Source organism: Quercus lobata, chromosome 3 (assembly GCF_001633185.2).
Source record: "Quercus lobata isolate SW786 chromosome 3, ValleyOak3.0 Primary Assembly, whole genome shotgun sequence".
Taxonomy (NCBI): Eukaryota; Viridiplantae; Streptophyta; class Magnoliopsida; order Fagales; family Fagaceae; genus Quercus; species Quercus lobata.
Genome location: NC_044906.1, coordinates 41,095,917 through 41,168,005, shown reverse-complemented (window position 1 = coordinate 41,168,005; position 72,089 = coordinate 41,095,917). Strand labels below are relative to the sequence as shown.

The following is a 72,089-nucleotide window of genomic DNA, read 5'->3' as shown; positions in this document are numbered from 1 at the left end:
TCAGTTCATAAATCTGAGATCAACACTCAAACATTTGTCCAATAATCGTAGTCAATTGGTTGTAGCAATTTCACTTGATCACTGGATCTTTTGCATGCGCGTAGGCTCCGATTGATGCTTCAAGAGGACTTGAAAAATTCCAAATCTGTGTACAAAAACATTGCCCTCTTATGTGTGTAAAAACATGCTCTAGGGTTTGTATATATTGTGTACTTGAGTTGCAGTAAACCCTAGTTGAGAAGAATTGCTGAAAAACCAAATTTCTTGAATCTCGATTAGTCAAAACATTTAGTTCAACTGGTCAAGTTAAATGACTCTTGACTTGTTGAGTTGCAGTCGAAATGCTGTGCAATTGTTGTTCTGATTTTGCAATCTTGAGTCTTCAACTGTTCTGAATTTGATTTGTCTTAATTCAATAAAAAATACAATACTAATTAATTAAAAAAAACTAGGTACTGAATTGATACATTTGTTTATGATTGCCAACATAAAAATATGGACCTAACACATCTCATTCCTAATGAGTGTTAGAAATATAGGTTTTGTCTAATTATTCATTTTAAACACATCCCATATATTACATATAGGGACTCTTTGTGCTCCGTCTGAGTTTGTACTCGATTATATCTTTGGCTGTATCAAATATAAGCTGGCGAACCGTATATCCATATAACAATCTTTCATACCAAACTTTCTTGCTGCTACGAACTTTTCATACCAAAATACTAGTTCCATTACAGCCACAACATCTGTAAGTACATTATTAATGAAAACAGCTAATCTCTGAGTCAATTCAGTGACTTGTTGAGACTTGATAGCAGTGTCATGTATTATTAATATTCAAGACAAATTATATCAAACTACCAAGGCTTGCCATGGTTGATATTTTTGGTTTTTGTTCATTAATGAAATTTACTCTTTTTTAAGAACAGACGAAAAGAATTCTCACAATGAAAGCTAATTCAATTTAAACTATTAATAAATTAAACAGAACTTAGAAAACAACAGAGTAACAAGAGAACCACTTCAATTGCTAGGTTTCCTTGTTTAAGAATACTTCTTCACATTGACATGTTAATTTCTTTAAGTTGGGTTGATAGTCCTTGTCATTCATTTACTCTGAAAGATTCATCTTCCTTTAGCAGGGAAATACTTTCTCAAGTAATTCTTGAACCATTTGGTGAACAAATTGACCCATGCAATCGGCTACTTACCTAGAAATTCACAACACACTTTTTTAAACATAAATTTGCGTCTTATAAAGCTGATTCTAAGTCTTATGTTGCTATTTTCCTTTCTATTTTACTTATTTCTATTATTTCAACATTTTAGATCTGTATTAAAATTAAAAATGAATTTTAAAATGTCATAATTTAAAAAACCAAACACATGTATTCATAAATTACGTGTATAATATTGAGAAAACATTTCCTCTTGTATTTTGCTCAAAAAAAAAATTTTTTTGGTTGTTTTTTTTGAGTTTTATATCTATCCATCCAAAATCCTATCTAGTGCTTTCAAATATATAAATACATACAACATCACAATGGTGTGAGTGATAATTTATTTAAATATATTGCATACACACACATATTACTTATACATAAATCATGTCTTTAATATTGAGCAAAACTTATCTCTTTTATCTCCTATATTTAGCTTCTTAACTTTTATTTATTTATTTTAATTTTGGCAAAAATATGATTTTAGTCTATACATTTTGGGCTTATAATCAATTTAATCACTACATTTTAGTAGTAGTAGTTAATTTGGTCTATGTTATTTTCAACTTGCAATTAATTTGATCTCTACTATTAACTTATTAACGGAAAATGCCTATATAATTAACAGTGTGCACTATAGGCATGGTGAATGTTGATGTGTCTATATTTAGTGTCCATATCAGCGCTTACATGGCAAAAAAGCCACATCAATATTTAAAAATAGTTTTCCTATTTTTTATACCAATTTTATCATTTTCTTTATTTTTTTTTTTTAGTATTAATTTTCTTACCATTTCTTGCTAACAAACATATTTTCTCTTAATTTCTTTTCTCAATTTTATTTTTTTTATTTTTTACTTTTTTGCAATTTCTTGGTAACCAAACATTATCCAGATCCACCACCACCATCCCAAATTGCCACCACAACCTCAACAGTTTAGCATCACCACTTTTCCAGATCCACCACCACCAAACCCAAATTACCACCTCCTCAACAGTCTAGCCCCACCATTAAATCTAGATCCACAATTACCAAACCCAGATCCACCACAACTAAACCCAAATTACTACCACTCCCACAATCTAGCACAACAACAAACTCAAATCCACCACTACCGAACCTAGATCCATCACCAACAAACCCTAAAATCAAATTTCAAACACAACTGAGACATATATTGAACCATCAAACAAACTAAACCCTTACACCATTACATATTGAAAAAGGAGAGATTGAGTGGGTAAGTCCAAGAAAAGTATAGATAGAGGGAGAGAGTAAGGAAACCACCTCAATGGTGGATCGTGGTGTTGAATGACAAGGAAGGAGAGTGACTGATCGTGGTAGGTTTGTCGTTATCAACAGTGCAGCTGTTGTTGTATTATTTAATAAATTAGTGAGTTAACAAGTTAACTTATTAATGTTAATGAGTTAATGGTATGGACCAAATTAACTACAAATTGAAAATAAGTGACCAAATTGGCTGCTACTTAAATGTAAAGACCAACTTGATTGTGACTCCAAAATGTAGGGACTAAAATGATATTTTTTCCCTTAAATTTTTTGTATTATTTATCCATCTAAAATCTAATCTTGTATTCTTAAGTATATAAATACAATGCGTACAACATTCCAATGGTGTGAGTGATAGTTTATTCAAACATTCTGTGTATTTCAATATGATGTCAAAGCCATTTCACCTTCATGGCCCATGGCCTCCACCTCTTCCTTCTTATCTTCCTCTACTGTAAACATTTTTTTTCTTTTTGTGGTGGGGGGGGGGGGGGGTTTGGGGGGAACCCTACATCCAGTGGGGAATTTTGCAAAAAAAATATAATCATGCTATAGTGAACTTGTGAATATACAAGTCCATGACCTTCATACAACACACCACTTTTTAGGTATTGAGGCCATTCCATCCACTGGCGTTTTAAGTATCTTAGTCTAAGTATGTCTTTAATATTATTGCACATGCTAGCATGGACAATTACAAACCCATTCTTCCTTTCTCCACTACAAGCAAGCTTAACAACAATTGTGGCACATCATTTCACAATCCCAACTTTTATCATGAAATTGTGGGTACAATACCTAATAGTCACTCGCTCAAGCACACTACAGATCATGACCTCTTCATCTCCGAGACCTCAACTTGGTTATGCCACCTTTTTGAGTAATAATCTCATCTCATGGTTCTGCAAAAACTAATGTGCAATTGCACACCTCTCTGCTAAGTGTTCATTTAGGAATAACTTATTTAATTTTTTGCTGAAAATTTTTTGTTGAAAGTATGCTAAAATATATTTATACTTTGAAAAAATGAGAAAAAGTAAGAAAACAAGGTTTTACAAAGTTGTATATAAAAACTAAAAAACTGAGTTTATAAGCTCAAGTCATACTAAAAATAAATCCGAATATAAAGCCTTCACTGAACTTGACTTCAATCTTTGCAGTCTGAACTTGGTGTGATGCTTCCTCATGTTCCAATTCTTTGGTGTGATAACATTGGGCTCCATTTACCTTACAAAGGCATCTCTTCTTGTACTCTCAAAATGTATAAGTATAATGCAAACACTCCAATGGTGTTAACGATGATTTATTCAAGCTTTTTGTGTCTTTCAATTGTTTGCAACAAGATGTAACATATGATATTTTTTAAAATATAACAAAAATGTAAAGCAAGTTAGTTATATAATTCAAAATATTTTTCTTCATACAATAAGTGGGTAAAATATGAATTATTTTTAAATCATTTTGATCACCATTAATATTCTTCAAACAATTTAGATCAACATTTTTTTTTTGTTAAATAAATTTGATATTTTAAAATATATTAAAAATTTTAAGACTGAAAAATATAAAAATTAATTCACTTAAAATAATTTAAATATAAATATCATTTTACATTCCTATTTTTTTTTTTTTTTGCTAAACTTCAATGGAACTTCATTAAAAAAGTGCAGAACAAGGGGGGAAGTCTGCCTTACAAACCTCTAGTAACTCTAATGGCAGACTATCCTTAAGGAAAAACATAGAGCAGGGGGTCCTAAGAGCTATCATTTTACATTCCTAAACATGTACAAGCCAATAGAAAAATATATCGGAAAAAAAATAAAGGAAAACTTTACTTTTCATAGATGACAATTGCAATAAAAATCTATATAACGTCTATAACCATCAAAACCAAAAAATGTCATTTCTTAAAAATAAAATAAAAGCCGCACGCACACACAATGTTTCTGTCTTTAATTCTCTCAATGCCAAAAAAAGAAGAAGATTTTTACTTAAGAGATTTACTTTTCTATTAAGAACATACCATTGAATATATTTGGGTTTAATGAATTACGTATAACATGGAGTAATAAAAAGGAAAAATATATCCATGAGTCATTTAAATAAATGTAGTACATTTTAAAAAAAATATAGGGGGCTGCAATTAATTATATATCGAATGGAACAATATAGGAGGGAGAGGGGGATTTTTAAATGGTATGAGAGTCATGGTCCCCATCCCTCTCCCACTGCTCTTTCATATCATTGCCGGAGCCAAAATATTCTTTAGAAGTGGAATTAAAATTGTAATGACAAAATAGTTTCTTACTTCTCTTTATACGCTATATCAACTATATATAGTACGTAATAAAACAAATATTACATACAACTAAAAGTCATAAAATATAAGGACTAAGATAAAAAAGCAAAACTCATAGATGAAAGATTAAAAGAATAAAAGACAGACTATTATGGAACACAAGCAAGGAGTACAATCAAACAAATAAATGTTACACCAATATATTCACATATGATTTGCTTGCACAATTTAATTTTAAGGTAAAAAATGCACATACAAATATTTGTACCTAAAAAATATTTTAAAAAAAAAAAGTTCTCTGTTTGGATGTCATGCATCATTATTATATAATTTATATTATTAAAAGAAAAAAAAAACACCAAAACTCTGATGACCATATGTTATTTTATTTATTTATTTATTTATTTTTTTGTTCTTAATACATTTTGAATGGAAAAGAGATTATTAAATAGGAATATCTTCATTAGAAAAATAAATAAATAAAATGCCAATTAACTTAAAGGTGATTGGACTTGAAGAAAGTTAGTTTTATTAGGTTTTATTAAATTGCTCTTGTAGTTAGGGAATAAGTATTTGTTGAAAAACTGCTGCTTAAGAATTTGGAAAAGTTGATAAGAATTTTGTAACCCAATTAATTAATACCTTCTAGTATTTTCAAACGAGTCATTTAGGATTTAAATTCTCTTATCAACTATTAAATTTAAAAAGAATTTGGAGAATGAGATATATATATATATATATATATATATATATATATATAAAGATTTATTTTTTAAAAATAAAATTGGAGGGATGGTCCCCTTGTCCTAGCTCGCTCTGCGACACTATTTCAGATTAAACTTTTGTCTCTCTCAAGTAGGGTTTGGATATTCGGTTTTCTATGGAAATCCATATTATTATATGAAAGACAAATCAATGAAAACCACAGTAAAAGGAGAGCACATTGTTTCGTTTATTTTTTTTTTAGAGCTGCATAGTCTTATTAGTATAAGAGAATGGTGGTAAAACTCGCAATACATGAAACTTTACTATTTATTCATATGGGTAAACAGAAATTAATAGAAAATGACAAGTACAATAATTATAATGCTCCTTGGGCATAACATAGTTTTAAACTATTCCTACAGCATAAGAAACCCACCTACAAGTTTGTCACATATATTACCTATACTGCCTTTAACGAAGATCCAAAAAGCTCTGCGCCATAAGTAATTGCTCATACTCAAAATTGTATTAACATAATACAAAGACGCAGGTCTTATACTATCCTGTCTATAAAATGCTAGCTACAACAAATAATGTCTACCATTTATAGGAAATGACATTATAGTTGACACATGAAAACAACTGTAATGATTATGTGGGATAACGACTTCAGTGCGTCTAAAATAGGAGGATACTCTTCATTTCAAGTAATAGTTAAAATTTATTTCTTTTATAAAATAATGTATATAATGTTTGATTATTTATGTAAAATTTTAATAGATTTATATCGTACTTATATGCTATTCTATTTAAGCATGAGAAACAAATCTAGCATTTATCATCATATTTCTCTCTCTCTCTCCCCTACAACAAGTGAATAAGCAGGAATTCTAATCTAGGTTTTCGTCCATGGGAGAACTAGGTAATATAACTCAACTACAATTTAGGTGTCTATATCTACAAATTAACACCCACCCTAATTCTATATATTTTTTAGAAAAATTATTCTATACATTTGGTGTATGTAGTATACCTCTCTTTCACATGTAGCTTACATAATTCAACTTTTTGTATCTTCGTTATCTAGTGGAGCCCTTCGGTTTATCCGGAACAATATTGAAAATTAAACTTAGTTACCATATGATAAACATGCTCAAAGTCTTCATATGTTAACTTGCAAAAAAAAAAAAAAAAAAAAAAATTTATTTTTAAATTTACCTGTTTTTTCTACCCTACAAAAATATAATAAACATTCTAACTTAAGAATCTTAAGAATTTAGGTTCAAAAAAAATAATTTGGGCACCAAAACATAATCTTTAACCCCTTAAAAAAAAAACCAAAAATGGGCTCAAATATAAAAAAAAAAAAGTGAAAATAACAGCAAAAATAGCCTAAGCAACAATAAGATTAGGAAAAATAATAATAAGTAAAAAAAATATTAGCCATTCAAAAACAAAAAATAAAAACCCTAATAAATCAAATTTGTAATTTATTCCATAAAAATAATCTATATTTTCATTTTTCCTAAAATAAAGAAAATCAAGAGAGATACTTGAGTTCTCCTTAGCGGTGTCAATAGCTTTTCTCTCATCAGTTTTGTTGTTAGTGTATCAACTATCACACACACACACACACACACACACACACACACACACGCACTCTCTCTCTCTCTCTCTCTCATCTTTTCAGATTCTTTCTCATTTCAGCATTTTAAGTTCTTACTTTATCTCTCATTAGTCAATTTTTGCTTTAATTCTTAATTTTAACCCTTTTTATCTTTTAGGTTTCGCTCAACTCTTGAGCTTTTATTAGTGCTTTATATATATAAATAAATATATATATATATATATATATTTTACACACATACATACACTATTGGTTAAAAAAAAACTATTAGACTATTTTAAATGTTAGTGTTTTGGCAACATTATAGGTATATTTTAGACTAAAATGGAAAACATACTTTCCATGTTTAACCAAAATTTATTTTAGTTCTCTAATTTTGTTTTCGTTCATTTTAGTTATCTAAATTTCAAGTTTATTTAATTAAGTTATTTCCATTAACTTTTGTTAAATGTTGCGGTTAATTGTCCAAATTTTTAATTTTTTTTCTTCAAAAACTTTTAAATTAAAAAATAAAATTAATGATTGAAAATTTTTTTTTCTAGAATCTTTTTGCAAAAATTTTAGTAGAAGTTAACAAAGAGGTCTTAATTGAATAAACTTAAAAGTTAGAGGATTGAAATAAATTCTGGTGAAACTTAGAAGATGTGTTTTGCATTTTAGCCTGTATTTTAACTAGTATAACAATTGAAGTAGTCTAATAGTCTATTATTTATTTATTTTTGGGAACAAACTAATAGTCCATTATATATTGAAAGAAATATACACTAATAAAAACTCGAGAGCCGGGCAAAAGTCGAAAGGAAAAAGGAGTTAAAATTAAAAAAATAATAAAATGAAAAAGCAAAAAGGGACTGATGAAAGATAAAATATAAACTAAGAAAGAGAGAGAGAGAGAGAGAGAGAGAGAGAGACCTGTTGCAACAAGAAGTCAAGCTACCAACGCCACCAAGGAGAACTCATAGTTACAATATTTCTTTTGGTAACTTTTTTTAAGGAAAAAAAATTAAAAATTAAATTAGTGTTTTATGGAATTTGTTGAACAAGTTACAAATCTAAACAATTAGTTTTTTTTAATGAGATTTTTGTTAAATGTTTTGTTTATTTGTTTATGTTTGGCTTAACTTTTTGTTATTTGGACTATTTTTGCTAATTATTATTGTTGTTATTTTGGTTTGTGTGCTGTGTAAAAGATTAAGGATTATATTTGGAGGCCCAAGAATATTTGTTGTTCACCTTAAATTTTTAGAATTCTCAAGTCATATATGTATTTTCTGTTCAATATATATATTGAACACCCAGACTTAAGAATTCTAAGAATTTGAGGTCAACAACAAATAATTTTGACTTGAGAATTCAAGTCTTAGAATTCTCAAGTCAAGGTGTGCAATATATATATATATATGTGTGTGTGTGTGTGTGTGTGTGTGTATATATGCAAGTTAGAGTGTTGATATAACACCTTGAGCCGCCACTAGGAACAATATTGAAAATTAAGAGTATGTTTGATAACTGTTTTTTCCCTTTATTCTTTGTTTCTAAAAACAATTTTCTATTTTTGAAACTAAGAAATTTGTTTGGCAATCCAAAATGAACAGAAAACAAAAACTATTTTCAAAACTCAATTTACAAAGGAAACTGAAAACATACAAAAGGCTGTTTTCAGTTCTAATTTTCAAAAGTTAATGAAAGTACAGATTTAATTTAATGAATTTGTCTCATTTAATGAGTTAGTATTAGACTTTAAACTCTAGTAACGACATATTTTAGTTTTTTTTTTTCAAAAAACTTTTTTTTTTTTTTAATTTCAATGAACCAAACAGGTTTTTGATTTTGAAAATATAAAAAAATTATTTTTTCTTTATATTCTCAAAAACAAGTTTTTGAAAATAGAAAATAAAAACTATTATCAAACCTGACCTAAACTTATGACATATTTGAATTATGATATACAAAACCCGATGAGAAATGGTGGAGTCATATCATAAATAAAGCTTGAATTAAGGGTACAATATATTTATGTAGAGGAATCAATATCATATGTGGAGACCACGCGGAAGGAAAGGGAGAGTGACGAAAGAGAGGGTTGTCCTGATTCTAGCGAGAAGATACGAATTTAGAGAAGGAGAGATAGGGAAGGCTGAGGTCTACACCTCAGTGGCCCCAAACTATCGCCGCATAACGACACATTCAGCTGCGTGAGAGAGAGCTGCATGAACAGGAACACCAACATCCACACAATTATTTTTCTTTTTTTTAATAAAATTCCTTGAATTTTAATGGCAATGGAAAAGGAAGATAAAAATCAAAATAACCCTTGATAGTGAGAGAAAGAGACAGTAAGAGAGAGAAAGAGAGAGAGATATGGGTGTTGCATATATGGATGGATGTACATGTATGTGTTGGTATATATGTACATGACATAACATGATTGAGGAACAATAAAAAGTGACAGAAACAATTTTATCCTTTAAATAAACAACAGCAAGTAAGAAGCACAAATAGGTCTACAGATTGATTGTTTTCTTCTCTTCATTCCCGGATTGTAGCTGTCCCCCTGAGATACTTTCTTGTTGGTTCTTTGTGGGTATAGCTCAAACTTCAAAGGTAATGATACTAATAAAACCATCGTTTCAGTTTGAATATTGTTGTTTTCATTTTCACTAGATTTACACGTAGGTTTTTTTTCTTTCTTTTTCTATATCTTTGAGAGCTCAAAGATAAGTAGAAGAGGCTAAATTCTTTGTGGGTATCTGTAATTTTTATTCTTTCAGATTGGTTTTATTTATTTTTTTTTTTGGGAAGAAACAACAAGAGCAACAACTAGCTTGAAGATAGAGATTCTTGAAGATGGCCTCGTCTTCCTCATCCACACTGTTTTTTGGAACCAGAGAAGAGAATCAAAGCCAGACAGCACAACAACCTTCTTCTACAATCACTTCCTCAACTACTCCAACCACAGCTCCTCAAAAGAAAAGGAGAAACCAACCTGGAAATCCAAGCAAGTATCTGTTTAGATCTATTGTTTATAGTTCTTCATTTTTTTTTTCTTCATAATTTTGCCACAAGGGTTTCTTAGGCTTTTGATTTTGGACATTGATGGGCTAGCTTGATTTGCATGTTAATTTTAATTTCGTTTTCCTTTCAACTTTTGTAATTAATTTTGAACATTGCTGGTGGAATTGACAACAAGAGTAGGCTTCTGTTTGTCATTTTTATCATTGAATTATTCTAATAGTTTATTGTTTGTCATTTTTCGATGACAGATCCAGATGCGGAGGTAATAGCACTGTCTCCCAAGACCTTAATGGCAACAAATAGGTTCATATGTGAGGTATGTAACAAAGGGTTCCAAAGGGAGCAAAACTTACAGCTTCACAGAAGAGGGCACAACCTGCCATGGAAGCTAAAGCAAAAGACTAACAAAGAACCGAAACGGAAGGTGTATCTGTGCCCCGAGCCGACATGCGTTCACCATGACCCTTCACGAGCTCTCGGCGACCTCACCGGCATTAAAAAGCACTACTCTCGAAAGCACGGGGAGAAGAAGTGGAAGTGTGAGAAGTGTTCAAAGAGGTATGCCGTGCAGTCGGACTGGAAGGCTCATTCCAAGACCTGTGGCACTAGAGAATACAGATGTGACTGTGGCACTCTTTTCTCTAGGTAATTCATCTTATCCGTATATAATCTTTCACATTAATCATTATGCGAAATTATATACATAGTTATCATTCATTCATTCATTAATAAAAGTTGACAAAGAGGGTAGAGACGAGAGAAAACAGTGAATAACAAAATGGGGGATATATAAAAACAAAAAACATAGGAATCTCTTGCAAATATATATATTCATATTTATGTCCCTCTTGCAGTGTGTCCTAAGGCTATGGCAGGATTGGTTCCACGTGAGTAATCTGTAGAAATGCCGTGGGCTACTAGGGGTTTCAAAAGGCAAATGAATTGAAAAGTTGTTTGAGAACTAAAAACAAGGAAACTTCATGTTTCTCCCTCGAAAACAACGCCGCTTCATCTTTTTCTCGTTCACGTGTTGTATTACAATGTTTGAAAGCATATTGTTACAGAATTTGTTTTCATGTGACTTGGATAAGTTATTGGTTTTGTTCTCTTCTATCTACATGTCGTCAGGGCTCAGCTCTTCCCGCTACTTCTTCCCATGAAAACAATACTCTCTCTCTCTCTCAGTGCAATGATAATATGGTCCTCCATTGGTGGAGCACCAATATTCCAGCTATACAGTCCTTTTTTTTTTCCTTTAAAAAATGTGACCTTTTATTGGCGATTTTCATGGTTATGGAATCAATCTTTAAATGGAAAATCCAATGTTCATGAGTTTTGCTGTAATTAAAGTCAGCTCCAGATTGGAGATTCACTGCTAATTTTCTGGTTTTCTTTTTTTATAAGTTCCTTGTTCTAATTATTTAAGAGCCAGTCTTTAGACATTCGATATAGAATTTGGTTCTTGAATTGTCAGTGCTTAATAATTTTCAATAATCCAGTAAATTTATATGAGCCATCGAAAATCTTTGTTCTTTGCTCTTGGGAAAGTAAATTTCTTCTCGCATTTCTGATTTCTAACTTCCTTTTCGACTGTCTCGGTAAAAATTGTATGATTTCTCCTTCAATTTTCCTTTCCTTTTTGCTTTGTTTTGTGTGTAAGAATTGGTCCAAATCCTTAATATTATCACTGTTCTTAAAAAGGAAAGTTTTCCAACAACATGATTGTTCAAGTCAATTATTTGTTCTGACTACCATAAGACTAGCAAGTTTTGACCTTTCTTGTCTGGAGGGATCAATTGATAATTCTCCTGTTCAAGCTTTTAGGGTGTGTTTGGAAATAGAATTCAATAACTCTTAGAATTTTAAAAATAACATGATTCAAATTGAGGGGAATTTAAATTTATCAATTTTAAATTTATTTGTTTGGATGAGTATATCTAAAAAATAAGAAAATTGAGTATTATACTAATTACAAAAATTCTAATATGGTGATGGTAATAATTTGATAATGGAGGTGCCACAGTGTCATTTGTCTTGGTGTTAGTGATGATAAAGAGGATGATGGCGGTGATGAGTGGCAATAATGGTCATGACTGCAGTCGTGGTGGTATTTGGTGGCAACGGTGGTGATAATTAGTGGTAGTGCTTGTAATGGTAGCGGTGATAGCATGGTGACTATGGAAATAGTTGTGATTGCAGTGGTAATGGTGGTGGTGCTCTCACGGATGGTGGTGAGAGGTGTTAGTGATTGCGGTATGGTGATGGCAATGACAATGGGTGTGATAAGATAAAGGATAATGGTGCTTGCATGAGAATAGTAATCTTGGTAGATTGTTGAATAACACATTCTCCTACGGAATTTTATGTTCAAAATTCCACATAAAAATTGTAATAACTCTTTTGTTAAACCCAAAAAGGGAAATCAGCTTTGAAAAACTTTAAATTACAACATTAATTAAAATCTTACCACAAAATCGGTCATCCAAACATAATATAAGAAAAATTAATCTATTTTACAAGTTGGCATTCTATGATTCTATCTCCCAATAAAAATGAACTCATTATATTGGGCTCACAAAGTATTTAAAATGAGCTTGTAATGTGTCAATACAACATTTAAGAAGTCTCTAGTTTGTTGGATTAACACCATTTTAAAAAAATTATGACCTAGTTATTATTCTTTTCTATTGTGGTGTTGGGTTGAGAGGGAGGGGAGGATTTGAGGGAGAACACGTTTTCTTCATATTATTCTAAATTGAATAGAGAAATCCATTGTTCCTATGTACTTCACAATGGAAGAAGTCCTCTCCCTTCTTTAAACCCCATTTCTTTGTGAGTCAAGTCCATTTGTTTGATGACAAAAGACACTACTAGTTGAGTCGATTGATACCAACAAGTTTGTTTCACAGAGTATCCCATGGGAAGTGAGCACAAATTCATACTACATTATGTTGAAGGGCCTCCCTCAATTATCGTTCTTTAATCTATGCGTACTCCCACCCTGTCATGACAAAAACAAAATGACCCTCCATTGCCTTTGGGTTTTATTTTACCCTCAAATAGTCACTTTACTCATGATCACCATTTCAAATTCTTTCCTATTCTTTTACATTCTATTATAAGTTATCTATTGACTTTGTTTCCATTGTAATTGTTGCAGGCGAGACAGTTTTATCACTCACAGGGCCTTTTGTGATGCACTGGCTCAGGAGAGTGCTAGGCATCCTACCAACTTAAACACAATGGGGAGTCATCTTTTTGGAAGCAACCACATGAGCCTAGGCCTATCACAGCTTGGTTCTCAGATTCCCCCACTGCAAAATCAGAACCCTCCATCTAATAATATGTTACGACTAGGCAGTGCCGGTGGGGCAAAGTTTGAGCACCTAATTTCTCCATCAAATCCTTCTTCATTTGGCCAGCCTCCACAATCAATGCATTCATCTTCCTTATTCATTCAAGACGCAAACCAAGGTTTTCCAAACAAGCCACAGTTGCATGGACTCATGCAACTTCCTGATCTTCAAAGCAATAGTAACAATTCGTCACCAGCTGCTAGTCTCTTTAACCTTAGCTTCTTTCCTAATAATAACAGTTCCCCGGGTGGTATAAGCAGTGGAGACAATGTCAATATCTCTAGCACCAATTTATCATCTTCGGGCTTATTAATGCAAGACCAGCTCAACAATAGCAATGGTGGCAGCCAAGGGACAACGCTATTCTCTACTAACATGGGTGATCATGTTGGCTCTGGTGTCTCTTCTCTCTACAGCAATTCTTTGCCTCCTGAAAACATAACTTCTCATATGTCTGCCACTGCATTGCTTCAAAAAGCCGCTCAAATGGGATCAACTACAAGCAGCAACAATAGTTCTTCTATGTTTAGAGGCTTGGCTAGTTCTAAATCCGAGAAGCAAAATGTGTTGGCCAACTTTGGTGTTAGTTTTGGCAATGATAATGGAGGAGAGAGCCTAAGATCACATATAGAAAGTGGAAACCATCTTCAAGGGTTAATGAATTCTCTTGCTAATGCAAGCTCTTCCATGTTTGGACGTGGACAAGACAACAACTTTGGTGGGTTCAATGGCAGTGGGGTCACGTTGGACCAGCACCATAGTAACACGAATTTCAGCACTGTGGATGAGGCCAAGTTACATCAAAATCTGGCTGTGAACTTTGGAGGGTCTGACAAGTTGACATTGGATTTTTTGGGCGTGGGAGGAATGGTAAGGAATATGGGTGGAGGGTATTCACAAAGAGAACAACATGCTATCAATATGAGTTCTTTGGAACCCGAATTAAAGACAGCCCAGCAGGCAAGTCAAGCATTTGGAAGCACAACAATGCAATGAACTTATTATATCCAATAGAAATAAAACAAGTATTCCATTCTAGTTAGGTTTTGCATGTTCGTTAAATATGTATGAACAAAAATATAACCCTTTTTTTACCCCTATAGGGTTTCATTCCAAATTATGCATGCCTAATTTCTTTGCTACGTTCGACTTTTTATTTTTTTCCTTTTGGTTTGATCCCATTTCAGCTATTATATTAAGTTATACTATATTACCTTTCTTGCCTAGTTAGAGGTTACAAAAAAAAGGGGGACTTCGAAAGCATGTTCTTCTCTCAAATAACGATGCATGTGTATCCAAAATATTCGTAACATATGCAATTAATAAAATTACTTTACATAGAAATTTCTAGCTCTTACAGGTTTGTTTTGAAGTCCACAAATGAGGTAAGCCATGTTGAGTAAGACTGTCAAAAATAAAGACTCTGTCCCTTCACTCTTTGAGAATCTTCACAAGCATGACTACCTCTCAACAGAATCGACAAACGAGAATTTTATTACTTATTTGTCCGATTGCAAAGTTCTGGCACACATGGTGAGATGGATGTTGATATATATACATCAACAAGAGAGAGAATAGAAAATAATGCTGTCCAAGTTTTCTTTAATATTCAGAAGAATTTGTTCGGCCACCTAATACCTAATCCTAATACACTAATAATAAAAACAAAGTATTGCTGAATTTAAGGGCTCCTTGTTGAGTGTTGACATTCTATTGAAACTTTTTACAAACTTTTCTTTTAATTCTAGTTTCTCACCTCGTTGACCCATTTTGAATTATGCTCTCTCTCTTCGATAACAAGCACTCCCATGAAAAATCTCACGTTAGAATTCACTTTCATGGTATCTTTGTGGGTTTATTTATTTATTTATTTTTTCTTCCCCAATACTTTTGACAGACTGAGAGTTGAGGTCATGTATTCTGCATCAATCAGAGACAGCAGAGAAAAGCAGCGAGCATTGTTTTTTAGAGTAATTATTAGAAACTCATGTGGCAATTTTGTCGTGTTTGCTGTCTCTTCTTTCCATTCGTGGAATCCTCAGTCCGTGACTGTCTAACTGTGGGGATAGTTTTTCCTTTCAAATGTTCAACTACAGCACAACAATAAGTTAATTACATTGGTAGTTAATTTAGATATAATCTATATATATATATATATATATATAAAACCGAAACCTTTGCTGACACCACAATTTTTCAAGTTAGCACAATATTTAAAAAATAAAAAATAAATAAAAATTATAACTCCTTAAAACCCTAGCAACCTTACCCCTTTCTCAAGTTAAGAAATATAAAGCCACGATTTCTGCAAACCCTCTCTTTCTCCAGACGTAGGAAGCCCTAAAGCATTCAAGATCTACAAAACCCTAGCAACCTTACCCCTCTCTCAAGTTAAGAAATATAAAGTCACGGTTTCTGCAAACTTTTTCTCTCCAGACGTAGGAAGCCCTAAAGCATTCAAGATCTACAATGCACGGTATAGATTTTAGCTTATAAAGTTCAGCTTTTGTAAGGTTAGTTTTGTTTATATATTAATTAATACATAGTACTTTGTTCACCATTGAATACTCATATAATCAATTTCCAATTCAGTGTTCAAGAATTAAACCAAAATTCTAACTGCGCTATCATAAAATATTATTATTAGTATGAATTTTATGGAGTTGCGGTGTTCAAGAATTAAACCAAAATTCTTTTAAATTATCTATAATATTTTGTCCTCTGAAAATTTTATCTCTTTGATTTTAGTATATTGTGTTTCTTAAGCTATAGAGAGATTTTCTTTGGTTTCTGCAAACTCTCTCTCTCTCCAGATGTAGGAAGCCCTAAACACACGGTATAGCATTCAAGATCTACAACTCACGGTATAGATTTTAGCTTATAAAGTTCAGCTTTTGTAAGGTTAGTTTGTTTATATATTTAGTCCTTATGTTTAGGTTTAGGTTTAGGTTTTAAGAGATTTATATATTACTACTTTGTGGCTGAATTTCCCGTGACATCAGTTTTATGTTTTTTTTTTTTTTTTTTTTTAATTTTTTTTATGTAAGGTTAGTTTGTTTACATCAGCTCTTTATCTCAAAGATAAGGCTTTTATTTCTACCGCAAGAACTATTTAGGTATGTATTCCTTGCAAGCACACATGAACTTAAATTGTCTTTTAATATATGCATGTTTTATTATTTTTTAATAGTTTTCCCGTGCATCGCACGGGTTAGCGACTAGTTACTCTAAATTATAAGGATTTTGATCTCTAGCTATTACACCGTGTAATTACTACATCAATATGAGGTGTGTAAAAATTATAATAGGATAAAAAAATTAAAAGATTAATTTTTTTACCCTATCAACTTTTATATCTCACATGAATATAGTAATTGCATGGTATAATAACTAGACCTTAATTCAAATTATAAAGTAAATTCTAATGTACATTTTAAATTACAAAATTTTACAATTCGTTCCCCCATTAATATTGTCTATCCCATTATTCAAATTAATAGTTTAGGCTTTTTGTACTTAGACAAATTTCATACGACCAAAAAAAGTTTTGGAGATCTCATTCAGTGCATTATGTAGCAATCATATTATCATTTACGTTTAATTATTCAAATTATTGCTTAAAATATTTACACAATTTACATGACTAGACTTAAAGTACATATGCTTCATCATTTCAATTTTAACTTAATGGGTTTGAGGTTTTTCCCATTAAATCAATTTGAAGGAAAATTTTAATGTATATCCTAAAATATTAAAGTTCTTTTATTAGCACTCTAATTTGAGTTTAAGCAATCTACACACTAATTTGACATTTTATTAATTGATTTGGATGGTATATAAATATGATAAATTAATTTCAAATTAGGTTATCGACTTCAAAATTTTGAAATATGTGGTGGATATTACAAAACTCCTCCTTTAGAGTTTGGGAATAGATTTAACTTTCGAAAGTTACGATTAGACCTATACAAGGTTTAACCACCAACTTTAATGGATTGATGTAGTTAGCTAATTAATGTTTAAACAACAATAATTAATATAGATGGACGCATTCAAAAAAATAAATCACGTTAACCATAAAACACAAGTACACTGAGAACATATGTTCACAAGGTGAAAACCCAAGACAATAAAACACTTCAGAGCCAGGCTCAAATCAACAAGTCCACTTAAAGGTGTTTTGGCACATATGATACTTACATGACTTTGCATATATGTAGTCAGAATAAGTACTAGAGCCCTCTAAAATTCTATTGGAAAGTGCAAGTCATATCCTGTGTCTTCTAAATCAATATGCCACTTCCAACGACTCAATCCAAGACTCCTTAAGACTAATAGATGTGTTTGTACTTTCAACAGCATGTCCAACACAAGTATGGTGATCTAATATTTGTTACTATAGACCTCTCATAGATGAACAATGGAAGAGTTAGGAAGATAAAGGAATTCTTTCTCTAAGTCCCCCCCCCCCCTATTTTGTGGCTGTTTTACTTTGTATCTAATTAAAGGTTGAATTTTGGTTTAAATAGGTGTAAGGTTTTGGGGTTGAAAGGCTACAGGAATGCCCACGGAAAGCCAAGTCATTCGTTTTCATAATAGGATTGCTCGAAGGTTGGGGGAGCTTCAAGAAAAAGTTTTGGTCAAGACTAGTTTAGATTGACCAATTATCCATTCTCGCTTGACCAAAATGTTATATTAGCACTTTGAACAGAATCTTCAATCTTTAACCTTCAATGAACCCGCACACAATACAATGGAAGATTTTTCAATATTTTTTTTATAAAAAAAAAAAAAAAGAAATCATGAAATTAGGCAACACTAAAAATCCTAACTCCCCATTTCGGCAATTCTATGACAAAACATCCTAATATAGACTGAAGAATGACTCAAGTATAAATGCAAGCATATGAAACACACATTAAACTCGACTTACACCAATACTAGAGACTGAGTTATAAGCATGGTTTGAAAACCAAACCGGACCTACCGGTCGAACTGGGTTGACCGAGAATTGTTACCAGTCCATTTTTTAAACACAAAAAAACGAAAATTTAATTTTTACCAGGAATTGCTCAAACTGTGATCGAACCGTCCGGTTTGATAAAACAAGCATGGGTTTTCCAGTCAAGCCAGGGATTTTTATTTTTGAAAATATTTGCTAAAAATTTACCAACCAAAAGTTTGTATTTTTCATCGTGGGGAGGGACATGTTTTTCGTTGGAAGCTGAAAGTGACTGATCTCGATGTTTTGGGGGAAGTTTGCTCAAATCTGTTTTTGAGAGAGAGAGAGAGAGTGTGCGTGCGTAAAAGAAAAGAAAAAATGGAGAGGAGATTTGATAGTTTTTTATGGAATTAATGGGGAATAGTGATGACTGATGTGTAAGGTAGGTGAGTATGTTTGGGTGATGGGTAAATTAAATGCATGACTAAACCTTTTTAAAAAAAAAAAAAAAAAAAAAAAAAAAAAAGCATGACTAAACCTTTTCTTTAAGAGTCCGTTACCATTTCTCTTTCTTTAATGCATTTATTTTAAATGTTAATTTTAAACTTAAAAGATACTACTACTCTATATTTATTTGGATTATTTTAGTAAATTTTTATATTTGTACTAATTTGATATATTTAATTATTTTTTAAATAATTATTAAATTAATTAAGATATCATCACGATTTGACCTTGATCTCACCTCAAAAATCTTAAACTTCTATTTTTGTTGATTCATTAAACAATTTAAGTTTCAAAACCATGAGCAAACTCATTTAATTGCATTAGATAAAGACAATACAAACAAAATCATAATGATCAAGTATGTCAACACATAATTATCATTGAACCATTGAACTTGACCATACACTTACAGTCAAGCATTGACTACAATGGATGGTGAAGATGTTATTAATTGTGAACTAATATTGGGTTGTTTACACAGGGGATGGAAAAAATTGTGGAAATATACAATATGGATTCCAGCAATGCAATGCAATGTAGTTGGACTCTCATATTGATTCGAATGAATGCACTATTTTAAAAACTAGACTAGACTAGCCAGTTCAATCGAGAATCAGGCACCAATTCGATCCGGTAAAATCCCCAAAATCGGTTCTTTGACCATACCAATTTTCAAAACCATGCTACAATGATCAATCAAGCAGGGAATTGATTGATCATTTTAACCACGTCATAGAAACTAAATCCAATGTGCAAAATATTAAAAATTAATTACACAACTATATGAAGACTTATAATAGAGTACATTGAAACAGTGCATAAATCCTAATAGAAAACTATCATCTCAATGCATTTATTAAATATCCAATAGAAAAATTTTAGTGATTACAAGTAATATATCAAAGTAAATCAATGTGTACCATAGAAAAAATTATATATATATATATATATATATCATCTCTCTCTAAATTTGTACTCCCCCTAACATGTGTCTATCAAAAAATCTCTATCGACCAAAAATTGTTTTTTGTAAAAGAGCAATCCAAAAGACCAAAAATTCATGCATAAGGTCAAACTCATTTGTGTATACATATTCAAACCTATTCTACAATTAGGAATAACAATGGGTCAAGTTCGAGGTGAGTTTCTTTATGCCCGAACTCGCCCTGCGAGCCCACCACCGAAACCTGAACCCGCCCCGTTTAATAAAGTGGTTTTTATATAACCCCCAAACCCACCCTGTCAGGTCCCGCCCAACCATGCCACTTCAGGGCCCAATCCATGGCCCAAACTGTGGCCAAATAAAAAAAAATTATGTTTTGCATGAATCTATAAGCCCTCTACTGTTGCCCAAATGAAACATAAACTCAAATCAAACATAAATAAGCAAAAAATAAAACATAAAATTTGAATTCTTGGTCCTAATGGGCCCATTTCGAAATCCTTTTTTTTTTTTTTCAATCAGTCACATGATAAACATAAAAATTATAAATTATAAAAAATTAGAAAAAAAAAAAAAAGCTACAAAATAAAGTTCAAAAGGCTACAACATCATAAAACTAACATCATAAAATACCAACATCATAAGAAACAAAAGCTAAAACTTCAAACTAATCTTTCATCCTCTTCATTAGGATCCACATAATCAAGAATTTGCACCTAGTGCTTGGTTACAATTCTAACTAATTTGACTCTAACTATCTGTTATAGCAAACACTTCCAGCCTCCCATGCTCCCTCCAATTGCTTGCAATTGATTTGGAAATTGCTTGGAGAGTTAATTAACCTCCTCAACAGAACCTGGCACAGTTGAAGAACCTACAAAAAAATGGAATAAACTTCATCAAATTATAACCAGCAAATATAAACATACAATTTTTCAAGATGAAATAATACATAGAAATCCTAATATTTTTCAATATAAAATAATAAAAAAACCATAAAACACCAAATAATATCACACAAATATACAATAATTTCAAACGTAAAACACTAAAACAAGAAATTTAACACAACTAATGCATGAAGCCACCAGAAATTTAACACAATCCATGTGAATATATTTTCAAGACTTTTATCAAAGCCAGTTATTTGTGTTAAGAATCATTAGATATGGAAATGAAACCAAAAAATAAAAAAGATGGAGAACGAACCTGTGAGATAAAGGGGTAGATTGTGTCAACAAAAGGAGGAGGGAGGGCTTGTGGGGGGTGGAAGGCGGCAGGCTAAGAAAGCGAGAGTGAGGCCATGAGGGTGGGTTGTGTTGGTGTCTTGGTGAGAGTGAGAGCTTGAGGGGAGGAGGCGGCTGGGAGAGATTGAGAAGTGAGAATGGGAGATTAGGGTTTGAGAATAATTAGTTACTGATATATATATATATATATATATATACACTTAGGGTAGTTTAGTAATTTTAATATATACAAGTCGAGTTTAGATTCGGGGCAAGTTTGCTTAATACCCGCACTCGACCTGAACCTGCTACGGGTTGGTTTATTAAAACCTGAACCCGCTACGGTTTGGTTTATTAAAACCCAAACCTGCCCCTAATGTTTCATGGGTCGAGTAAGACCCACTCCAATAGGGTCGGGTCGGATCAAGTACCCGCGGGTCGGGTAAATATTGTCATCCCTAACTACAACAAATGAAGTAAAGGCCAAATATTCTCTCATATACTTGCACACCTTTTCGATTTCTTTTTTATTGAATGCAAAACCACAAAAAAAAAAAAAAAAAAAAAAAAGGATTTCATGATACACAATGCAAGCAAATGCAATTTCTAATGCACAAGAATGTCCTACAAAAGGTGGGAAGAATTTGATTTAGGACACAAGACCTCTCAAGTTAGAGACTCTTTCCTTCACGCAAACAAATTGAATCTTCAGCTTTGGGTGACAAAGTATTACATGTAGATGAATATCTATAAGAAGATGAATATTTGGATCCAAACTTACCACAACTCAAGGAATTTATAAATACAATATTTTCTTCAAAAGTTGACCTTGGTATGTGACACCAATCCTGGAATTCTTTTGAATGGCTCCTAGATAGGTGTAATTCTTGGGACTCCTAGTAGTTCTCAGATGTGATTGATTTGATACTTGTTTTCTAGTGTTTAGCTTGAAGAAATTTGGACGTGTGTGCCCCAGAACACCATAATGGTGATGGAGAACTTTAAGATCTAGTACAAAAAATTTGTCATTAAACTCTACAATCTTAGTAAATGAACTTATAGTAGAAACTTTCTATTACATCAGAACCTCTAAACTCTTCAATATATGAATGCCTTTATAGATGGCGCACCTGCAATCACAACTTGAACCTTCGACTAACTCCAAGAACTTCTTGAAGGTTTTCTTCATAGTAGTAAGTCTGTGATGGTTGATGTCTTCAACTTCTTCACTAAACAAAATTAAAAATTTACTAGAAACTCTTTGGTATGGTGAAATTGAGAGAACTTGGTTAAAAAAACCACAGCCGCACAAACGAAGTGTTTCTCTCTTTATAATGCCTTCTAATATAAATACCGGTTCAAATGGATCTCGAATCGGGTTTGAAACAGAAAAGTTATGGATTTTTTAGCATCGCTGATTTTTCTTGAAATGTGAAGCTAAATCGATAGATCGAGAGCTATCAAGGAGGTATAGAGACAAGTATGAAAAGGTATCAAGTCAATTATCGAGGTACATGCTGAAAAATACACTTTTTTTTAGCAAACTTTGCATCTTTAACTTGATTTTCAATTACAACTTTAAGACATATCAAAACTCAATAAAAGACACTAAATTTGGCATTGTTTGACAATAAACACATCTACCTTAAAATCTCCTTATTTGTCAATCCATGATAAAATCTCAAATACAAAAAAGTAAGTCAAAAATAATAATAACCCGATTACAAAGAATGAACCTGAATTCAAATAAACTAGTCAATCAAAAAATAACCATTCCCAAGAAATCATTTGATTTTTGCTAAAACTCAAAGCTCGATAGATCAAGGAGGTATCGAGATAGGTATCAAGAGGAATCAAGCCAGCTATTGAGGTACATGTTGAAAAATGCACTTTTCTTTATCAAACTTTGCATCTTCAACTCGATCTTCAATTACAACTTTAAGATACATCAAAACTCAATAAAAGACATAATTTGGCATGGTTTGACAATACCAAAACACATGGACCTTACACCAAGTAAGATATTCTCACACCTAACTTTCTCTACCAACTTGTCAGTTGCTAGACTTTAATGTGAGATTTATGCCCTAAAATCTAATTTTTATGAAAAAATTTAATTAATAAAAGTGTAAGGGTCATATTTTGTATATTGGTGTTAGGTTTTAAAAGTTTAGAACAATTGGCAAACTGTGAACACAAACTTATCTAGATATAGATCCTAGAGTTTATAAGTATTATTAGACAATGCTCAAAGTGATACATGTCAAAATTCAAGAACATACAAGCTGCAGAAAGAAGAATTCGAAATCTGTCTGGTTCGATCGATCGAAAGACAAGCTCAACCGATCGAAATACGGGTCTGCAGAATTTTAAGTTCAGCCCAACAGCAGTTCGATTAGGGTTTTAGATCTACTTCTTCTAGTATATAAAAGAAACCCTAGGCACTTTTTATTATGACTTTAGAGGTGCTCTTGTGAGATCAAAAAAGTTATGTGCCTTCCTCTATTAAAGTCACTACTGGATATCACTCTTATATCTTTAAAATAGGTAGATCTGAAGTTGTTGCATCAAGATCAACAATAGTTGAAGATCTAAACCTAGATCTGAATAATAAACCTAAGTATTCACTTGGTTAATTAATTAGGTTAAACAATCTAGTTTACAAGGATCTATTGGCATATCCGAGAATAAAACGCACTTTACTTGTATTTGAGTTTTAAGTTTTAATGTGTTCAAGAATATCATTTAGTGTCCAATAAGTGGTATTATTAAATATATAAGAATACTCAAGAAACCGTACAAGAAAAGTTGGAATCGCAGATCTTGACATTTGCTTGATATTTGTCTATATATCAAGACTTAATAAATATTGATACCTAGTTCGACACCTCTCGATCTATCGAGTCTAGAGAAATTCAAAATCCAAGATCTATTTTCGGCCTATGATGATAAGGCTTTCCTTAGGTTTCATATACTAGAGTTCCAGAGCATATAAAAGCTATATTTTACAACTTTCATCAAACACACAAAGAGATAAACAAAAATACACGCTTTACAGGAGTTGCTGCGACTTTTATGCACCTTAGGGTTGTGTACCAAGCTACTTCCAGATCTACAAGCGTGGATTGAAGAACTATACCAAACAACAACAATCAACTATTGTTGTGATGTTAGTCATGTATTGGGATCCATGCAAAAGAGAAGTCTTTTACAAGAACAAGTCTAATTGGATATTAGAGCTAATACTAGTATAGGTCAATAAGTTCTACTATAGGTAGGTACTTTGGGATGGTCTAGTTGGGGCAAGATTCTTTGTACTTGTAATCACTTGATTCTTGATTAATGGATTCTTTAGGACTGGTGACTTGAAATTCACCCGATTGGGGGTTTTTGCCTGTAAGGGTTTTTGCCATCATGATCAAATTGTTGTGTCAAACTTATTTTCCATTGAATTTAATTTGGTTTGGAGATTTGATTGTGCCTCCACTTGATTTGCATGTAATTTGATGAATTAATCAACTTAGGTATTTGAATTAATTTACTGGAAAAAAAGTTTTTATTTAATGAAATTATTATGAACATTGGACAATTATGTTTAGTCCGTGTGATGCATTGTATATGATTTAAGTATGGGAATGTGATTCGCATACAAAAGATCTAAATCACAAATTTCTTGTGAACTCATAAATCATAGTTAGTAGTCGTGACAAACTTAGGCATTTCATCTAGTAAGACTGTAGTATATCAATCATGATGATTTGTCTTAATCATGGAAGTGGGGACTTCTTATTGATCTAGTGATTTATTTGGTATACATTTAATGAACCATAATGATTCATAGTTCTATAAACTATTGTCACTTGAACAAATGATCTCATGATTTCTAAACACAATAACTCTCAATCCTGAGGGGAATGTGAACTCAAACATGAAGTGTAAGTTACTTTGATGTATCGAGTGAGAACATATGTAAGTTCCGTGATCCGTACCCCCTTTAGATAGCATGTCAGTTCCTTCTCGTGAAGGTGAGGTGTGCGGTACTTAATCTCCCTAGAAGAGGTTTAGGCTCAAACTAAGCATGAGCCTAGGAGTACACGGTGCCTCTTAGAAAGAAGCATATGAGTCACCACTTGGTTATAGGTCCAAGAACCAAAACATGACTCTATGAAGGTCTTTCTACCAGACAAGGTCCGTAGTGAGGGTATAAGATGGGAAGAGGTTAAGCATCCCAAGTCTGCCTAACCATAGCTGGCCTTCATATATTGCTGCTTGATTTTTTATTTTTTTTTTTTTTTTTGATGAACAACAAATTTTTATTACAAAGAAAAAACTCCAAACAAAGAAAACACAGCAAAAAGAAAGGAGATTATACAATAGAAAGAAAATTAGCTTCCACCTTGATATCATTACCAAAACAAGGGGCAGTTTGAAACATTAAAGGAACCTACAAAATTATTAAGAATTGACCATCTCGTTAGAGTATAAGCTGCCATATTTGCCTTCATAGGGATCCAACAAACCATTGGATTAGGTAGAGACTCTAGTGTTGCAATAATCTCTTGAGTGATTGTTTCAATCCTCCACGAAACCTATTGGAAATGCTTAGAAATGACATTAGGGAAAAATTGACAATCTCCTTCAAAGGTGATAGCTAATGAATTCATCTAGTCAATAAGAGATACAGTCCATCTCAATGCCTCAACTTCAGCCTGGAGAGGGGAGTTGGTGTTTGCTTTATTTGAGCAAGCAAATAACAAGTCCCCTCTCCAGTCTTTGGCCACCACAGCTAAAACGGAATAAGATTGGCCCACTGCTGCATCGACATTAATTTTGATGGTGCCTCTAGCTGGTTTGGTCCAGCTGAAAACACTTCTCAAAAGTTCACTTCTCTCCTCTGAAGCTACCTGCTACCTTAAACTAGTGTGCTCAATAAGTTCTTTTTCCAATGAGGATTTGATCTCCACAAAGCAAGAGGACCTCCCCTCAAACACTACTTTATTTCTATATTTCCAAATTTGATCACATAGGAAGGCTCCAAACAGCAAGAACTCATTTTCCTTTACTTCCAAATTCAAGATATTGGCTGGACAGAGAATGAGCTTCATAAATTGGGAAATAGATGAGAGATTTAAAAAATCCATCCTAATCCCCCATTTGCTTCCAAACTATAAAACTCTAGCCATAGAGCAATTAAAGAAGAGATGGAGAGCAGATTCATCATAACAACTACATAACGGACAAGAAATTTCAAACAAATCAACAAACTTGCCAATCTTGCTTCTTGTGGGAAGGCAATCTGTTGCTATCCTCCATAAAAGCATTTTTAATCTCTCATGAATTCCAAATTTCAAATGAGCCCTCTGACTCTGTCCTAGTGCTGAGGTGAGTAGAATTATCCATTGAGCCAATAGGTTGATTTAATAGAAAGTATTCCTGAATTAGTTTTGGTCCATACCCAAACATCCCTTTGCACAAATTGGGAAATTGGGATGCAAATAATAGCAACAACACTCTCTTCATTGAATAAGGCAAATAGTTTAATCTTGTCCCAAACAAATCCATTGTTTTTTGTGAGTTAAGACACCAAAATGACATCATCCAAGTTTGCATAAGCTCTTGAGGATGGGGTTAAATGTGGGGAATCTAGGATCCATGGGTCCTCCAATACTCTAATGATGTTTGCCATTTCCAACTATTATACAAGCTGCTTTAGCAACGAGTTCTTTAACCCCTTAAAGGCTCTTCCACACATAAGATAGGCTTCTTGAAGTCTTATGATTGAGTCAATTTCCCCTTTGTATTTTGCATGCAAGAAATTTATGTGTGGACAATTCCTACTTGACAGGACCCACGAAGCAAGTTTTGATAGGAGAGCTTGATTAAACTCCAAAAAACTTCTAAAGCTCAGTGGTAGAGCACACCCCTAATAATTGCATCATTGTGCTTAGGTTGTGAGGGCTCTAAGCCACATGGATAGTTCAATCCTAGCCCTCCCAAATTTTGAGGCCAGCACAGCGAATTCCATGCCATCGGTGTGAGGAAATGTTTGTTTTCTCCCTTAGGCTTCCATCAAAATTTGCGTACCGCAGCATCCATTTTATCACATAGACTTTTTGGAAATTGAATGGTTGACATGGTATAGGTAGGTATTGCTTGTGCCACTAATTTGATGAGAGTAGCTCTCTCAGACCACGAAAGGTTCTTGCTCTTCCATCAAAATTTGCGTACCGCAGCATCCATTTTATCACATAGACTTTTTGGAAATTGAATGGTTGACATGGCATAGGTAGGTATTGCTTGTGCCACTAATTTGATGAGGGTAGCTCTCCCAGACCACGAAAGGTTCTTGCTCTTCCAACTTGCTAGCCTACTATCAAGCATTTCAATTGTTTAGGCGAGATCCTTGCATTTTTTATTTGAAAAAAAGAGAGGGACACGTATTTGGTGTTTTGATACAATCTTTTAATACCCCATCTGCATTTTACTTGGTTTAGAAAGAGGTGGGATCTTTTGAGGTGAAAATTCCTGATTTTTCAAAACTTATTTCTTGGTCAAACCAATTGCAATATTTTTCCAAGCAGCAAGTAAGGGCTATCAACTCATCCATTTTAGCATTACAAAATAGCAAAATGTCATCAACATAACATCATTTGGAAATAGGTGGGGCTGAGCCAGCAACCTTAATTCCTCTTAAGTTCCCATTACTTATCTCCCTATTTATCAACATCATTAGCACTTCACAACCAAGAATAAAGAGATAATGGGAAATTGGGTCACCTTGCCTTAGCCCTCTCTGGGGAGTGAAGCTTGATGCAATACCACCATTCATTAAAAGAGTAAAGTTAACTGTAGGTAGGCATTGAAGAACCAAGTTAATGAATTTCTCATTGAAACCAAAAGCCTTTAGCATTGCCTTTAGAAAACTTCACTCCATTTTGTCATAGGCTTTCATGAAATCTGGCCTAATTCCTAGAAAAACTTTTTTCCCCCTTTGTTTTATTGAAACTGGGGACCATTTCTTGCGCTAAAACTACATTCTCTATAATTCCTCTATCACAAACAAAAGCCACCTTAGCAGGGTCAACCATTCTATTTAGTAGTGGCCTCATCCTGTTTACCATTATTTATATTCTTTTTAAGCAAACATTGCACAAGCTAATTAGCCTAAAATGATTAAAGTTGTGGGCTTCTTTCTTCTTGGGGATCAAGGTGATAAAAGTTTTATTTAATTCCTTTAACATCCACCCATCCCTAAAAAAACTTTGTACTGTCAAGATAACTTGGTTCCCCACAATGTCCTAATAATGCTTGTAAAATAGTCTCGGAAACCCGTCTGGACCCAAAGCTTTCCAAGAATTAATACTGAAGATGGTTCTTTTAATTTCCTCTATAGATGGAACTTCACAAAGTTTGTTGTTCTCTTCCTCTAACACACAAGCCTGGATTAGACCTTCCAAGTTATATAGAAACTGCGAATTGGATGACTAGTAGAGAGATCTAAATTTTTCCTTGAAATAAAGCTGAATGTATTTTGTATCATTTATCTAGGAACCACTGTCCAATTTAATCTCTATTTTGGTTCTTCCTTCGCCTCTTGAGTATTGACAAATGGAAGAATCTCGTGTTCCTGTCTCCTTCCTTAAGCCATAACTCTCTTGATTTTTGCTTCATCATCATCTCTTCTTTGGTTAGCTACTCATCCAATTCTAAGCTTAGTGTAGCCTCATATTCTTTGGTTAGTTCCGCCCCTTGAATTTCTGCTAAATTGGACTGTAAGGATTTGATTCTTTCCTTCATAAGGCCAAAACACGTCTTGTTCCATTTCTTTAGCTCTATATTTGTCACATCTTGTTTTCTAGCTAGTTTGTAACTATGTACGTTTGTCAAGCATCATATACCACTTTCTTACTTGCTTCCTCCTTTATCCACATAGCCTCAAATCTAAATGGGTGGGGAAGATTTGAATCTTCCATATATGTATCCAGGAGAACTGGAGTGTGATTAGATCTTGCTGGGCTCAAATGTTTAAACCCTACTTTGGGGAACATTATCTGCTACTCATGATTGCACATGCACTTATCTAGTCTCTCCTTGATATTTGCCCATCCCTCCCTTTTATTAGTCCAAGTATAGCCTGTCCCTTTGAACCCAAGATCAATAACTCCAGTGTTGCATATAAAACTCTCTGAGACAATTTACTGAGCTTTCCACCATTGGTGCCCCCTCCTTTTTTTTCATCTCTACTTTGGATGTTGTTAAAATCCCCTATAATAACCCACAGCCCTGCATATGACAAAACCATATTTTCCATCATTTCCCAAAACCGTTTCCTTTTTGCTTTCTTGGGGGGGGGGGGGGGGGCTTATATTGCAAACAACATCAAAGGCGAATTTGGTGGATCATGATAAACTAAGGCAGCTATAATATTATTATTAGATAAAACCGCTTCCAAATCAACATCCTTTCTCCACAAAAGAGCTAGACCTCCAACTCTGCCCACCGAATCAACACAAACCATGCTATCATAATGTAATTTTGCCTTAATATGATTAAATTTTGCAACTTTAACTTTTGATTCAGCAATGAATATGATCTCAGGATTTAAATTACGTGTTAATTTCTTAAGGGCCCTAACTGTCGGAGCTCTTCCAACACCCCGACAGTTCCAAGCTAGGGTCCTTATTGGAGGAAGAAAATGCCTCTCCACAACCAACTAGGAACAAAATTAAAATCCAACCTCAACAAAGACCAAGCAAATGATAAAAACGGAAAAAGGTGCAAGCTATAAGTACCTGGGATTTTCCGTTATGATGGGAAAATTTATCACCAGCATGTTATCCAACCAATCCCACTCATAGAAGCACAAACTTACAATGAAACACACTACTCCAATAAAAGGAACAATACACCATCAGGTCCAACATTAAGATACTCACATCAATTATTAAAAGCCATCAAATAGCAAGGTAATTGTTACCATAGAGGTGCAAGACCCACAAAGGGCAAAGAAAACCCCAAAATTGGGTAAGATTGAGCCTTACAGAGGAGATGAGATGACCTATGAAGGGGCAAGGTAGTGCTGATGACGGAGCAGAGCTCACAAGGCAGCTAAAGAAGGCTCGAGTGCACGATAGCAAATTGTGCCAAACGTGTGCCGAGAGGACTAAACTCTCTTGAAGAAAGGGGTTGTTTTGAGAAAGTTATTGTTGCTTGATTTGGACAGGAGGTAGATTTATCCTAGAAGTTTAAAAGTGTGCGTTTGCATCTACACCTAGGTGTAGTCTATGGGTCATGTAAGACAAGATATGGAAAACGATGTAGACATGTGAGTATGAAAGCAAAGAGATGGTCATGGAAAAGCAACTGATTTATGGCAATGAACTTAAAGAAACAAGGCATGGCATGGAAGACAACATGATAAGAAGGGCAAGTGTGTGTATGTGTATACCTAACCATGCATGTACGTAGGTACGTGCATGTGGGTGCCAAATAGAGTTGCAAGTCTTACTCCAAAGGATGTTTAAATCTTATAAGGAAAGATTATTAATTGAAGTGAAATGTTCATTAATTTATGTGTGTCTTCCCTTTATTAGACTTGAGTTGTCTTGATTTGACATTAAAAGCTTTGTGACTTTTAAGGCATAACAAAGATTTGATTGGTTAGGGTTTGATTAACTTCACTTTTGATGTTACCAATTAAACTCAAATTAATTACCTTAATTATATTAAAATCCTCCATTAAAACACTTTCCTTATATTTGAATAGCTAATGACTCAAATGAATTGAATGCTAAATAATTATTAACTTTAAGTTTAGAAAGTATTTAAATCTTTTATATTTGAAATGTTTGCCTTATTTATCTCTAAGACTTTAAGTTTCCTTATTGAGTTTGAATCTTTTTTTTTTTTTTTTTTTTGATACAGGATAGAATTTCTACTCTAGTCTAATTTAAGTGTATGTGTGTGTGAAGCTCCTTCCAAGAGACTTGAACCCTGACCCTTGCCCCCTACACCCCACAAGCACTTATACTTGTGGAGTGACCACCGCACCAAGGGTACACGGTGGTAATCAGAATTGTAGATTGGATGGGAGAGAAGAAAGAGTCAATTATGTTTCAAAGATGGAAAAGGAAAGAAAAAGAATTTTTTTAATGGTATTTTACAATTAATGTCAAACAAGAAAGTAAACAAAGACAAACAGAAAATACACATTAAAAATGGATAAAAACAGATAAGGAAAGATAATAAATTATGGCATTAAAGATAAAGGAAATAGGAAAGGCAAGAAATCTGGTTGGGCCCAAATTGGCGTACGCCGTAAGAAGGATGCATACACACTCTTCTATCGGCGAACACACTCTTCTATCGACAAATGCACTTGATACTCAAGGCATATTTCTAGAAAACAACCAAAACAAGAACCCTAATTGCATGAAAAGTTTGTACACCAGGGTATGGATGCGTACGTGTCCTATCCTATGCATACACATCTCAAGGAAAATTAGGGTTCTTACATGTTCTTAGCACAAACAGTAGAAATTAATGAAATTGAAAACACAGTATGAAGCATGTATATATATATATATATATAGATATATACAAAATAACATATGAAGGCTTAAAAAAATAAAAAGCATAACAAAAACAAGAATCGAGGAGGAAAATTTGGGTCATGGAAAAGATATACATTTCCTCCTCATAGCACTTACAGTGATGTAATTTTAACTGGCCCCTCGGGTGAAATCGACTATCACAACTGTGTGTGTGGGAGGATGAGTTGAGTAAATTGATTAGAGTTTGATAAGGGACTCTGAATAGTATGATTGAAAGCTTGAACCGAACTAGAATTCAAATATGGGTGAGAAAGAGATTACCTTCAAATCAACAAAGATCTAAAAATAAATCTAATACTCAACCCTTTTGCCTTTCTAGCCTTAAAACTCTAGGTTTAGGTATTATCTAAGAATTTTGGCAGAGTTTCAGTAAGGCTTCCTTTTTCTGACCCCTTTTGATGTTGGAAATGGGGGTATTTATAGGGGAAATGGGTAGCTAGGGTTTGATGACATGTTTGGGTACACAGTTGATCAGGCCGATTGCCCTAGAATCTCATCAAAATGGAAATGGAGAGATTTTAGACTTTCTTTCCAGAGAGTGCATATGCCACAAATTGGGTGTGTACGCATTAAATACTTGGCATATGCACTCTTTGTAAGCCCGGGCCAAATTAGGTCAAAAAATTCTTTTTGGCTTTAGGCTTCCTACATATTTTTCATATTTAGAATCGAGCTTGGGCTATATTGGTGCATGTATCAGGAACCCCACAATGCCTATCCTAGGGATAGTACATTATTTTGATTTATTCCTAATGTTAGGTTTTTAGATCCCTGTAAACTAAATTGTTTAACCTAATTAATTAACCAAATAAATACTTAGGTTTATTATTCAGATCTAGATTAAAACAATAAAATCATATTATGTAAAGCAATGGAAAGTAAAGAACACACAAATCTGATGATCTAGGAAAATCAAACCAGTAAAAAACCTAGGGAGGATTTAACCTAGCTATCCTCAAGGTAAAAAGAAAATCCACTATAGAGAATTGAAGTTTACAATAAGACTTAGATCACTAATTTCCTATTACTATCACATGTAGAACTTACTAATACGACCATGTGCACGCTCCGAATTCACAGACTCCTTCTCTATTAGGCCTTTGCAACACAAGCACCCACACTTATGATATAAAAAAAAATACAAACTCTCCTGTTCGTGACTCCAAGACCACCCTTGAAAGTTTAGATCATCAACACATTTGATGACTAGAGAAGGCAACAACTTCTACAATACCGGATCTTAAGATTCTTCAAGGAATAACACCGGTAGAAGGCATGAGAGAGCTTTTTGGGTACAAAACCCTAGATACAGAAAAGACATACTCTTCTCTCTCTGAAAAGCCTTATAAAAACCTGCTTAGAATTTCCTTTATATACTAGGAGAAGTAGATCTGAAACCCTAATCCTTAATGGGCTTGAACTGTTGTTCGGGCTTAATTAAAATTCTGCATATACGAATCTCGATCAGTCGAGCCTGTCTCTCGATCAGTCGAACCAAGCAAATTCTGAAATCTTCTTTCTGCAGCTTACTTGTTCTTGAATCTTGATTTGAATCACCTTAAACATTGTCTAATAATACCTATAGACTATAAGATCTATATCTAAATAAGTTTGCGTTCACGATTTGCCAATTGTTCTAAACTTTTAGAACCTAACACCTAACAATTTACAATTTTGAAAAATAACTAGAATACTTGGCACTTATTTTTTAAATGACTTTATTTACAAGAAATACATATAAATAATGTGTGAATATTTATAGGTAGCATGGAGTTCATTTATACATAGGTAGCATGAGTGAGTTTGTGATGTTTTCCCTCAAAATGGAAAGCCCATGTGATAATTATAGGAAAAATAAGTAAAATTTTTGAATAAATATATGTTTATGAAATACTTGAATCTAAATTTACATTTAAATAGAAAAATATAAGGTCTTGGTCCTAAGTACAATCTGGAAAAGTACATGGCTTTGGTTATAGTTACATTATATTAAATTGTAAAATTATATGAATAATTCACTAATCTAGAACCCTTGGTCTTTTTCGTAGACTAAGTTACAATGTGAGAAGATGTTAGGTACCCACCTTACCCAATAAACTAAACTTCTAGATTATGGCAGCTAATTACATGTCCCATAACTCAAACATGTCATATCATACAAAATCATATAATCATATTGCATTTATGGAAATTAAACTTTAGAGTTGAAATTAACATATGAACATGTGAACATGTGAGCTCGAGATAAATTTGAACTTGAATTTAGTTAAATTTGATAATTTGATTTATTTGAGTTTGAGTTTATATGTGTAGGGTCACAATTTGAGGCCCAAGCCTGAAATGTATAGAGTCTTGGTCGAATGAGCCAAATACAATGAATTTGTAGAGAATGGGTCAAAGAACTAAGTTCTAATGAGTTGGACAACGGCTAGTATTGAATTGCATGGCGATCAAACACAAATAAAGGATGCTAATATCAATAAACTTTCAGTCCGATGAGGTTAAATTTGTATATAATGATCACTCTAGGATATCAGAATGATTTAGATTGCTATACTATTTTTTCTCTCTATTTTCCGATCCCCCTTCCATGAAGAGTCTTTCACCTTATATATCCTCTTTTAAATCATCTCCACCCTCCACTTGTTGATCATCCGAACCTCTACTTGAGTACTTGTCCCATCAAACACCCTCTCTAGCTCTCTGTGAGTTGCGGTAGCCAAGATAGCACTGTTCAGAGGTCTTTTCCACATAAATGCGGCTAGAAAAATAGCTGTAGTGCATTTAATATAGTGGTGTCAGCCTTCCCTTAGATATTTTCAGGTTTTCTTCCTTCTCATATGTCCATAAAGCACATCCTTGTCATTTGAACCTTCCTAGAAGGTCACTTTAATTGCTGGATTATATATTTTGAACCATATTCATTAAGTCCAAGGAGGATGTACTCCTCGGACAACCTTTCATTTGCTCTCTACTTATGGAACTTGGTTTGGGAATATCTAATAATTATTTGTTTCTCATCGGACCCATTTATATTCTCGGATAAAACCCAAAGCCCAATATACGATCTTGGGCCCATTCCCTACAAATTCATTATATTGGGCTCATTGGACCAAGACTCCATACATTTTGAGCTTGGGCCTCAAACTGTGACCCTACAATATGAAAAGAACTTGAATTTAAAATTTGAGTTTTGAATTTTGAAAGAGAAATTGAAATTGAAAATTGATTTGATTTGAATTTGAACTTGAAAATTGATTTTGAAAATGAAAACTTAGAGTTATTTGAATATGAATTTGAAAACTTGGAATTAATTTGAAATGGAATTTGAATTTGAAAATTGAATTTAAAATGCAGTTGAAATTGGAGGGAGAATCAAGAGTCAAAATTTGAAAATTTTAAATTTCAAAGCTGAACACCTTTTAGTATTTTGGCAATACCTTATTGCAAAAAATTCATATTAATTTGAAATTGGTGTTATTTGAAAGATAATTAAAAAATCTACCACATTTCTAGAAATGTACATGAGTAAATTTCAACATTTACTAAATCAAAAATGCCATACAATATGGGGATGGATCTAAGATTTCAAGCTAGGGCAGTTGAAAAAAAAAAAAAAAAAAAAAAAAACCTTCAAATAGACATCCATATAGAACTAACAAATTATCAACCAAGATAAATACACAAAATCATTGTTTCTTGATACATTAGATACAATCATCTCCAAACAATGACCAAAAAAAAAAAAACCACAAAATAATATTATTTATTTAGAACATTTGCATCAAACAATGCAAAATAGGAAGAAGAAAAAAGTATCACTTTTACATATTCAACATCCAAAATCACCCACATCAATCAAACTTAAAATGTGTTTGTGGGGCCCGGCCCAGAAATAATGGGCTACTCCAAAATCAGGCCCGTCTGAGGAGCGTCCTGCCCGAAGAGAAACCACACATGAAGCACTATTCAATCCCAATAACGAGGAGGTAACCTTTCCGAGGAGTAACTCCTCCTCGGACGTCACGAAGTCCAGACGGGGAACTCTCCCTAGCCAACTCAGTTCACCCTCTCAACATATAAAATGAATAAAATCCAAAATATCCCAGGGAGAGCTACCACCACATTAATTGCGCCCCAACCACCCTCTTGGCCGCATTAATGAGGAAATGACCCCTGAACAGTACCGCCTTGGCCTCTGCAACTCACATGGGGAGAGATGAGAGCGTCTGATGGGACAGGCACTCAAGTAGATGCTTAGATGATCAACAGGTGTAAGGTTGAGATGAGAGGAAGGGAACTATATAATGTAGTGGAGTCCCTCAAAGAAGGGGGCGAAAAATTCTGTATGAGGAACTAAAGAAATAAACTTATACGTGAGAGATCCATTCTGGTGTTTTTATTTTCTGCAACAATGCTATCCATATATCAGACCGAATAGACTCACTGAGACTAAGTTCTTTGACCCATCCTCTACAAATATTTATTGTGGGTTGCGCTTTGGGCCAGGGCCTGATCAATCGAATTTGGGCCGGGAAAATCGTGCAACCACAGTGTTAATTTGCAAAATTGCTACAATAACTGTGTAAATTTACATTAAACTTACTCACTTTGCATATAGTTTTTTTTTCCTTTACGTATCCCAAGGTTGAAGAAAAAGAATGGATGATGGTTATTGTATGTGAAGTAAGAAAAACAATTATTAAAAATCAAGAAAAAATTGATATTTTAATGTAATGTAGTGTAAAATAGATAATCTGATATGAAGTGTTTTAAAAATGAGTATGTAAAATAGAAAAAGTAGGTTTTTATGCTAAAATAAAAGAAATTTTTAGCATGAGCTGATGTAAATGCTCTTCTACTAGGCTTGCTAGAATTTTTTAAAATTTTTTAAGTTTTGTTTTTGTTAAGTTTTTGGATTAGGTAGTTGCAAAATAGGCTGTGCTGGCTAGACTAATTGGAGAGGAGGGAGCTAAGGTTTTGGAAAAGTGGGGTCCAACTACAAAATAAAAAACATAACTAGTAGAAAAAAAAAAAAAAAAAAAAATTCATAGGACTAGAGGGGCTTGGGCCCCCTTGGGTCTGTTCCTAATGCAATGTGAACTTGAAATTTGTTGCAATTTTGAATAGTTTTAATGGTTTTTTTTTTTGGTAACTTTTTGAATTCAACCCGAATTTTGAACTTAAAATTTAACCATTTAGGGCCACCTAAGATTAATGGATATTTAGAAAATATTTTTTATCATTAAACACTTATTAGTTAATTAAAATTTGATATTAAAATCATCTATAAATTACAATCAAATAATCCCATGTGCAATAGTACACCATTGTCCTAAGCCTAGACCAATGTGATTATGAAAAATAATTAATTATAATTATTATTTTATAATACCAATCATAATTAATAAACGATAATCACATCGGTCTAGTTCTAATCGCAGGGATGCATATCAACCATTAAAACTTAATTTGGTTGTAACTTTTGATCTAGCAATCTGATTGGAGCACTTAACATATCATTTTAATTTTTATGACTTCAAAAAAAAAAAAAAAAAAAATAGTTGAAGAATTTAGAAATCCAAATGTCAAAATTCCAAATCTACTCCAAGATGTGAAAAGATCATTTTACCTCCCAATTGAGGCCAAATGTAGGTTCTAAAAAGACCTCAGAAATATAAAGAGATTACCTTCCTCTCTTAAGAGCATGACTGTTTAAATAGTGTATAAAATACCTTGAATGTTTAGACCTCCAAATTATAAATTAACAATTCAAGCTTATTATCAAACAATGTATGTGTGAAATATGAACATAAGCTTAAAACAGAATTGATAAAGCAATTTAAACCAAATAAAATCACAACCACAACAAAAATTAAATGGCAAAGATTAAAGGAAGAGAGATGCAAATACAAAGACAACACAGTGATGTGTTATCGAAGAGGAAACCGAAGTTCTCGGCGTAAAACCTCTCTGCCGCCCTCCAAGCGGTCAATAATCCACTAGAGAATGAAGTTGAGATACATGAACAGTAGTAGACCCTCCAAGCCTGATCTATCCAGTGTACCTAAGTCCTCCAAGCTCCTTACTCCAACAAGGTTACGCTGAACCTTTGTCTTCTCTAACTTACCGGATTCCGCTATAGCCCATAGCATCAACCAATATTAATTGCTCCCTTCCTAATTGCTTCTCAAGCACCAAATAGCCTCCTCACAGATATGGCTATGGTGAGAAAAGGTTTGGTTAATGTACCTCTCAAGGATATGACAACGGAAAGGATGAGAGTAAAGGAATTTGGAGAATCAAAAGATGAAGATTGTGGATGAGTTAATCTTCTTTTACTCTAGGTTTTCTTTCTCAAAATTCTCTCTGGAAGTACTCTAAATTTCGTGGGTATAAGGGTCTATATATAGTAGGGTGTGTATGGAATGCGAAAAGTCAGTTTTGTAACAAATAGGGTGTTCTAGCGACTTGACCTCGCGACTTGTCCGAGTCGCGAGTCCAAGTCCGAGTCACGAGCTAACTACTTGGCCAGACTAAAAGATTTGTCTTGTAGTGTAACAGCTGGCGTGACCCTTCAGCTCCCTTACATGCTTCACATGTGTGCTAGCTAGCTTTGGTGACTTCCAGCCGTGAGCAAGCTGCGAGATCTAGTCGCGAGGCCCTGTTGAGTTCCACACTTTTGAGTTTTTCTTCACACTCTCTCACACATTACCCTTACATGATTCCCACCTAAATACAAGGTTTCTAAATGCTAAATTACAAGCAAATTGGCACAGAATAAAGCCAACAAAATAGTTGATTAAATTCAACCTTACAGAGCATTTTAAAGCATATCTTATCCCCTAAGTATCAATCTCATGCAAAACAATATTAACCAAAATGGTTAGTTTAGGGGGAGGGGGATTTCTTGGCTTGGTTGAATGTCTAAGCTCAATTAATTTGAACTATGGACAATTTATACTCTCTTGAATTTTTTTTTTTAATGGTTTTTTTAAAGATATTTTGAAAAGTGGAATTTAATGTCTTTTTAAAAAGAATCCATTAAATTATACGTAGGATTTCTATTTGGAAAAGACATATTCTTTGATTTTTTGAAAATAGGATATTCCTAGGAAAACTTTGAAAGAAGGAATATTTTAATGAATATTCTAAAAATATATTTCAAAATCTCATGAGTTTTTGAAAGGATATTTTAAAAGGCATTTTTTTTTTTTTTTTATGAAATTTTGAGAAAAAATGATTGTAGTGGGAAATTCCAAAGAATGGTGGAAAAACTTTTAAGGAAAGTAGACTTCCTTGTGCTTTAGAAAATCATTTCCAAAAGTAAATTTTAAAAGTTTTTAGTAAAAGGATTTTTCAAAGTGAAGATTTCATGGGGGAGGGGGGGGGGGGTTGTAGAGAAAACATTTTCATGCTTAAAAAAATCCCATGATTTTTCACAAGGCTTTTTCAATGAAATTAAAGTGTTAAAAAGCAAAATGAAAAAATAGCTTATTTTTAAAGCAATTTTTTATGGCCTATTTTGAAAACAAAAACTTGTAAAAATCCTTTTTAAAATAAGTTTTAAATCTTTTGGAAAATTCAATTTTTTTAGAAAAAGTTTGAAAAATAACTTGGAAAATGTTTTGTGTAGTAAATTGGAAAAAAAAAAAAAATTCAAAAGACACTTTCTAAATAATTTTGGACCAAGCCTCTTTGATTTTTGGTAAGTATACTTGTAATGCTAGCTAGCTTGAAAGTTAGCAAATAAGCAACTCTATATACACAAGAAATCTCTCAATGGAATGCAAAACTCAATCAAGAAAATATATAGAAATCAAGAAATAAATCACATGTTTATTTAGAGAGCTATCTCAACACCAAATCCAAGGAAATGGGGATGAGATCTTGCTCATCACCACCATGAGCTAGGCGCATGGTGGGGATGGCCAAGATCTTCATCCTCAAGTTTCCAAAACGTTTCTTAGTTCCATTCTTCCGATTTTTGGGTCCTATCTTTGAGCACTGGCTTGGAGGCCCTCCGGAACTCTGAGTTGTGTTCTCCTTGTGTTAGAAAAATCTTGCATCCTACTTTCCAAAGATACTAATTTTATTCAATTTGGTGTTGTGATTGAAAAGAAATTTTAGCAGGAAGTAGCTAGAGTGGTTCAACTTAGAAATTTGCAAATATGATTTTTTGCCCATCTTGTGTAAGCGACATCTTTCAATTTAGAGATGATTTTAACGAGTTTTGTTCTAGGGCATAGATAATTGATCATACCCCATGAAAATACTGGATTGAGATCCTCTAGAGTTCCTAGGGTACTCTACCATGTAGAGTTCTTTTAATCTGAACCTTTTATTTATAATAAATGGTCTAGATTTTGCCATATCATTAATCCACTAACAAATCTACAAAAATAATGATTTTAAAAAATAACTGCTCATAAATGATAGTTATTACCTTAAATGCAAATAGTGGCTATGACATTGCAGCATTAAATGCAAAAGAAATTTGCTTATTTATAAAGTTGATTACTATGCACATAGACCAAGAAGCATATATATATATATATATATATATGATATATGAATGGCAGAGACACCTAGGTTTTCATTCCAATTTTTTTAATCTTCTATTAATTTTATTAAAATTAAGCATATACATGTCTTTTTTTTTTTTTTTTTTTTCTTTTCAACTACATGATTGGCACTTAGGATCATAAAATATGATTTTTCTATGTCCCATTTTAGTCGAACCTATGCTTTAAAATTAACAACCAAAACAATTTGTGGAACAAATTGAAAAATGAATAGGGAAAGGAAAAGATGACTTCACGTTTTCTTAGAGACCTGATTTAGGTAAAAGAGGTAAGGTAATAATTATCATTTATGAGTAGTTATTTTTTAAACCATTATTTTAGGGGATTTGTTAGTGGATTAATGATATGGAAAAATCTAGACCTTTTATTATAAATGAATGGTTAAGATTAATAGAACTCTATACAGTAGAGTATCCTAGAAACTCTAGAAGATCTCAATCCGAAAATACCACATTTTTGGATTATCCATGGCTGAAATGTAGCAAGGTTTTGCACAAAGACACCCCCACAAAACAAGTTTTGGAGTTAAAAAATGGATTTTTTTCAGTTGGTTCCAACTTGGCGAATTTACTTTATGTCCTTTCTAACATCCATTTTTTACTTTATTATATATATGTAATCAATCGACCCCTCATGAAAAAATTCATAGCAAAACAAAGTCATAAAATAACTATAGCTTTATAACTCGGTATTTTTATTTCCTTGAGTCCCCAGTTTAATATTTTAGTTATTCTTTTATTTATAAAATCTAATTTTATTAAAACATAAACTTTAATAACCCATTACTAAATTGGTCAAGCCCAACACATTGAATAGCCAGTTTCCATTAAATTTATTTCATTGGAATGTTTCATATTTCTAGAGAGAGATTATGGATATCTTTTTGAAAATATGTATTCCTTTATCACTACATGCGATTTCCCAACAATATAAAATTTTGATCGCTAATGATATCTCACTTTTGATACATCAAAGAAACCAACATTTCATATTTAGGTTCACACTCCTTTTAGGATTGAGAGTCTATAAAAATAGAAATTGTGAAATTTATTATTCAAGTGACAATTGTTAATAAAATAATAAATATCACAATTGTCTAGTCCTATGTTTCTTACTTACTTAAGACAAACTAACATATCAATTAAAAGTCTCTATTTCCATGATCAACATAAATCATCTTGTTTATAGTCTTCATGGATGAAAAACTCAATTTCAGCACCGATTATGAACTAGAGTTTATGAGTTTACAAATAACTTGTAATTTATATCTTTGGTATGCAAATCTTATCCATATACCTATATCATATACAATGCATCTCATGAACTATGTATAATTTCTAATTAGTTCATGCAAAAATAGTACTAAGAAAATTAAACATTTTAATTAATCAAATTATTTCATACAAATTGGATTGTAGGGCACAACTCCTAATAGAAATGTGTCGAAAATCCAAAAACTTGAAACTAAGTGCAGAACCTGGCAATAGTCTTTTCTTCAAAAATAAACTACTAAAACCAAATACCAAGAACATTTAGTTCATCGTTTGCTAACGTAAATAAAAAAATAATAATAATAATAAAATTAAAAAACCATGTTAAGAAAGTTTTGGGTTTTCAAGATATAGTTGGACTAGATTTGATTAAACTATTTAAAACAAATGGAACTCAATACTGTTCATAAAAAAAAAAAAAAAAAAAAAAAGGAACTCAATACTCACTTATTGGGTGTTAAGACCATTGTACACTACGATCTAGTCCACCAAGAGTACCAAATAATTTCTCATGATTTAAATTTCTTTTTAATTTCATTTTCGAGAATTGATATGTTTAAAATTATCATAGTTCTTTTTTCTTTTTCTTTTTTTAATTCAAATTCAAAGTTTTTATTCAAGTTGGCTTCTCAACACACTGGAATATATTTCTAATGGTGCAGACAACTTATACATGACAAAGAAGCAGTTTGATTGCTTTCTTTAATTCTGCAAGAACATTTTTAATTTAGTTAAACTATTGAAGGCGGTGCCCAGTGTTGGGAAATGATATACTATGAAAAGGACATTAGAGTTTAATGATAGTGAAGACTCTTGTCTGTTGTACATTGTCTTATGTATTTGGATTATTTAGTAGAAGTACACATTAATTTGCAAGTATATGGCATTGACAGGGAAAATGTTTTTTTTTTAATGGACATAAAACATAGAATGTACCAAACTGCAGCAAAATAAAGTTGAATCTATGAAGAACATAAAAATTAGAAAAATGGGTAAAGCCGAATTGCGTACATTGTCCTTTGCAGTAAAATTATAGTTAAATCTTTAGGAAAATACAAAGTAGAAAAACGCATAGAGCCAAAATTGTGAATCTCCACTGCCATGCAAGGGTTAATAAGCACCACCAACATACATAAACAAAGATTTCTCAGTCCAAAAGAACATGGACAACGTTAAGTTCCCGATTAAATACATAATGCTATATATCCTACTATAATCTCCAATTCTATGACTTCAGTGCCCGTGTTCACCTTGCAACAAATGTTATGCTGAAAAGACCAATAGTAATGATTGGATTATTTACCAATTACCATGCTCGTGACTGTGAACAACAATAACAATTCTAATATCCATTATAGGAGTTACGGTAACAAACTAACAAAAAGGGGAAAAGAGGGGTAAATATGTCATGTCATATACATAGAACTCAATTCACTTCTTTTTCAAGAAAATGACAAAATAAAATTTAGAATAAGTTACTATATACTTCCTTGTGCTTTGGTATTTTCATAATTTAGTCCATAAAATTCAATTTTGTTACATTTAACCCCAAAAGTTTGGACTAAAATGAAGCCATTAAAATTTCATCCAAATTAACATATTTTGTATTTTATACACAAAATTATCTCTTGATTTTCTTTCCATTCTTCTTCTTCCTCCAATAACTAGCCTAATAGTGCATTTGGATGTTTGGAGGGAGAGGAGAGCAAAGGGTACAAGAAAGGAGAGGCAAGGCCCCATGTTTGAATGTTTTAAAAATTTAGTGAGAAGGAAATAGATATTTCTCACATTTATATATATATATATTAAAATTAAATATTTGTGTCTTGTGTTCACTGTTTATAACCTCAGTCTACAACTACAAAGGTTAGGCCTTTTTGTAGTTGTAATCTGATTATGTAATGTATTATAAATCCGGTTTAAAATACTAGTATTACTATTTTTGTGTATGTTTTAATAACTATTACTATTTACTCAAAAAAAATAACCCATCATAAAAATTAATGATTATATGCCTCTTTTATTCAATTAAAACAATGATATAATTTGATGTCATAAGAAAAAAAAATGACAATTTAAAAAAAAAAATTAATTGCAACTCCACCCTCCAAATTCCGAAGAGTGTTGTACTCCTCTAAATCCCTTCAAATCTTCTCTCTCTCTTTCAAAAACATTCAAATAGGATAACTAAATCTTAGTCTCCCATTTTATTTCCTCTTGATAGGCCAAGAATGTATTGACCCATTTGGTAAATTAATCAATTAATTAGCCAAGTGAAATTAATTAGATTCAATTTTATGCAATAAGCATGGTAGCACAAACAAATCACCAACTAAGTTAAATGCAACGAGCGAGTGATTTGTTTACGAATAGGAAAAACCACCGAGGCAAAACCCCACTAGGTGAATAAGGTCACTACTCCCGAGAATCCACTATTATCAAAACAAGCTGTTACAAGTAAAAAGAATCTCAGATCTACTCAATTACAAATAAAGTGCGTTTTGTCAAAGGGTTAGCCAATTTACATCACATATGTCTTTAACAGTTTCCACATATGTCCTAACACCTCTATTCCATTTCAAATTAGTTCTACAATTGTTGTCTCAATAGTCGTCGATCCATTGAGGTTACTTATACCTTGACAGCGGCTAATTGATCGAGCTATGATTATGTAGAATTTCAAATTCTGTTTAAATGATGTTGCAACCTTGGGACTCATGCACTAGGTTTTTAGGACAACATAAATACATATTTAAAAGTCGTCATCAAATTCACAACAAACATGCATCATTGAGAGGTCCTTGTGATCTTGTGCACTTTAGGGTTTTGTACCAAGCTACTTCTGTTTCAACCGTTGGAGTGTGTTGTTGTGAAAAACTTTTCATATCCTTTAGCTACGTTGATAAGAGATCCATGCTAACGGAAGAAGCCTACTATCAATCTTGTTGAACTAGGTTCAGAAGGTTTTTCTATGTAGGAATTTGGGTTTGAGTAATATCTCTACTTATAACCTCTATTATTGTTTAGTGGATTCCTTAGGAATGTGACCTACACAATCACTCGATGAGGTTTTGCATGTGAACATTTTCCCTATCGTGGCGATATTGTTTTGTCAATTAATTTTTCCGTTGCACTTAGTTTATGCGATGTGGTTGTGCCTTTCACTCTGTAATTAGATTTTGTATGAAATTTGACTAATTAATCGACTATGGTCAATTTCAACCCAACACTTTCAAATGAGTCTTTTGATGGTATCTCTTTATTGTTTATATGTAATCATTCATATTTAGTTTTTACAGATTTGTCACACCATATAAAGAAATGCACTGGATTTTTTTTAAATTGCTATTTGTAGAATCTCAATTTAGTTGTATTCATGGATGATTTGTCAATAACCCATTAGCAAACTCAATTGAGTTGGGGCAAAAATCATATTAAGGAAAAACTTTTCATCACTTTATGTATTAGGTGATGAAATTAAGAGGTTTAGGCTGCGTTTGGTTCAATATAAATCGAATTCCGAGTGTAAAATGAATGCAGGGGAAATTGAATTTTCGTAAGGAAAATAAAATCCGGGTGTTTGGTTGTGCAATGTAAAATAGTCCGGAAAACGATTTTTGTGTTTGGTAACATTCTAAAAATGCTATTTTTCTACAAATTTTTCACATTTTCTCAATATCCAAACAAATTTTATTACAGAAAATTTCAATATATACACAGCCTTAGCGACAAAAATTTTCATCACCATAGATCTTATTTACCTTATTTGTTTTAGTGATGATTTGTTCTTCTGGTGTTTCCCCCTAATTTCCCAGCAGATTATCTATGTAATCCAATGAAGGCTATGAATTGACTATGTTAATCCAAGCAAAGGCACATATATGCTGCAAGAAGAGTAAATTGAAGATTTCAGCTGGAAATATCATATTACTAGTTCAATTTTTCTTTTCTTCTTTTCTTCTTTTTTTCTTTTTTTTGGTACCATTGAAATTTTTTTTAAACGTACAAAAACTCCAAATTTCAAACCCCTTCCCCCCTACCCCTCTTTGACTCTTTCTCCACAAGCAAATACACACAAATAATAATAAGGGAAACTTTGACCCTTCACACGTGCATGTATGCACGATGCATGGCACACAGCATACACTTTATATATATAACGATGAGTGCAAAAGTACTTGTGCGTAGAAGAGTACCAACATTACATACCTTTATTGCAGGGAAGTCAAATTTTCAAAAGAAAAAAATTACTGTTTTTTGTCTCTTGAGTTTTGTCCTGCAGCTGCTGGACTTCTTGGAGTTGATGGCAGGTAACATGTGGAAACATATACTTGTTGTTTCTTTGTTTTGTACCCATGTTGAGCACGGGCATCCAAAGTAACTCTGCCAAACTGCTTATCTGGCATTTTTTTAATTCCTAGAGGCACTTGAGGCTTGAGCAGCCCAAACCATACGAATCACGGTACGTAATCGCAATTAGATATATTATAATCTCTCTTAGATAAATTATAAGCTACGTTTTCTCATAAAGAAAAGGAAAGTTACAAGCTCTAAGATAGTTCAAAATGGCAGCACAACATCGTTTCAACAAGTCACTATCCATAGCCTTCGAATCATGAATCCATTCTTTAAATGGATCTTATAAAGAAAATAATATAGCCATAACCATAAATGAGTAGTACTGGAATATTTAAAATTATTTGACAGCATTTCATATTCATAATCATTTCCCAATTTTATGGTAAAGAAGACATTTCAAATGCTATAATAAAATAAAAGGGCAAAAGTTGCTTGAGGTATTTCATTTCCAACTACAGCCCACATGTTATCCGTCAAACTTATTTGGCAAAAGTTTCCTCAATCATTTCATGAGGGTTTTCTGACCTCAACAGTTGCACAAATTATATGAGTATTTTTTTGGTTCAAAGTTCCTATGTTCTTTGTCTTAGTAATAACTACTATTAGTACATAAAGTCACACTAATTCAAAACGAAACAGAAATGGATTATCTGCTAAAGTCATTCAAACTACGAAAAAGTTCTAGCTGAGATTGAAACCTCAATACACTTAAAGGGTAGCAGAAAAAAAAAAGGATGCAGCTTGAAGAAGCTTAAGTTGCCTGACTTTGTTGTGAAACCAAAACTCCAATGGGTTTGAGCTTAAGGAGTCAAAACATGACGCATCCAAAAAAAAAAAAACTGAATTCGATCAGGAGAAAGATGCCTCGCAATGGAACAAGTACGAGTCCCTGTAATTAAACAGCCCAAAATTAATAAATTTGATTGTTTCTGCAGAGGTAGAAAAATTCTCTAATCAAACAAAATTATGACTAGCATGATCAAAACAATTTAAAAAAATTGTTTCAGTTTGATAGTAATTCAAAACACCGGGACAAGCACTATTTGACTGATCAATTCATTCTGAATCGAAAAGGCTTTAACTGGATAGAGGGAAAAATCGCTATCTCTTGAAAAAAAAAATTAAAGAAAGGAAATTTATTATTTACGAAAAAGAAACCAACATCAACTTCTAGATCAGTGACATTGTGTTGGCCTTCTAGCTAGGATTGTGCATCTAGTCTTAAATAGTGTAATCTTGCTGATATATATATATATAGAGAGAGAGAGAGAGAGAGAGATAAACAAATAAATTTCCTGTAATTTTGGTCTCCAGACCTAATGTATTGCAAAAACAATTTGACAATTGTTTCATGATAGAGCACATAAATTTAATGTAAATCTCATGTGAGGCTCACATAAGCAAATAATTCAAGTTTATGCAATTTCGACATTATAATACTATAGAAGATATGGTTATAATAATAAGATATTTCATGCATAAAAGAGATGCTCATGACCTAAATGTTTGCCTTATGTATGATGGTAGACCAACTAGTACGAGTAATAACAAAGTAGTCATTGTAATTTATTGTTATGCTTCAAATAAAAAGGAATCTCATATCATTCTATACATAGTTTCGATTATTATTAAATCTTGTTCTCAGAATATTTCTTTTTAGTTATGGCAGTGAAAAGTGTCGCAATCAGATGTCTGATAAGCCAGTGGGGTTGCATTACCAACTAACATTATTTGCACGGTACGTAAGAATATGAAAACTAAGATTTTCGAAATTTGATTGATAAGTAATACGTAGGGCATTCATGCGGGCCATATGCCCATTACAAACTCACATGAGTTGTATTGAATTTCAAAGTATTACATTAATTAAGCACCCAAAAAATAATTCAAATCAACATTGGGCGGTAGACTTTAAAATACTAAAAGAAATTAAGTGAACCCATGTCCAATATATTATTCCCTAATTATTTATTTATTTATTAAGTATTCCCTAATTTTAAGAGTCGATTAGTTTGCTTGATCTTATTATAATTCCCAAGAATAATCTAGCATGAGTGTTTGATATATTGGTCCAAGGTCGAATCTTTGTCGGTCATCTTATTATAATTCACATGATCTTATATATATATATATATATATATATATATATCAAACACTACCCAATAATATGAGATTTCCGAGAATCTTGCATGTGTTAGAAACGCAGGATTTTTTATATATTTAATAATTTCCCGGCTAGGATTTATATTCTTGTAAATTTAGAAACAAACTTCGCAAGTGTGTTCAAAAAAAATTTGTGAACCTAAATTTTCTTTTAGAATTAATAGATTTGGATTTTGTTTGCAAATTCAATATGGCAGGTATAGACGATATTTGTCTGGGTCTGGGTCTGGGCATCTCAATTCCCAAGCTCGTGACTCTGCCAGCCCAATAATTTTTTTTATATAAAATAAAAATAAATACCACAAGACAAGAAAAGAAACAAAGTACTTCAAGTCATGAATTTCCCCTATGCAATGCAATGCTGTGTCAGAACTCAGACGACTGCCAAAGAAAAAAAAATTTAAAAGGAAAAAATAATAATAATCCAAAACCCTATGGGGGTATAGTATAGACAGTACTAAAACATTGATAAAGACACGTTTACCAAAGAAATCGAATTCAACATATACTTTATTAATTTTAATAATAATACGTCACTAATTTTTACGTACCTGTGTACTATCTTCATCTTTTTCCTCACTGAAAATTCCCTCCACCTCCAAAAGATTGGCTTGACGGCGCCGTATTTCTGTCTGAGTCCAAGGAGCTCATATCAAGGCCATGTTGCTGTTGCTGCTGCTGCTGCTGCTGTTGACGTTGTTGCTGGTCTCTTTGTGAAACTCCGCTCATGCTTCTCATTATTTGTCCAACCCCAAGAAAGTCCCTTGTTAACCTGTCAGACCCAGATCCTCCACCACCACCACTCAGATTTTGATTTGGCTTATTATTGGGTTCCTGATCCATGAGTTCTAAGTTGGTCCTATTTGTATCATATGGACCAAACTTGCTTCCAAAAATGGAGGAGTTTCCACTAGTAAAGGAGTTCATTAGGTCTTGGAAGTGGTTCTCATTATTCTCTCCAAACATGCTGCTTAAGCCACCTGGTACAACTTGTCTTTCAGATTTGGAGGAAGAGCTTCCAAAAGATCTTAGCAGAGAGGAACTAGTGTTGTTATTGCTTGAAGTTGAACCCATTTGAGCAGCCCTTTGAAGCAGTGCAGTTGCTGACATATGAGGCATAGCAGTGTTGCTTTGAACTGAGGTAGTATAGAGAGAAGGGACACCAGAAGTGATTTGATCAACCATCATGTTATTGGAAAAGAGATTAGACCCTTCACTGCCTCCACCACTGCTATTTTCATTGTTGAAATGGTTAGGCATTAGCATGGCTGAAGATGGAAGACTGGTGTTGTTGTTGTTGGCATTGCTACTGCTATTAGAACTTGTATTGGACATGAAGCCAAGGTTGAAGAGATTGGTTCCAGCTGGAGGAGGGTTATTGGTTGTGCTGTTTTGAAGATCAGAAAATGACATTAGTCCATGAAATGGTTTCTCTGACATTAACCCTTGTTGAGATTGGTGTTCTTGATGATAGTTTTGGCTTGAATCTTGCATGAACATAGCCGAAGAATGCATCGGATGTGGTGGTCGGAAAGAGGAACCAATCCCGGGTGGAAGGAGATGATCGAATTGGCTGGGACGGCCACTGCCGAGTCGTAGCATATCGTTGGATTGGTTGTTTTGGTCTTGCATTGAGGAAATTTGAGGACCCACTTGAGATAATCCCAACCCCATGTTGCTATTTCCATATAAGTGACTCCCAATTGTACTGCCCAAGTTGGGAGGTTGTCTTGCACTTTCCTGAGCCAATGCATCACAAAAGGCCCTATGAGTGATGAAACTATCACGCCTGCACCAATTAGTGTCAAAAAAGAATCGATTAGGTCATGAGTGAAAGGGGGTAAAAAGTACACATTGTAAAAGGGAAGGTCTTTAAAACTTTGAAGCTAGTAGATGTCATGCCTGCTTGATTGGGAATCAACTTATAAGATAAGGAAGATATATTTTCATAAGGTATATTTGTATGATTGAGTCAAAGTGAAATTTGATAACAACTTAAAGTTCATATTAGGGGCATCCCATGAAAATGTTGCTAAAATTAAGGAAGTCACCAACCATTTATAAACTTTGAAAACTTTGTCAAATACTTCAGCCAAACTTTTCAGTTTACATAGGATGTCCACCGACAAATGAACATCATCAATGACCAAGCCACTATATACGGTTGAAATCATTAGCCAAAAAGATTTTTTTTTGTAAAGTATGTTTCCTATTCAGCTTACAGTGTGAGTGAAAAAGAAAAATATTTTGGAATTAAACCATAAAATGATAATAAATAAATACTAAACAGTGAAGTTTCTTATCCAATAAATAGAAAAATATCAGAAGTTTATATGAGATGGAAAAATATTATTTACATTAATATTCAATTAGAAAAGAATTAAAAAGATGGAGAAGGGATTATTAACAATGCAATTAGGTAAAGAAGAATAATCTTAAGAACCAGGCTGGAAGTTCAACTAAATTTTCTAAGGAAGACGTACAGGAGTATAATTAAGACGGGTTAGGTGAGAGAATTTCACTAAAACTTGAAAAATGATTAATCAATCAACCAAGAACTACTATTTCAAGAACTGTGTGTTCAATAAATGCAACAAGAGAATGTATTCAACATTGTGAAAAGTGCTCGATCAAGAAACCATTTGAGGAATTGTGCTTAATTAATGCAAAACGGTGAAATGTATGCGTTTTTCCCACTAGAGAATTATTCTGAAATAATCAGAAATTTTCATATTTAAATCATAATTTAATAGAATTCTCAGCCTCATGGGACTGCAACTCTATATACTGTAAGAGACCACAGCTTCAAAGCTTTTTTTTTTTTTTGGCATAACCACAGCTTCAAAGCTGCAAGAATAGTAGTGAAGAAAAGGCATCTGAATATATCAGTTACGAGATAGAGAGAGAAAGAGAGATAGAGAGAGAGTTTGTTAGGTCCTGACGTTATCATGAAAAGGAATACCTGCAAGAACACAGTACTGATCACAACTAGCCAACCCATAAAAGAACAAACCTGGTAACAATAGTTACAATACCATCACCCTCTACAACATGGCATAGAAACACGTGAATAGGAAAAGGTAAATGTCTAAAAAAAATTGGCGGTGTTCCCTAGGTGAAATATATATATATATATAAATTTTTTTTTTTTTTTGGTTTTGGTTTCTGATACCCTCTTCGACCATGGCAGTTTCCAGAGATAATTCACGTGGGAGTGTGTTTTCTGCTATTTCTTCTCCATCGTACCAATGAAAATTGAAGAATTTTGACCAAGAAAATAGTGTGCCCGTGCGTGTTTGTCACTGCAACTGAGTGAGTGTGTGAATAGAGAGAGAGAGAGAGAGAGAGAGTCATAGAACCAATTACAGAAACTGAACCCCAAAACAAAAAGAAAGCATCAAAACTTTTTCATCAGCTGTCACTCGAAGGAATCTAAAGCTCAAAACCAAAGAAACCAAGGCTATGGTAGCAGTAATTACATCAATATATGAAGCAAAACAAGGGGATTATGCAGTAATAAATTAACGGTTACCTAGAGAAGAGAGTGCCACAGTCACATCTGTATTCTCTAGTGCCACAGGTTTTGGAATGGGCTTTCCAATCAGACTGCACAGCATACCTCTTGGAACACTTCTCACACTTCCATTTCTTCTCACCGTGCTTACGAGAGTAGTGTTTTTTAATCCCAGTGAGGTCTCCCAGAGCCCTTGAAGGGTCATGGTGAACACATGTGGGCTCGGGGCACAGATAAACCTTGCGTTTTGGTTCTTTTGTAGTCTTCTGCTTTAGCTTCCAAGGCAGGTTGTGTCCTCTTCTGTGAAGCTGTAGGTTTTGCTCCCTTTGGAACCCTTTGTTGCATACCTCACATATGAACCTGTTTGTTGCCATTAGGGTCTTGGGAGATAGTGCTATCACCTCCGCATCTGGATCTGTTATGAAAAATGCCAAACAACTTATTATTAGAATAATTCTAAATTATTAATTACAACCACATAAACAAAAACACACACACAAACACACAAAATTTTGAACACTTCCACAGAGCAAATATATACTACCCATTTCTCAATTCTATTAAAGGGTTTCAAAATTAGCTAGGGTAAATTCATTCCCATATTCAATTTTTTTTTTCTCTTTTAAATAGGTAACAAAGTTTTGGAAGAAGTTAAAGCTGTGGTGGAGCTAGAATTTTAAAGAAAATATATATAGTTACAAGAAAAAATAAATTTTTAGTTATATTATTAGATAGATCTTAATTTGATAAAATTGTTGGATACTTGCTTGGTGTTCCAGGTTGATTTCTCTTTTTCTTCTGAGGTGGTGGTGCAGCTTGAACGGTAGATGATGTTGGTGCAGTACTGGAATGCTGTTGCTTCATCTGGTTTTGATCTTCTTCTCGAATATTTGCGAAAAAAGGTACCGATGAAGAAGAAGCCGCCATCTTCGACTCCTTCAAGTTCTTCTTTTGCTATCACTTTCTGGCTGCTACTTCCTTTTCCTCCTCACTAAGCAATCTGAATTTTGTGAAACCAAAATCCCACATGCAATTTGAGTCCTTTCTGAGGAATCTTATCTCGAAGACTTCAAATATGCGATTTTCAACTATTGGGTATTGATTAGAGAGAAACCTAGAGAAGATACCATATAAAGGAAAGCAAAGATGAAGAGAAAGAAAAGGGAATCAACCTCCATGGCCACTTGGTGCTTCACCTCTCTTCCTATTTCTCTCTTTGTTTTAAATGAAAAATCTCTTTTTTTGAGTTGGTGATGCTATACTATGGTTCCTCTTTGATTTGGTGTCATGCTAGTACACTAACACATATACACTAAATTTTTTTTCCTTTTAAAAAAAAATATATTTTCTTGATTATTTTCTTTTTATTTTTCAATTTTTTTTTCCAAAATTTGCTAATTCTTCCCTGCCATAAATAAAAATTACACAATTGAAATTAATTGTAAGAGAGGGTAAGGCCTACAAGTCGGTGGACCCAATCCTTAGCCACATAACGACATATTTTGATGCGTGAGAGCAGCTTGAACAGCTAAACTCTTTCTCTCTCTCTCATATTTCGTATCTTCTTACTCACATCAAGACAGACTTTCCTTCATCACCCTACCCCACTTGGCCTCAGTAAATTTTAAAAAAATAGGGGAAAAAAAATTCTAACTAAACCATAAAGTAGGGGGGGGGGGGGGGGGGCCAAAAAATAATCAAATGCATACTGTATAAGATGAGAAATTAAAAAATGGGGAAAATAGAATTGGCAAAGACAATAGAAAATTTGGGGTTTTGAATAATGAAAAAAAAAAAAAACACCTGAAGGTTGATTGGGTGAGACCTATATGTTGAAGCAGTTGGCAAAAATTGAGCTAAATACACTGTACTACTATTACCGTTTGGGACTGCTTTGGGGTCAGTGACATGTAAAAGGCAAAAAAAGCTTCAAGCTCCTTTGTTGTCTTCAGCTACTCGGTTCGGTTCCATTGCATGCAATGGCTGGCGTCCCTCCTGGCAGTCACATCACAACATGAGGGGGTAGTTTTATCATTTCACTCAAAATTTTGGAAAATCACAATCAAAGACCTAAAGAGAGGACCTAATCCAACCACTATGGATAAACCCCTTTTTATTTTAATATAAATAAAGACTGTAATTTATACAATTTCACAATATGTTGAAGTGATTGATCGTGAGTGATAGACGATTTTTGTTCACCATTTTTTACATAAATTTACAGTTTTTTTTTTCTTTTTTTCGCTCACTTTAATAAATTATAAAATTTGGTATAAAATTAGGTGAGTTTATAATATTGTTGTATTTTGTTTTGTTGGGTAAGAGTTATAACTATGGACAAATAACGTGACTATGAAATTGAGTCCCTATTAATACGTAGTAGAATCACAAGTGCTGTCATTTCCACGTATGACAGGTGAATTTCAACCATGGAATCTATGGGAAAACAGTCACGTACATAACCAATAATAATATTATATACTTTTATAAGTCTAATGTTTAGTCAGGGAAAATGATGGATTAAAGTGATATAACATATGCTACTAGTATGTGCATTTTCTGGAGTCCCAAATTCTTGAGTGGGACAGATTTTATTTTGTTTTTATTTTTAATTTTTCTTTTGGGGTTTCCCCCCTTGAAATGACAGTTTTTATTCCATGCCAGCTAAATTTTCTTTCCACAAAGGAGAACGTAGCTGCTAGCAGAGTTGTCATTCTTTGTAACAGTGACAGCTTAACTACAATTATGTTCCATTGTCAAGTATCATTTTGATAATTGTTTGAGGGTTTAACTAATTTGTAGGTAGATGGGATTTGTATCGGGACGCTAGCTGACTTTCTTATCTCCTCTAAACACGTACTCTAACTTCTTTTAAGGTGCTATAATACATCGGAGTTTCTGTTTGGATATGATGCCCAAAATGAATAGGACATACATTATTGATGGAATACTTGAGCTGTTTTTGACCTTTATATATATTGAATAATATTCTAATGGGCTCTACGCTCAATTTAGATTTCTTAGACCGCACGCCTAGTTTTACTGCACATTATTTATATTGCACTCATATACTGTATTTATAAAAGAAATTTTTTGTATGGTTTATTGCATTAAATTCAATAGAATTATTCTTATATAAAAAATATATATTAAAAATTCATTTTTTTAGTGATTTGAAAAATTAAAACCAAAAGGCATAAAAAGAAAATTTGTTTTAATGTTCCATCATAAGCACGGTTTCTAATCTCGCTTACACCAAAACTTAATTTATCTATCGACAAGATAATAAATACCAATCATTAAGAAGAATATGTAAATATTCAAATTTGTAGTATCTAAAACAAGCAATTAAAAAAAGAAAAACAATTGCACACTCTTGGTATGGTAGTTACTGTATAAGTATAAATACTTGTGGAGTATGGGGAGTAAAAGTAAAAAAAAATTCTATCTTGTATATAAAAAAATAAAAAATAAATTAAAAAAATCCAATTTTTTTTTTTTTTTGTTTCCTTTTTTATAGTTTTGTCATTTCAAAAATAAAGACTTGGCTTCTCTGTACAGAAACAAACGGGCCAATCCAAAGTATAGATGCACCACCAAACACACTCACAGTCAAAAGTAAAACAGAAGACAAATATGAGTGATGTCAAGCAAACTATAAAACTATGAAGCATTTATAACATCTGCCATTTCCGTTACAAAGGGAAAGAAAGAAAGAAATTGTCAAAGACCCATTTATGTATATCTATTGAAAATCACAGTCATTTGCAGGAAAAGCCGGACTGTGGAGAGAGAGAGAGAGAGAGAGAGAGAGAGAGAGCATTAAGTGATGACAACACAAACAGCTCTGTTTGTAACACGAGGACGATGCTTCTGTTAGAAAATGGACACGCTAGCCTATTCAACAACGGCGGCATTTTCATTTTTACACACACTGCCCTTCACTTCTTCACAATTCCTCACCTCTAAGTTTCTAACCAGCCAACCATTGCCCGTTTTCTCTTTTTTACGTTGTCACGCATTCATGGCAGTCAAACAGTTATAGGGTGTGTTATTAATAATAGACAACTAAGCTATAAAGGGAGGAGTACAAATCTTATGTCCTACTTTTTCTGCTCTATTTTATACTCTACCAATAAAATCTTGCAATATATTCACCTAATTAATTAAATACTACCATTAATTAATAATGATAATATTAATAAGTCAATAATGATAGTATTTAATTAATTATATTAACACGTGACAAGTTTTTATTGGTAGAATATAGATTAAAGCAGAAAAAAATGGACAGAAGATTTAGATTCATAAATGGAGACCCTAATTTCCATACTCGGCTTGGGCCTTAGTGACCTATATGTTAGCTTCTTGAAATATTGGTTGGGCTTAGACTTCTAAATGACACTTAATAAGAGTCCGGTTGGGTACTCCGCAATTTCCGATAACTTATTTGTAGTGTTTATTAAAAGATATAATTTTAATAAAAAAAATTATGTAAAATGTGTAACAAATCCAAATAGACACTAAATTCATCTCGTTTAATCTTACTAATTTTCCTTTTGGAGTTTGAGTTAACATGTTTTTTTCTTTTTTTGAAAGTTTCTGTTTTTCTAAATATATTGTGAATGTAAAAGGAAGCATATGGAAATTCATTAGCAAGAGAGTTGGAAAGTGGGGCCAAATTATGGCAACTTCTGGGAAGCCTCACATATACGGTAGTACTTTGTTCTTGGGCGTGAATAATACTCTTATTGTACCATCTTTTATACAAAATAAAATCAATTTTGATTTGGAATATACGTACACACACGGAGAGAATAGTAAATATAGAGACATGAGTTCCTTTTTTTTTTTTTTTTAGTCATCTAGAGACATAGATTAAATTTAACTCAATTAGTAAAATTCTTTATATTTAAATAAGTAATCTCAGTTAAATTATGCCTATACTCAAAATCAATAAGTGTCTTCACCTTGCAATAAAGAGAAATCAATATAAAATAAACACTACAAATTCAGATCATATTAAAATAAATAAATAAGATTTGCAGATACTAATGTGTTTAGAGATATATGTTTTAATTTTATTGAAAGCTAATTTTTTTTTTTTACTGGAAATTGGTTAAATTATTGTTGTATCTAAAAAAAAAAAAAATTTAAAAAGCTATATATAAGCAAATATGCTTAAAAATGCCAAACAGACACATCATTTCAACATAATCATCCTGCAAACTAAAGTTTCATCATCTCGATACAAATATTATGAAAATTTCTAAGAGTGAGACTACAAATTCCATATTGCAGACATATTTGTAGCAATATTATGAAAACTCTTCAAGTGAGACTACATCCATATTGCAAGACATATTATATATATATATATACAGATTTAACCTCGTACCTTTATTTTTTAACAAAATTTATGTGATATTTAGAAATACTTGCATATTAAATATGTTGCCCCGCAACCTGAACTCACAGCCCCCCCCCCCCCCCCCCCCCCAAGCATTATCTCAAGATTAATATAAGAGAAGTCAAAAGCTGCAGATCTCATACATCACCCTATATATTTATTGCAAACATAACACCTAGTGATGTTCTCGCATATTCATAAATATTTTCAACCTCTTAACGCAGGTTTCACACTCTGATATAAGGAAGAAGATAATATTATAGAATCTGCATACATCATTCTAGACTTACATATTTATAAGAATGTAATTGTAGTCCACTTTAACTGATGCTGAATTCTGAATCGGGATTAAGTCAGAAAACAGGTATAGAGGTTTTGGAAGTTTGTGAAGAGAGGACTACAGCAAAGCTAAGATCACTAAAGAAGAGACACGGCAGCGGAGTAGTTAATCAGTGACGATAATTAAGATTATCAATACCCACATACATATGATTAGTTTGATAACGTACTAGACATAAGAGTTCTTATTCCCCTTAAAGCTAATTGATAAGAAAACGATCTAAAGACAAAAGAGTGAACATCATATGGCAATAGACAATTCATAAACCAAAAAGATTGACAAAGATGTTAGACAAAAGCATTTCAATACGTACCTATTAATTAACGTAACAAGCCGACTGTAATAGTACGTATCACCATAGCAGTGAGCCGAAGCGAGCAGTGTAGATCTTATATCTACAACTAAATTAAGCAAAAGAGGCAAATTATAACCATTGTTCAAGGAAGACCAAAAAAAAAAAAAAAACTTGGTTTTATACCTCTATGAGCTTCTTCTCCCTTGAAGTTAATTAACCTGTTAAAACTTTTGATATCTCAAAGGATTATTACCTAGCAACTGGAGCAAGCAATTACTGAAACTTGATATTGTTGGGGTTTCAAATCAACCATATTTTTGTCATCAAAGGTGTACCTGCTCATGAAGAAGAAATGCCCATTTGTAAGAAAAAAAATTTGTCTGAGAACATTCGGAACTATCGATAGAGAATAAGATGGGCCATACCTTTCATGAAGAGGCAGTGCTCCCTTATAGGCAAACAACATCTTATATAGCAAAAAGATAAGAAAATTTGATATTGGAGGAATCCAATATTGAGATTTTGCTTTAAAGAGATGCAATTACCATAGTAAGTAAAGAGAGAAAAAGTGTTCTCTGACCTTTCTATTTACCAAAAACACAATTGGTTCAATTAAAGCAAGTCATATTTTTTTCTCCCCCCTATAATGTAATTCCAATTAGGCATATCTTCCTAGTGTAACTTCCACGTTCATATAAAGGTACATGCTACTAATACACAAATTATCACCTTTTGACTATTCAAAAATATGTTTGACAACTGTATCCTAACATATCAATTAAAATTTGAAGGAAAAAGAAAATGGTTGTTGTTTAAAAATTAAATTATATATATGGAAATGTTTTCAATTACATATCAAAACCATTTTTTAAGATATAGTGTGCGTTTGGATACTACTTATTTTACTGAAAATTGAAAACTGAAAATAATAAAAAATATATATTTTGGCTACTGTTCATTAATGAAATTACTGTGCATTTGCCTGTTTGCACTGTTCATGGGACATGATTCCATGAATAATGCAAGAGGTGCTGGACTTAAAAATAAAAAATAAAGGCCAAAAACCCAACTTACTCTAAATGCAGACGCAAAAATTCTTACCCAAACGGAGTTATAGGCAATTATTATCTTATCATTTACAATATTAAAAAGGTAAAGTTTCGGACTAGTGTTTTAGTTCATTGAACGGGACACAAAGTGACATGTAGCCCTTTTTAAACACATGTCAATCTCATCTAGTACATTAAAGCTCCAAACACAAGCTAAATCCATTTTTTTTTTAAATGTTAATTTTAAATTCTTAAGAGCATCAGCATTGGTGGTGCCAAAAATTTAGCAATTTGACACCACAAAAAATCACTTTATTTTTTTTAACTTACCACTTCATAACTCATTTTACATCAATGCTCTTATTTTCACATCAAAGTTAAACACTATTTATTTATTTATTTATTGTTTTTTCTCTCTCCTCATCTCTATCTCTCTCTCTTCTCCCTCTCTTCAAACCCAACCCACTCATGGCACCACCACCAGCCACAATCCACCATCACAAACTCAGCCACCATCAACCACCGATCCACCACCATAAACCTAGCCACAATCCACCACAAAACCCATTAAAAAAAATCAAAACAAAATCCTTTAACCTCAAAATCAAAACCCATTAATCAATAGAAAACCCATTCATAAAAATAAAAACTCATTAATTCCCATTCATCAATATAAAAACCCATCAACAGAAAACCACCAATCAATCCACAAAGCTGCTGCAAGACGAGATGATGAGCAGATGGACAAGGGGAGGCAGCGATAAGCGGTGGCTACGACTGCAAGAGCGAGAAAAAAAAAAGGGTGAGACAAAACTGAAGAGAGAGAAGAAGAAGAAGAAATATTATTTAATTGGAGGGAGCAATAAAATATAATATATTGGTTTATCATTTGAGCTACAGTGCACAACTATAGATGGTTGTGCGCTGTAGCTTAAGAGCTAAACATTTTAGATATGGCTCCACCAAGGCAGCCCCAATTTTAGTAGTTTGTGGTGCTAAAAATAGCAATTTAGATTTTTAGCACCATCAATACTAATGCTCTAATAAGTTAACCATAGCCATAGAGAATGTTAGAATGAAACTTGAATGATGTATTTATTCTCTTATAGTTTTGGTTGTTCATTAACTTCAATTTTTTTCTAGAATTTTTTTTCTTTATGTAAAAGAATAAGGTGTTTCAATTGTTTTAGAGTTAATGAAATATCCCAAATTATATGAATTAGAATAATTTAGATTGTATGAGTGTGTATTATGTGGACATGTGTTTAGTCTTACATCAAGTGTGTACTAGGTAGATTAGGGTCACACAAGCAATTACGAGAAGTTTTAATTGTATAGATGTGACTAGTCCCTTCTCAAGTAGATAGTGACAAAAAAAAAAATGATATAAAAGTCAACCTAGTACTATAGTATGATTCAAGACCGCTAAAATGCAATGCATGCCCTAACAAGGTCCTTTAAGAATTGAAATAGGAGATATTGTAATATCTAGAATTATGTGAATCAGTTTGGAGTGTTTGTTACGTGGACATGTGCTAAGTCCTACTTGTAACTTTAATAGTGTTTGTTACTATGTAGGCTATAAAGTGATTGTGAGGAGTCCTACTTGTAACTTTAATAGTGAAAATTTATCATTATTATTTAGAAAATTTTTCTGAACAGGTTTTTTTTTTTTTTTTTTTTTCATTCTCATTTTTGTTATATGGAAAAGTCATTAATAGCCACATTATGGTTGTCCAATTCAATAACCAAACATGGAATTTATTAAAGAGCAAGCTAGGTCAATGTCCATTTGTTTAGCTATATGCTTGACTGCTAAAGAACTTTGTAGTTGAATTGACACCTCCTTAACCTCATGCACAAAGTGCTTAGGGCCTTAGGGGCTTAGGGAGGAAAGGATTCAAGCTGTGTGGATAACAGCATATTATAATTATTTCTATAAAAATATAAAAATGAAAAAAGCAATATGCTTGACCGAACAATTCATAACCGTAGTCAAGCATTAAATATGGTTCAATTTAACTCCTTTTATAACTTTTTTGTTTTGAGATAGAACTCTTTTTATAAAATAAAAATAAAATATCGACTCAAACGTGTAAGATTTGAACAACCTATATTAAGGAAGTTAAATCCAAACTCCCGTAATGGTATGAGTGAGTGGATGTCAATGTTGGCTCCATAGCCAACATGAACATCTCACCCTTAGAACCTCAAGAATGAAGGAGATGGAACAAAAAATAAGTAGTTTTAAAGTAAAGAACAATAAAATAAACTCTTCAGTGGAGATAGAAATCAAGAGAAAATAAAATAAATGAAGCTTTCTACCTATGAATATGGAGTTGGTAGAGAAAAACTAGCGACATTTACAATTATTATTTTATTTTATTTTGTGTTTTTGGAGAGAATTTAGGAGGTGAAAATGGTATAGAAAGTGTGGAAAATGACCAAAACCTCTTTTTTTGTTCTTTTTTTTTTTTGAAAATGGGGGTGGTGGATGCCTTTTATAGTGAAAAACTGAAACAAAAAAAATGGGAGCACCCTTAGGGGGCGCCTATACCTCTCGGGAGCACCCTAAACGTCATGCTTTTAGATTTTGGTTTACTGGTGACCCTACTTCGCGTGCTTGGTTGAAAGCCTTTCCGAGATTCAAATTGAGTGATTTTGGTGCCACTGGAAAGATTTCACTTCCTATTTTATAAAGCTTCTAGCTTAAAGAGAATCAGACCGTGGAACAAGGAGTTACGAGCCCCGGAAGTAGGCCATTTCACCATTTTTTGCCCTCGAAGATGATTTTTTTTCCAATTTTGCCAAATCGATTTTCATCAATCCGGAGATGCTTTGTGGATGCCGTTTGTTCTAAAATGTAAAGGAAAGTGCCATCTTCAAGAAAGTACTTGCTTTTTGGCTCAATGAATTTGCCTTGAGAAACTACAGCCCTGGTTGCTACCCAAATATGTCAAAAAAAACACTTAATAGAAGTTGAATGTCTTTGGAAGTTTCCTGATGTTTTCATGATATCTCAATTGTTTTAGCTCCTAATAAGCATTCATTTTAAAAGGAATTTCATTTTATTTCATTTAGGCTCAAATTTATCTCGATCAATGGTCAAATTTTGGTCAAACTACAATTGACATCTGGTTGATTACGGTCAAATTTGGTCAAAGTTGATAAAATCTTTTGAAAATATGTTTTTTGATATGAAAATATAAAAATATGAAAATTTGTCATTTTTGTGAAACTATGCACAAATTTGACCTTCCGTTAACTTTTGGTCAACTAAGGGCATTTTAGTCATTTTGACATGGATTGACAGTTCTAGTGATCTAATGCCTGAACGACAAAAACTATGTCATTCTAGACACTTTCAAGGTCTTTGTTGATACTGTATTTTGTCTAGCCTCAATTCACACATCAAAACAAAAACAAAAAAATCAAAAAAATTAGAAAGGATGCAAAATCATAAATTCCAAAGCCAAAAAGGGCAAAAATAAATATGACATGCTAGAAAGGTGAATCTAAAAGTCACAACGTTTGAAAAATATATTTTACAGAAAAACTGACCAAAACCCTGACCGAGGATGGTTAAAAAGTTGACTTTTGATCCAACAGTTGGATCGTGTTGAATTTTGGACCATCTCGTAGGAAATATTTTTCCTTTCGAAATGATAGTTTATGGTAAGGTTGTCCAGTCAACAATTGCACCCGACCTACCCACCGCCATTGATTGAACCCGACCCACCGCCTACTGAATCGATTTCTCCATCAGTCGTCGACAGATTGCTTCCTCCAGAACTTGACTTTGAAGGGTCGGACATCATTTCTCCTTCTTCAAAATCCAAGAAACCCGAACTGATTGACCCACAAATAATCCTGAAAGTTCAAATAGTGTGTAAAACACCTATGAACATTTAGACCCCTAAATTAAAAATTAGCAACACTAGCTTATAAATAAACAATATATGTGCGGAATATGAAATATAAGCTATAACCAAATTGGTAATACACTCTAAACCAAAAATAATCACAATCATAGCAGTAATTAAAAGGTAAAGAGAAATGAAAGAAAGATACAAACACAAAGATAACACAGCAATATGTTATCGAAGAGGAAACCGAAGTACTTGGCGAAAAACCTCTCCGCCGCCCTCCAAGCGGTCAATAATCCACTAAAGAATGAAGTTGGGATACATGAATAGCAAAAAACCCTCCAAGCCTAATCTACCCAGTGTACCTAAGCCCTCCAAGCTTCTTACTCCAACAGGATTACGCTGAACCTTGTCTTCTCTAGCCTACCGAATCCTGTAATAATCCATTGCATCAACCAAAATGAATTGGTCCCTTCTGAACTGCTTCCTGAAAGCTCAAACTGTATGAAAACACAAGAGCTTGTTTAGACCCCAATTCAAATTACGGCTTGGTTGATTTTACACTAACTTAATACTAAGTGCGGAATAGTGTAAACACAAGCAAATAAACACGAGAGCTACTCCAATCCATATTTAAAGTAACATAGCAGTAAAATGAAATGAACAAGAGTAGGGAAAAGAGATGCAAACACAAATAACACCGAGATGTATTATCGAAGAGGAAACCGAAGACCTCGGCGAAAAATCTCTTCGCCACCCTCCAAGCGGTAATCGATCCACTAGACAATCAGTTGGGATACATGGGTAAGCAAGAGACCCTCCAAGCCTAATCTACCCTCTGTACCTAAGCCCTCCAAGCTCCTACTCCAACAAGGCTTCTCGGAACCGTGTCTTGTCTAGCTCTTCGAATCCCGCAACAAGCTCCATGTTGCATCTGCCATCCTTGGTTTCTTCTAATGTTTCCCAACAGCACCAAAACCTCACTGGACTCTCTCAAAATATGTGGTAAGTGTTTGGGCTATTGACCTCTCAATGGAATGGAAATAAAAAGGTAGGAGATGAGGAAATTCCACAAACAAATGTGTAGAGAATTGTTAGTATAACAATTTCTAATTCTCAAGTGTTTTAGCTAGGGTTTTCTCTCTGAAGCTTTCCTTCACAATTGTGGGTAATATGGGTATATATAGTGAGGGTACAAAAAGTGTGTATTAGACAGTACAGACTGGCAGAACATAATGTCTCGCGGGTGTCTAGCGGAAAGGCCTTACCCGCGAGATACTCGTGAGACACAGCTGTCTTCATCTGTACAGACTCTTCGCATTCCAGTCATGTGCAAGGCACATGCTTCACTTTGCGGGAAGCTTAGTCGCGAGACACCCGCGAGAAGTCTTCTAGCTTCACTTGCTTGAGTCTTCACACTCTCTCTCTTTAACACACAACCCTTACAATCACATCCCACAATAAATACAGGGTACACAAGATTGAATATAATTACAATCAAATTTGGCATGGAATAAAAGCTAACAAAATACAAATTTGTAAATCACAACTTTACACTTCCCAAGCACCAAAAAACCTTCTCACTGATATGAGTATGGTGAGATAAGAATTTGGCTAAATGTACCTCTCAAGGATATATCAATTGAGAAGGTGAAAGTAGAAGTATTTGGAGAATCAAAGGATGAAAATTTTGGATGAGTCAATCTTGTTTTTCTGTAGGGTTTCTCTCTCAAAATTCTCTCTGGAAGCTCTTTACATTTCGTGGGTATAAGGGTATTTATAGTAGGGTGTATGAGGAATGCGAAGAGTCAGTTACAACCAAACAGGGAATTTTGGCGACTTGACCTCGCGACCGAAATGAGTCACGAGTTTAAGTCGCGAGCTAACTGCCTGGCTAGACTAGAAGTTTTGTTCTGTAGTGCAACAGCTAGCGTGACCCTTCAACTCCCCCTGCATGCTTCACACGTGTGCCATTCTGGCAACTTACCAGTCACGAGGCTCTTCTTGAGTGCACATTTCTTGAGCTTTTTTCACACTCTCTCACACACTACCCTTACATAATTCTCACCTAAATATAGGGTATCTAATTGCTAAATTACAAGTAAATTTGGTATGAAATAAAGCCAACACATTATTGAATAAATTCAACCTTACAATCTCCTTCTTTGGTTATTCTGTGACAAAACCCTAAAACAGACTCTAGACTTAACATGTGAATTGGGAACAATTGCCAAAACTCACTCACACCTAACTCTAGAACCTGTGAAGCTCTTGAACCATACGAACAAGTATTTCCTGAAAATAACAACACAAGATGATCATTGTAAGCAGAAATCTTGAAATGCATAGGAGCAAGCACAATGCAATCAAGTAGTGTAAATAAAAGCAATAAAGAATGGCTTGACCAAACAGGAATTATCACTATAAATAGTGATCACAATGAACATTCACACAAGGAATGAACATCTGGACATGCAAGCTAATAAGTTCAATGCAAAGTATCATTTGCATGTCCAACACTCAATCGATACAAAAACCTAAAGTAATTGCATCAAGGATAAAAATCCAACAAAGGCACAAGAGTGTTGTACTAAAGAAAATGCATAACATTAACTAAAAGTACTTAGCTACAAAGCAAAGGTACAAAAACTAAAGTACTGAATAGAAACTAAAATAATTAAACCAAAGTACCTAAAGTTTTAAACAGTAGCACAATGTAAATACCAAGAGTTATAAAAACTATAAACAAATAATAAGCTGTAAACAAGACTAGCCAATCAATGGTTAGACTATCCAAAAGTGTGTGTGTGTGTGTGTGTGTGTATCAACTTCCTCCTCTTGAGCTCACATAACTCCCCCTGTCAATATGCACATTTTCCTTCTTGTGTTGCTCTCCCCCTTACTGTATGCGATCGCCCAATCTATACACTGAGTTGCTTTCCCCCTTTTTGGCACGAATAGCTAAAGGCTCTCCACCAATTTGCTTTGAATAGCATCTAATTGTATCTCAATGGCCGTGAGACGCATTTGAACTTGATTGTTGGTGGTGTAGAGAGCAGTTTCAAATCCAGAAATACACTTATGCAAGTCCTCAATCAAAGTACTCAACATGTCAGCTTGAGAGCTAGATTGTACATGTTGAGTGCTAGTGGTCTGTAGCTCAGGAGTGAGAGGAGATGTAGTTTCTGTATGCCCAATAATGTGAGTGGCTGAGCCATGACTAGTAGGAGTGGCAAGAGGGAAAGATTCACTCTTAGGTGCTTTGGAAGAGTGACTTTTGCTTGCTTGAAGAGACATCATAGATATTGGGCAAAAATGAACCAATATTTTTCTGTCTTTTGGTAGGCGAACATCTTCAAGAACCATGATCTTCATGAGAAGACTACAAAAAGGAAGACATGTTTGTGATGCCGTTTGTAATGCTGTTTTCCCTATTGTCTGGAAAATGTGAGCACAAATATCAATCGAAACTCCAATGATGAGATCACATAAAAACTGGGCTCTTCCAAGGTTGATGAATCCAGTGTTGGATAGTGGATAAAGGTTGAAGAACATGATCAAAGTAAGAGTTTTCAGTTCAGGTGCAAACTTTATAGTTCCAATAGACGTGGCTTTGGATGAAATCTCATGATCTGGCCCAAGAATTTGAAGAATATCTTACACTTGAGGAAGTCTATCATCATACGGAGTGAGGTCTGCATTTGCTGGTCGAGTGATTCGAAAAACCTTTGCAATGTAATCTGGAGTAATGATGAATTCCTTTCCTGGTACCCAACACTTTAGTTCAACTCCAGTGAATCTAGCATTAGAGTAGAACTCCTTAACTAGTTCATCAATTGGATCCTCGAAGTTCTCGAATAGATCAGCCCAATCTTTTTCTTTAAAGATCCTAGGAATAAAGGTAGTTCCCAGGGTATCAAATCTCACAATCCATTCCACCGCAGTAGGAGCTTTTTCAAAAATGCTGGTGAAAGTTTGAGAATCAAGGGGAGTCTTGAACCTTTCACTGTTTGAATCACGGGACGAATGACGAGTTCGTTTTGAAACAAGGGATGATGGAACATCACTCATTAGTTCTTTTCCATGAAAGGAACGATGAGACATCTGCAAAAGAACAGACACACAACAAAGAACCAATTGCAACACCACAAGACATAAACACAAACTTAGTTAGATTTAGGTCAGTCCATGAAATAAGCACATAGTCATAAATAGGAAGAAATCTCAATCAAACATGTTGAATAAACCAAATATGCAGTAATGTGTACCTATCCTGATGGAAATGCAAAAACATGGCATTTATTTAAGCTTGTGTAACACTAGTGCATGTGGTGTGCAAATGTGATGATTGTGCAGGCAAGGCTAAGCACATTATAAACCAAGAAGTCCACAGAAACACAAGTAAATGTCTTTGAGACATTTTACAATGAGCATGATATGACAACACAACACAAACAAAATATACTACTCAAAACAGAGAAGCAAACATGAAAACATGTATAATAAGCATTACACTATCAAAACCAACAAAACCCATTCATCAAACTCAACAAGAAATACCCAAACCAATATTCGAAAATCATATTTTCAAAACTCAACACAAACACAAAATCCAAGAATTCAAAGGCTTTAAACATGAAAATCTTTGAGAAAATAAGAGAACCCATACCTTGTTCTTGAATATTGGTGAAGAGATGATGAAGAAAATGGAGGAATTTGAAGTAAACACTGTGAGTTTGTAAGGGAGAGGAACAGACAAGACAATGAACAGTCACAAAATGCAAGGGAAAACTGAAAAGTTTTTGAAAACTACCTTGAAAATAACCCTCATTATGTAAAACACGCGTTTTTCGCGACTGGAATGAGTCGCGAACAAGTCACCAATGCAAGTCGCCAAAAACCCGTGTGACAAATTTTGAAAAAATTGTCTAAATGTTTTCACGACTGGAAGTTCCACTCGCGAGTAAGTTGCGACGAGAGTCACCAAGCATCCTAAGTAAACCTCGCGACTAGAGCTTCCACTCGCGAATCAGTCGCCAAACTGAGTCACGAAAATCCTAAAAACCCAGATTTTTGAAAATTTTCTAAGTCTTTTTCGCAACTGGGGGCCTAACTCGCCAGAGAGTCGCGAAAGCTTCTAAGTAAGCTTGCGATGGAGGCACGCGACTGGATTGACTCACAAGAGTGAGTCGCCAAAATAGAGTCGCACAGTTTTTGAAAATTTTAAAAATTTTCAAAAAAAAAATACTTTCCAAAAAAAATTAAAACACTCAAAAATCTTTTTGTGTTTGATCAACATATAATTGAGCATGTGCAACACATTTAAACAAGTACAATCACATAAATGAATAAGGCATTCATTGAACATAGACATGTGTGATGTGTGTGGGTACCAAAGATGAGATAGTCCTTAGTATAATGTGAAACTTAGATGATCAGTTCAACCAAGATATACACAATTGGCACGAGGAAAAGTGACCAATCTCAATTATAGAAGTATGCATATATGACCTCCCACAAAAATTGATAACATAAACTTTGAAGTTTTTCATTTGGCTTTATATCAATACATTTGATCATTTTGAATCAATACATCTCATTTTGAGATTGATGCTTGAAATTTTTGATATTTTAATTTGATGAGCAAGTCTTTGGCTTTTTAAGTATCATACATTTTCATAAAAGTCGCTTTCCCTTTTTCCTAGTCAAATACTAGTATGTGCGACAACTTTTGCAGCTCATTATCTCTTTTCATTTTGAGATTTACATTTGTTGAGCTCTTTATGCAAAAAATAAAATAAAATAAAAGAGTGGGAAGATATATAGGCACAAGTCTATGCATGTCTTAAGATCAACAAAACCATTGACTAATCATTCATGACAAGTTTGAAGATCTATTTACAACAATCACATGGATGTTAAGATTTTTCCTACAATGATATGAATGCATAAAAAACAAGCTACACTCGTAAATGCACAGAACCATTTGTACGAAGGTACAAGGCAAAATATGCATGTGACAATACACAAAAATACTGATCAAACTTTTTGGATTTTCTACTTTTTATGTGTTTTTGGATTTTTGACACAAAAACAAGTAAAGATTGATTAAAAAATAAAAAAAAATAAATAAATAAAACCAATGTAAAAATGTTCAAAGTAAATACAAACAAACAAAAAATTTTCCAAACCAAACTAGAATGATAACAAAGAGCACACAAGCAATCAATGTCACATTAAATAGGAAGTATTAATGCATTGGCATGTTGTAATGCTTATGCATGAGTACCCTTCTTCACCCACATGACATGTGCGTTTAAGGTGATATCCCTAACGGATTGGGTACGATTGTTGTGACTTTCAAACCTTCTAGTGAAGCTTGCCAAACAGGTGGTGAATGCATCAATCATCTTCATCACATCCCTCACTCCAGGATCACCTGCTTGACCTCTTGATTGCTTAGCAATCCAATTCCTTTTGTCATTTCTCGGTCCTCTTGACCTTTGGGTACTCGCATTCTTTAATGCTTTAAGCTTATCACAATTTGGCCTAGTGTGTCCTTGAGTTCCACAGTGATGGTAGAAATGTTGAGTTCTCGGACCTCTTTGTGACTTTGGGAGTGATTTTCCTTTACCCTTAGGTTTGACCACTAATTGGTTAGGAGGCTTAGTCAAGAACCGTTGGTCGGTCACATTTTCTCCGCCTTCACTTTGTCAACAGTAGTGATTGCCACCATTGGTTCTTTAGCTTTCACAAACTTCATATCCTTGGACACTTTGACACTCGAACTACTCTCTCCGGTGTATCCCAATCCGCTTTTGTCAGAGAAAGGTTTTTGATGAGCAAGCATTTCATCAAGCTTCTTAGAGGAGACCCACTCTACCTTAGCATTAGCTTGAATCACCTCAAGCTCAAGGAATTTGATCTTTGAATATGCTTTGGTTAACTCTCCGTTCAGCGTCTCAACTTCACACTTAGTCTCCTTGTATCGCACCAGAAGACTCTTGTCGTCTTGCTCTGCTCTCTTCATTTTCTTAATGGCAGCTTTAACCACTCTTGCATATTCACCGGTCTTCTCAAGGAGGGAATTGTAGGTTTCTTGCAGTCCCACTATTCTTTCTTCCTCCTCATCATCAGATTCCTCTACTATCCCCATCGACTCCACTTCAGTGTGCTCCCCAAGCTCTTCCACTAGCAAATTCAAACCATTTGAAGATTGCACGGGGGCAGTGGCCATAAATGCAGAGTAATTTCTCTCTTCGTCACAGCTTTCTTTTTAGCCTGAATTAGAGGAATCTGTGTCACTAAAAGTAGTGGCATACACTTTACCCTTCCCTCTCAAATAGTTCGGACACTCCTTCTTGAGATGTCCATGACCATTACATTCATAACACGTGATTGCTTGAGAAGATTGAGAATCCTTCCCATCTTTCTTCTTGAAATCCTTTTTCTCCTTCCAGGAATTTGGGAATTTTCCTTTCTCAGCAAACTTTCATTCTTTTTGAACTTCAAGAACTTTCGGAAGTTCTTAACTAGATACGCCACATCTTTTTCGACCTCATCCTTATCCGATGAGTCTTGAGCTTCCATTCTCTCGTTGATCGTCTTTAGAGCAAGTGATTTGCTCTTCCTTTGTAATGGCAGAGAAAGCTCATAGGCTTGAAGTGAGCCAATAAGTTCTTGAACTTTGATGTCATCAAGATCCTTGCTCTCTTCAATGGCTGTAACTTTTGCACGGAAGCTTTCTGGTAATAATCATAGAATTTTTCTTACAATCTTGGAGTCATCCTTCTTTTCCCCCAAGTTAAACTTCCCAATTACCACCTCATTCAACTTCCCGTAAAATGAGTCAAATGACTCGTCTTCACTCATTTTCAGCTTTTCGAAGCGTGTAGTAAGCATTTACAACTTGGTGTCCTTCACCTTTTTGGTTCCCTCACAAGTTGTTTCCAAAATTTGCCACGCCTCCTTGGCAATTGTAACATGGGAAACCTTGTGAAACTCATCTGGAGAAACACCACAGAAAATAGCATTTAGTGTCTTATTATTAACATTCGCTGCCGCAAGAGCTACCTTATCCCATTCGGATTTGGCGGCCTCCGGCCTAGTCCATCCTATATCTACAGCATCTCAAACACTTTCATCTACAGAACATAGGAATGCCCTCATATGTACTTTCCAAAATGCATAGTTGCTTCCATCAAAATATGGAGGAGAATTTAGAGATTGAGATCAATCCATCTCAAAAGGGGTCAAGGATCGCATTCAGGTAATTAAACCACAACAAGTGCACCCGCTCTGATACCAATTGAAAGTTCAAATAGTGTGTAAAACACTTATGAACGTTTAGACCCCCAAATTAAAAATTACCAACACTAGCTTATAAACAAACAATATATGTGCGGAATATGAAATATAAGCTATAACCAAATTGGTAATACACTATAAACCATAAATAATCACAATCATAGCAGTAATTAAAAGGTAAAGAGAAAGGGAAGAAAGATGCAAACACAAAGATAACACAGTGATATATTATCGAAGAGAAAACCAAAGTACTCGGTGAAAAACCTCTCCGCCGCCCTCCAAGCAATCAATAATCCACTAGAGAATGAAGTTGGGATACATGAATAGCAGAAGACCCTCCAAGCCTAATCTAACCAGTGCACCTAAGCCCTCCAAGCTTCTTGCTCCAACAAGGTTACGCCGAATCTTGTCTTCTCTAGCTTATCGAATCCCACAATAGCCCATTACATCAACCAAAATGAATTGGTCCCTTCTGAACTACTTCCCAAGCACCAAAAAACCTTCTCACTGATATGGGTATGGTGAGATAAGAATTTGGCTAAATGTACCTCTTAAGGATAAATCAATGGAGAGGGTGAGAATAGAAGAATTTGGAGAATCAAAGGATTAAGATTGTGGATAAGTTAATCTTGTTTTTCTCTAGGGTTTCTCTCTCAAAATTCTCTATGGAAGCTCTTTAAATTTCGTGGGTATAAGGGTATTTATAGAAGGGTGTATGAGAAATGCAAAATGTCAGTTACAACCAAACAGGGCATTTTGGCAACTCAGCCTCGTGACTGGAACGAGTCACGAATTTGAGTTGCGAGCTAATTGCCTGGCCAGACTGGAAGTTTTGTCCTATAGTGCAACAGCTGGCGTGACCCTTCAACTCCTCCTGCATGCTTCACACGTGTGCCATTCTGGCGACTTGCTAGTCGCGAGATCCAGTCGCGAGGCTCTTCTTGAGTGCACACTTCTTGAGCTTTCTTCACACTTTCTCACACACTACCCTTACATAATTCCCACCAAAATACAGGGTATTTAATTGCTAAATTACAAGAAAATTTGTCACAGAATAAAGCCAACACATGATTGAATAAATTCAACCTTACAATTCCAACAAGTTTTGAGATGTTTTGGCTAGATCCAGTGAGATTTTGCTAGATCTAGCTAAGATCTTGTGAGATTTTCCCAGATCTAGTCG

General features: G+C 33.6%; 2 protein-coding genes across 5 annotated transcripts; one reads left to right on the top strand and one right to left on the bottom strand.

Moving 5' to 3' along the window:
* Positions 1-9,588: 9,588 nt before the first annotated feature.
* On the top strand, positions 9,589-14,662 carry LOC115981753 (protein indeterminate-domain 5, chloroplastic-like). 2 transcript variants are annotated; one of them, XM_031104100.1, is made up of 4 exons: positions 9,589-9,749; positions 9,917-10,143; positions 10,409-10,805; positions 13,321-14,662. In XM_031104100.1, the coding sequence occupies exons 2-4, from the start codon at positions 9,993-9,995 to the stop codon at positions 14,510-14,512; spliced, it is 1,740 nt and encodes a 579-aa protein (XP_030959960.1). In that variant the 5' UTR covers positions 9,589-9,749; positions 9,917-9,992; the 3' UTR covers positions 14,513-14,662. The 2 variants fall into 2 exon arrangements, with proteins under 2 accessions (XP_030959960.1, XP_030959959.1); XM_031104099.1 differs by having other exon boundaries at positions 9,590-9,749; positions 9,948-10,143.
* A 31,715-nt stretch (positions 14,663-46,377) lies between these two features.
* Positions 46,378-53,613, bottom strand: LOC115981752 (protein indeterminate-domain 5, chloroplastic). 3 transcript variants are annotated; one of them, XM_031104097.1, is made up of 5 exons: positions 53,520-53,613; positions 52,407-52,639; positions 51,658-52,054; positions 48,677-49,914; positions 46,378-46,851 (listed from the first exon to the last, which is right to left on the bottom strand). In XM_031104097.1, exons 2-4 carry the CDS (start codon positions 52,564-52,566, stop codon positions 48,702-48,704), a joined length of 1,770 nt encoding a protein of 589 aa, XP_030959957.1. In that variant the 5' UTR covers positions 52,567-52,639; positions 53,520-53,613; the 3' UTR covers positions 46,378-46,851; positions 48,677-48,701. The 3 variants fall into 3 exon arrangements, with proteins under 3 accessions (XP_030959957.1, XP_030959958.1, XP_030959956.1); XM_031104098.1 differs by lacking the exon at positions 53,520-53,613 and adding an exon at positions 52,812-52,924; XM_031104096.1 differs by lacking the exon at positions 53,520-53,613 and having other exon boundaries at positions 52,407-52,925.
* Positions 53,614-72,089: the final 18,476 nt, after the last annotated feature.

What these genes read in the sequence shown, in the direction of transcription:
- LOC115981753 (XM_031104100.1), top strand. Translation starts at nt 9,993, where the DNA reads ATGGCCTCGTCTTCCTCATCCACACTGTTTTTTGGAACCAGAGAAGAG. An exon ending in AAACCAACCTGGAAATCCAA is followed by an intron (nt 10,144 to 10,408) that starts GCAAGTATCTGT and finishes TTTCGATGACAG; the next exon opens with ATCCAGATGCGGAGGTAATA. An exon ending in TGTGGCACTCTTTTCTCTAG is followed by an intron (nt 10,806 to 13,320) that starts GTAATTCATCTT and finishes TAATTGTTGCAG; the next exon opens with GCGAGACAGTTTTATCACTC.
- LOC115981752 (XM_031104097.1), bottom strand. Translation starts at nt 52,566, where the DNA reads ATGGCGGCTTCTTCTTCATCGGTACCTTTTTTCGCAAATATTCGAGAA. An exon ending in AAATCAACCTGGAACACCAA is followed by an intron (nt 52,055 to 52,406) that starts GCAAGTATCCAA and finishes TTTTCATAACAG; the next exon opens with ATCCAGATGCGGAGGTGATA. An exon ending in TGTGGCACTCTCTTCTCTAG is followed by an intron (nt 49,915 to 51,657) that starts GTAACCGTTAAT and finishes TAATTGGTGCAG; the next exon opens with GCGTGATAGTTTCATCACTC.